Here is a 72,089-nt window from a genome sequence, read left to right on the forward strand (position 1 = left end):
AGTAGTCCTCTGATTTTGTAATCCTATTGATTGCACTTGGTCTGATATGTTTTTTTGAATTGCTGGACTATTTTGTGTTCTGTTTCCTGAGGTTTTTTCACTTATAATGCATCTTCCTAAGTTGGGTTAACCGAGTTTTAATCGATAGTGCATACTAAATTTGTCTTGGATATTATTATCAATAAATTTTTTCTTATAAAAAATTTTTAAAAAAAAAGTAGCTGGAAGAGTAGAGAAGAAGAAGATGACAGCGCAGCAGCATAGAAGCCGCTTATTGCTTATAGATAGTTCTCGTCCTTTGCGAGCAGAAAAGGGACAATGGCAGAAGGCTGTAAGAATAATTTCCTACCTAATTAATAACCAAAGATTTTTGTCTCTGAAATGTGTCTGAGAACTTGCATAATCTGTCGAGGGAAGATCTGGTTTGACAAGCGAGGTTAATGGAAACTGGTATTTAGAAAACTAGTTGGATGAAGTGTTATGCAAGTATCATGGAAATTTAAGGAGAAAGGAAAAGAATTTAACAAAAGCAGTTCTTGATGATAACTCAGACTTGATGAATATCATTAGGATGCGAGGAGGGATTGAGAAAAAATGACTTGTATTGTTCAGAGTCCATCGTATATACCTCATGCATAGTTGCATGCAACTGCTTGGCTGCACCGTGCAACTTAACACTGAGTTCAAGAGTTGGTAAAATGGTATAACTTATAGACTATATTGACGCGTTATTTACATTAATACTCATCGAACTTATCATTTAATTTCATTTTATTCATATTAACTTTAACATGTTAAAATTAGATCATCTAAATTTTTACATAACTCTAACTTCCACAGTAACAACTCTAACTTCCACAGTAACGTGTTGGCTCAACTAAACTTTGTAAACTTATCGCTGCCTATTTAAGGCTTTTCAATGAATATTTGATCTTTGAGAAAAAAACAAAATAATAAATGCTGCAGTCCCTTAATGTCCATTCATTCCATAGCTAGCTATTATTACACTCCACACAAACTTTTCCTTAGCGACAATGGGGATAACATTAAGAATCTGATAAGCAAACAAAGAATTTGTTTGGCATTGAAATTAGAGGATCAAAATTACTTTGTAAAAAAAAAAATTAAATATTATCAGAAAAATCAATTTAAAAAAAATGTTCTTATGACTAACATAGTATTAAATTACATTTAAAATTGTTTTTTTAATATTCTTTAACTAATACAATTAAAAAAAATATTTTTTTCAATAACGGTTTTAATAATAATACTAAACAGGTCCTAATTCACACTTCAAGTATGTATGTCAACTAGACTTGTAGCAACTTCAATTCCTGAAAAGGTGCTAAGTTGCTAGGACCTCATTATGTAAAAGTAAATATTCTTTGCTGGCTGCAAATCAGCAAGAATGGCTACACAGTAGATCAGTAGTAGACTCTTCAATGTTGCACCATCAGGTTCCACCCTTTCTTATAGCATTTGCTTGGTTGCTTCGATCGCAAGAACATTCTGAATGCACCCAAAGAGCTGTGATCTTTGATGAAGTTCTTGTAAAGACTCCAAAACTAAGGTCAACATGATTGCAATTCCCATAAATGTCAATCAATGAAGTCGCATCCTTTTATGCCCCGACAGAGTGTGAAGCCACTTCTCATATCACCATTCAAAAGGTACCTATTTATCATGAAAGTCCAACTAAGCATGCCCTTTCATCCTCCTGTCATATTCCATTGATCATAGTATTCCATGAGATCACAATCCTCTCACAGTTCATGAATGTTTCCAGCAAAGATTTATGCTCATAGGTGTGCGAACCAGCCATGGACACCACAGCCTGAGTCTGCCCATGAATTAAACACTCCAACAAATTCAAGCAACGATAACAATTTATGTATAGTTGTCCAGGAGGCAATATTGTGATTGAAGCATGTCAAGCATATTTAGTCAACTAGGATTGCAATCACAAATTCCAATTTCAATTCCATGATCCAACCAATAAACCTTTTTTTGTCCCTAGCTTCCTAATATATATCTAGGAACAAAGGTTAATTTGTGGGTGATCACTGGTCAGTTGGCATAAGTGCCTCAATAAGGACAGAGTCGGGGCTGCTCGGTGGGCATCTGGTGGCGGCAAAGCGGACAAAGGTGGCTGGACAAAAGCCACTTAACGATGCAATCTTCATGATAAAGGTGGGAGCATGGCAGCTCAATCAGGTCATCGTCCTCTTCAAGTTCTTCCAAGCAAACAACACAAGTGACTCCAGGGTCATGAGACCGCCGATGAAACCTTCGCCTTGTTAACCCATCAATGGATGCTTTGGAAGCAGGGATTGTTCCAACGTCTTCCATCAACGGATTGCTATCATAATCATCATCATCATCCCCATCATCATCATAAGCAACTAGTTGATGGATCTGTGCTATGTATATGTCGGCAAAAATCGATACGTCGGTGCCACTACAAGCTCTCCTAACCTCAGTGCCAACAAGATTGACAACGTTTGGTGGGATTCCCATGGCAGTCATGATCTCACATTCAGGTCCTTCCTCCGATTCTCCATAATCACAGGCGGGTACATGGACAAATCTTTGCTCTCTGGGAACAGGCAATTCGGGTAGAAGGACATTAAGCGACCGCTCGTACCGCTGATAGACATCGAACCTGCGGAAAATCAGCGTTATCATTGCCGATCTGGAAAATTGGTCATTGTCTTGATTTTCCTGCGGAGAACTAAGGGAGACACGGTATCTATAACGGGTTGGATGCGGAATTTCGAATAAAGAAGAAGAGAAAAAGGTTGACATTGTTTTTCTTGGGCAGTTGAAGAAATTTGCTGATCGTTTTTCAGTGGAGTGTATATATATATAGGAGAGTATTAGGCAGGAGGCGGTCCCTAGTTCAAAATTGATTGGGTTAAGGATTCTAAAATCCTAATACTATCAGGATAGTCGGATAAGACCAATTGATTCTGAAATCCTTATTTGAATTGAGGATTAAAGTCGGCATTTGCTTTTATTACAATTTTTTGAAGATCGGTCTAATATAATTAGGATTTGCATTAAATGATAGTTTTATAAGTATTAATTTAAGGATAATAATTTACTCTTATCATACAAGGTTGGCTTAAAATAGTAGATTCTACATTAATGTTACTATATTACTCATAAATATGTATTCTGTCAATTCACCAATAACTAATGAGCATCCATTAGAGCTAATCATGGGTACCTTTTTTGATCTTTCAATAAAGAGTAGTGAGATTCCAAGTTTGAGTCTCCAAATCTCTCCATCTATACATATTTTAAAATTATTCATCTTTATAACAAGGAAAAAAAATTTTTTTATTGTATAGCTCATCAATTATTACATAATTTATTCTGTCTCTATTGAACAAAAAAAAATTGACATCCATTACATTATTATTTTTTATTGTTTTGGCATCAAACAAAATATAATATTTAATTTGAAAAGTAAATTAATCTTGAAATAAAATGTTCTTGTCATCATATGCTAAAAACTAGTTAAAAATAGAGTTGCAAACAAATTGAACTATTTGTGAGCTGCTTGAGATTCAGCTCGATAAAAACTAAACCAAGTTGAACTCAAGCTTAATTTTTAGGCTTGTTTAGGTTTGCAATATTAGGCTTATTAAAACTCGTAAGCCCGCTCATTTACAAATTCGCGAGACAGCTCTTAAGCAAACTCGTGAACATATTCATTCGTAAAAATATTTATATTAGGTATTGTATTTTATTATACTAAAAATATTATTATTTTATTTGTAAATGTTATAAAAAATAATATATTATTTAAAAATATGATATAATTAAATATATAAAATATATTTTATTAAATATAATTATTTGTAATTTAAATTTAATTTTTATTAAAATTAAGTTATTCTTTTATATGAAAACTTATCAAAACCACGTAGTTTGAACCTTATAATTCTAAAATTAAAACTAACTCTGTGAATGAATTAAGCCACTCACAAGCCACTTGAGACTCAATTTGATAAAAACTCCACCTAGATCAATTATTTTAGAGTTCATTTTCTAAACGAAGCAAACTAGAGCTTATTGATATTCAGCTTGAGCTTGAAAATTTTTTGATAATTTAAGTTTGAACTATTCAAAATTCAGCTCAAGCTCAGTTCATTTACACCCTAGGATGAAATTGTAATTTCCAATCAACTGTCCTAATTTGTAATTACAAGTAAACATTGGAACTTTGATTTATATCACTTCTTCTCCTTCGTAAATACCACTTATCCACGAATACTTATACGAGAACTCTAAATATCTTATTTCGACGACCTTGCTCAACTGAAGCATGTCCCTTCCGCTGCAAAGTCTAGCATTTTCAAAAACTTGAGTAAAACATGCTGAGGGAGTTCAAGTTTTACATGTTTACATGGGAGAAATGCTTTTACACTTGCAGGAATGTTACAATGAAACAACCAAAACCGAAAACAACTTATTGGATAGTGCTCCCAAAGTTTTGGAAGTTGCCTCACATATCTTTAGGGTTGTGCACAGTTCTCAGGGGTCCTGAACTGAATCGAAGAACAACACCGAATCAAAGTAATTTTAATACTTTAGTTTGGCTCTGGTTCTTCACTAAGAACCAAACCAGATATTTTCTTAATAATTTTAAGTATAAATACATTAAATTATCTTATAATTCTTAATTGTAAATTTACTATTATATTATATACATATTAATTCATAATTATATTTGTATCTTATAGTTTAATATTATATAGCTAATAAATAGTTAAAATGTATATTTTTAATATGCTTATACTATTATATTATTTAGTATATTTAATTCTAAATTACATGTGCACCTTATAGTTAAATATTATACAATCTAAAAAAAGCTAAAAGATATATCATATAATATATTATGTATTAATAATCGAATCTAAAACTTAAATGCTAATTCAAATATGACTTTTTAAGGAAATAATTATATAAAATTATTTCAAGAATTGAACTGGAATCGTACCGAACTGAATAGAAACCGAAGAATTGAGAATTGTAGTGAATCAAAACTAAAATAATAAAGAATCGAATTGAAACGTTATTAAAATTCAGTTTGATTTCAGTTCCTAGGCAGACCTCGAACCGAACCAAAACCGCACACCCTTATGTACCTTAATGAAGATTTAAAGAGAAGTCAATCTGTAATTTTATTAGTAAGATTAAACCAACACTTATTTCTTTAATAGCAATGCACTGCATTGTGCCATTATCTTTGATGCCTTGGTAATGGAATCAGTCATGCAAAAATTCTCTATGGCAGCCTTAAATAGAGCAGAACTGATATTCTGAGTGCATTCTAGCTTCGATGAAGCCTCAAATGTAGTGGGCTCTCTCTTATCCATGCTCAAGAGGTTTGGTGCTGCATTTTTTATCCGGGATCGGATGCGCCCAATTGTATCATAAGGCAAGTGCACCCTTACAACTTTAGAAAGCCCGAATTATCTACCAAGCATCCCTAGCATCACTAACTATTGGAACTGCTGGCAAAGTCTATTGTGTGCATCATTTTGTATTTTTGCAAGTCCGCTTCTTTTCAGTGAATGCTGCTTCTGGCAAAATGACAATTGCATGATACACCCCATGATCGCCATGGTGCCCCTGATAAACCACAATGGCATCCTTCGATGGCTTGTCCAAGTTCACATCATCAGCACCGATCAAATACACAAACTTGGTAGACTCAATGCTTTTACTGGATTTTAGTACAAGTCCAAGGTCAAACGCAGCCGCTTGGGCAACATTGAGAAGCAAAACATTAAACCCATTCCAGTCAGGTCTCACAATGTTCCCCTTTTTCACAAAGGCCTCGACAGTAGTAAAAATTGCATCCTTGTCTGGCCTCTCCAAGATTCCAACACCAACAATGACTACTTGGTTTTTGGCATTCAAGATTGTCGAGAAAAAGGAATGATGGCCCACAACTATTTCAACTAGAGTTTGAGGGCCAATACCAAGATGCTCACAATCATAATTGAAATTAGGAATGGTAACGGGTCGTGTTTTTGTGGGTACTCGATCTGACTGAACTCTAATAGGACGGGTTTGGGTAGTATATAATCGGATTTGGAACAGGTTCAGGTTTGAAATCTAATACCCGTGACGAGTTCGGATTTTATATGTTAGGTATCCATTACCTGAAGCTGTTTATATAAATATTTAATTAAATATAAAATATATGTTTTTTTAATAATATTTATAAATATTTATATATTTTATTTTATATAAAATAAAATTGAAATATTTTATGAAATTATTAAATTTTTTAAATATAAATTATTAATAAAAATAATTTTTTTATATAGATTATTAATTAAATATATAAAATTAAACGGGTTCGGGTATTTTTCAGGTAATAACAATCGGATTTGGAACAGGTTTGGGTAGTTGGGAATAAATTTTAATTGGGTTTGGGATGGGTTCGGTTTTTGAGAATATTAATCGGGTTCAGGTTCATGTAGGGTGATTTTCATGGATACCCTATCCATTGCCATCCCTAATTGAAATCAGTGGGAGGGCCAATATAACCAACCTTAGCATTGGTTGCATGAATTGTCTTGCGAATTCTGGCATCTACCATTGCAGCTTCTACCCTTGGCTGGCAATTCATTAGAAATGATGAGATCATGTAACCCATACTCATCTTAAAAAGTATCCATATATTGTAAGAAAATTATGTACAATTCCACTATTGCACCTCAAATTCTCAAACAAAATATACTATAAAGCAAGCCTCATACAAACAACATATAGATTCCCAATTGAGAGCTAAAAACAAAGAGATAAAGAACCACAAATATAAAAAGAAGGCAACTAAAATCCAAGTGTTTGGTAAAGGATAAAACTGGATAGTACATTAGTGGAGTACCCATCAAAAGGAAAACAATTGCATTCTCAAGCCTACTAATGTTGGTATTCATTATATATCCGGATCGTAAATTAGCATTTAGGCTTGAGCCATTTCCTTCACCCCACCCCCTGCCCCCGCGCCGCCCCCCCACCCCAACCCACATTATTTGAACCCATTTTTTTAAGAAACTTTCAGCGCCATCATGAATTTAGCATCAAACAGCTTACCAGCTACTCTAACAATTTCCTATGGTTTCATTTGATGTATAACCTCTGGAACTACAGCTAAGGCATCACACCAGCTCACAGCCTTGAAAAGCCCATAAGCTCCATGAATCATAGGATCATTTGGCCTCTGCCTCTTCAAACCATCGTAAAAGAACCTAGTCTTATGTGATATCCATTCTTCATTTATGTCCAGAAGTAGGCCAATCCAACAGGAGGAACAAATGAACTTGTATTAGAGATGTTTAAACAAATAAAAAAGACATCTGAAATTATTTAAATATTTTTATCTTTCATCCTATTAATCCATTCCAATTCAGGATATATATATATATATATATATGCACCTAAAAAGCTTCACTGCCTCAAAAAACAAAACATTCAATAGCATATGTAACTGTAAATCATAAAAACGATAATTCCCACTGAATAGCACCTCTCTTACTCTTTGAATGGCAAAACAAATAACGGATTAATGGATACTGTTGTGTCATAATAATTTAACTGAGGATATCTTGACAACTCCAAAAGACAGATACATCCAAGTTAACTAAACCAGCCCATAATAGTTTAATTAATCAACACGACAAAGTTTTGTCAATAGCATAATGCTGCTCACGAGTGACATCACCGTACAAGAATTTGATAAGAGACTGAAATTTTATTTTTTATCCAAACATACGACAAACCAGTTTCTTCTCCTCCATAGAAGAGAAAACATTAGACAAAAAACTAAGTCCTCTCATTGCACGAGACAAATTACATTTAGAAGACAGTGATTGGATGCTTTGACTAAAACTATCTAAGAAATAACAAAAATAATGTGAAGTGCAAACTTACTCAAACACACCTCATTTAATCGCAGAAGGATGCGCATGACTAGGGGTGAGCATTCAATTCAAACCGAACCGAATCGAACCGAATTATATTACCAAAATCGAATTACTATATTTTAGGAACCGAACCAAACAGAAATAAATGAAAAATCGAATCGAACCGAACTGCTTTATTTCGGCTCGGTTCAAACTGATCGGTTCAGAATTTTGCTTATTTTTTAATTTAGACTTAATTTTCAAGTTATTTGGTTTGATTTTAACCTTAGTTTAGACCTAATAACCATTAATCAATAAAATTAAGCAATTTATATATATATATAATTCATAAATTCACCATAAAAATAAATTAAATCAAAAATAAAAAATACTATTCGGTTCGGTTCAGTTCAAACCATTTTTTTTCTCCAAAACCGAACCAAACCAAAATAACAGAAATTTTTAAAATATAAAACCGAATCAAACCGAATTATATAAAAAATCGAACCGAATTAAGGTGGTTCAATTTGGTTTTTTGGTTTAAACCGAATAGTGCTGTAACACCCCTATATTCGGTAGTGCATTCTACTGTTCCGGTGACCAGTGTCTGTCCGAACAGCTAGAATGTCTGGAACTACACTTAAATGTTAGTGAGGAGACATAAAATGATGAAATACATGGTAAGAAAAACAAAAAAAAAAAGAGCAATGAAATGCAATTAGGTTAAACGAGCCAGAAACCGTAGCAATGGGTGACCGCACCGGGAAATTGCAGCGATGATCGTTGACTAGCCCTGGACCGCGGAGAACCCTGAGAAATATTTTTGAGACTTAAATAAATATCTATTGAGATATAATTGACTTAGAAAATGTAAAAGAAAAATTTGTAAGTCAGTATAAATAAAAACGAAAATTTAAGAAATCGGCGGGTCAAGAATTTAATCGGTAGCACTGAAAAATTTGAAATGCAAACCGAAAAGGGGCATTTTGGTCATTTGACACCTAGAGTGAACTTTTGACCTAAATTTCCATTAAAAATAAGTAATATTAAATTTTAAAAATCACATGAAAAATGAAATTATGTATAAAAATATAATTAGGGAAAAATTAGAGGTGCTGAGTGGAAATATTAAAACTTGACTATTTAATTAATTAAACTAAGGATGAGTGGAGGTATAAAAGCACTAAGGGACATGTGTATGTCCACTAAGCACTTCATCTTCAACCTTCATCTTCTTCATGCTGAATTGAGTTCCCTTAAATCCTCCATGGCCGAAATTGCAAAAGCTTCCTAACCTCCACCATTTTCAACTCAAACCCCAAAGCTCACTTCACTAATTTTGATCCCCACATCACAAGGAAGAAATTGATGGTAATTTGAAGAGGAATAGGTGAAGATTTAACAAGCTCCAAAAAGAGGTAAGTGTCCATTTTCTCCCCTTTCTTAAGTAGAGTTTGTATTAGGGTGGAGATGAGTAATTTGGTAAAGAAATTTTGAGGATTTGATGAGTTATTGAACTATTCAATTTTGGGCAGCCATGGAAGTGGAAGTTATTGAGTTATTCTTATATAAATTTCATGGGAATTAAGAATGATTAAACTAATTTGAAGAGTTAGTGAATTAATATCATGTATATATGTGATTAAACGTGTGAATTGGGGATTTGCATAAAGTAGTGAAGGCCTTGGCAAATTGCAATTTTCGACAGCCTTAAATTCCATGGAAGAATGTTAATTTCAAGAATGTGAATATTAATTCAATGTGTTGATACATTAGTGGAAGTACATGGTGAAAATTGCTAGTTGAATTCTTATGTATTAGTTAGTTATTTCACATATATTAGGTTGGTTTTGACTTGTTCACTTGGGGTTGTAATATGTGTATTGAGCACTTGTATATTTTGCCCAAATTGACCATAATGTGATGTGATGAATGGTTATGGTTTGGTACAAATCCAGAATGAGGTAGAGGAAGTGAAATTATAACAAGTTGTATGTGCATTGGTTGGGGTATGAAAATTGTGTTTAGATGCAGTATACATTTTAAGCCCTAAGTGGAAAATGGTGACCTCAATTGGTATAAGGCCAATTAGAGGTATTTTGGGACATCCAAACTTTCATTTTTCAAGAAGAAACCCTACCCAAATTTTGTTCATAGGTTGGTCAAATTTTGGCTTGAATACAGGCAGCTTGCTGGATTAGGCTCAGAATTGACCATATGAACAGTATGTGTTCAAATGGCCATAACTTGCCCTAGGAAGGTCAGAATGACCTGAATTTGAACCATTGAAAAGCTTAGACATAGAGGAACACTTTTCATGAAGACCACTTGACCCAGTTTTGCCTTTTACCAAGTCAAACTGTTAGCACAAGTTGGGTCACCAAAACTGTCAATCCAGAAATTGACCAAAGCATTGTTCCATTGGTATGTTTGACCAGTTTTGGCAAAAATGCCATAACTTAGTCTCCAAAGCTGAAATTTGAGTAAAACTAGTGCCAAAGGTTTTATAAGATAAAGCATAACAATTTTTATGTTTTGACCAAGCTCCAGAACCCATTGCATCCTAGGGAAAATATTAGCCAAAATTAGGAATTGAAATCTGGAAAATGTTAAGTTGAACCCAGAATGCCATTGATACCCATGTGCTCATTTGGCCATAGCTCCCACTAGGAAATTCCATTTGAGATGTGCCAATATGATCTAGAAACATGATATTTAGGGCTACAACATTGATTCAGACACCTTTGCCAAATTCTAAGTGTAAAGACCCTAAAAAGAGGGTCAAACATACTGTCCTGAAGTTTAACTATTGCCTTTATAGGATTAAGAGTCAAGGTCAATACATTGACCATAACTCACTATACCAAGCTTGAAAAATTATGAAATTGTACCTAGGAGTCCCTAAGACATAAAGGAACATATCTTATGAAGGAACCTAAGTCTAAAAATGATCTTAAATGTGACCTAATCCAGAATTGCAACTTTGCAAACCTAGAATTTGACCATATGAACAGTAGCCATTCAACTCGCCATAACTCACTCAAAACAGGTCCAAATAACCTAAAATTTATACCGTTGAAAAGTTTAGACATAGAGCTACAACTCTTATGAAGACACTGAAGCCCAGAAATGACCAGAACTAAGTCGAAATGCTTGCCCAAGTTAGGGTACCAAATCTGCTAAAATTGAATTTGACCTAAATTTGACCTAACTTTACATTAAAAAATGCAATATGTCCAGCTTTAGTAAATTGACCATATCTTGGTCTATATAACTCAGAATGACTTGAAATCAGAGGTAAAAATTCAATAAGACATAAACCTACAAATTTGCTCTTTTGACTAGAACCTAAAAGCCAAGGAAAACAAGACAATTAGCTAGATCAATCTAGCATATAAAATTTGAAAATTTACCATTACTATACAATAAAGCCTTAGAAATAAAATTGGCAATAAATGCCAACTTGTGAGAATTTTAAAATGTACTATATTGGCAACATATTGGAATTATTATGAGATGTGATACTGAAACACTGAAAATTGTGTGTTTCTGTTAAAAAGGATATTGAGAAGCATAAGGAACATTGAGTCAAGGCCTAGAGGCTACTCAAATCAGGTCTGTGCACAATACTTTTTATATTCACTGCTTTTACTAGAAAATTTATTTGGAGAAATGAGTTGTGAATAACTTTTGATTGTTTTGGCTTTGGGAATTTTATTTGGAAATTATTGTGTTGCCTACTTTGTAAATGGAAATTTTGAGATAAAATGTAATTTGTGGTTTGTATGAAGTATTTAAATATTGTGATTTGAAATTATTTTTTATTCACACTTGGCATGGCAATATCACTATGTTCCTCCTCCATTTATGGGGTGAGTATGACTATATTCCTCCCTCTTTGACTTGCCAGTCTGAAGTGAGTATAGATGAGTGCTCATTATCTAGCTAGCCACCTCCCTCATTGATTTCGATTAGTGGGGTGAGTATGCCTTGTCGTGGTGTACAACACAGCATGTTTGGAAAATTTTGTGTCATGACCTAAGTTGTGTTATTGATTGGTAACACTGTGTTTATTAAATTGTTTGATCAAATTTGTGTTATATGAGCTTTGAAAATTGTGACATGAAATTTTGAATCATTTGAATTGTGAATTGTCAATAAATGTTTTATATACAGCATTTTAAATTTTTATTGTGCACCACTAAGTAAATTTCACTCAGCGATAGCTTTTTCATTGCTGTCACTGGTAGACAGATAGATAAAGCAGCAAAGTAGGCTGCTTGTGACTTCGCTTTGGGATTTTGCCGGGTATATTGAGTATACCACTTCCTTGTAAATATTATTGTAATGTATGTGAACTGTATGTATATATTGTACTTGGTCTTGAGCAGTTGTAAAATAAAGTTGTAAATTATTTTGGCCTGTCAAAATGTTGTATTACAATTCTCTTATTTCGGCTTTTGAAATACTCAGTTATTTTGCACTTTATTTTTGGAATTGTTGAATTTGAGTTTGACTTTTGTTGTGAAAATTGATTTGAGTTGAGCTATTATTGGAGTTGGGGATTGAAACAATTATATTGGAAGTGCTTTTTTATAGGTTTTTGAAGAACTGTTTTCATAAAATACAGACGGCACTCTGCCAAAATTTTTTTAAAATTTGTGACTATTTCAGACCTAATGTGTGATTTAACTTTGATTAAAAAGTTTTAACACCTGTCAAAAGTGCTCACCACTTTAAAAAGAAGTAAGAAATTATATAAGATCCCTTGTAGTGTATTTAATGGGTTATCAGTAGGCAAAGTTTGATAATTCATTATGTATACTATGGGATCATGTTATGCCTTATGGAAGGGTAAGGTGTGACATGTTTTAGTGGTATCAGAGCAAGTTTTTAAATTCTGTTTTGACCTATAATTTAAATATTTTTCCTTCATAGTACAACTGCTTAATGTCATGGTTTGATACATACAGTACATTACATTATAAATATGAGCTAACGGAGGGCAATCTCCTTGTGTTATTGGTTCAGGAGATACAGTACCCTCTAATTGACTATGGAAGAAGGGGATCGTTTAGTCAATCAATCAGTAGAGGCTGAGGTACAAGGGGAAGCCCCAGCCCTTTAAAATGTGAGTGGATCAGCTGTACCAAACCCCTCAATACCGCAGTTTCCTACTCAATTTGCTCAGCAGGTGGCTGCGATGTTCTAACAGATGGCTGGTGACATGCCCACTCAAGCCCCACTGCAGACACCAGTAGTACAATCACAGCCTTCAGCTAGACAGTATGACAAGCTGATTGAGTATCGGGCTACTGAGTTCAAAGGGACAGTGTATCCGCTAGAGGCAGAACAATGGTTAGAAAGGATGGAAAGAGTTTTTAGGAAACTGTACTGCACTGATGACCTGAAGTTTGAATACTCAGTCTCACTTCTATAGGGGGATGCATATGACTAGTGAAAAACCATTCCCCACAGTTTGGTGGAACCCCCAGTGCTGACATGGGATGACTTTCTCAGAGAGTTCAGATAAAAATATGTCCCAGATGCCTATGTGGACCAGAAACTATAGGAGTTCTTAAGCCTGAAGCTAGGGAACAGAACAGTGGCAGAATATGAGAGAAACTTCTCTCGATTAAGTCATTATGCAGGAAGCCTGCTTACCACTCCTAGAGACAGATGTAAACGTTTTGAGGCCGAGTTAAGGCCTAATCTGAGAATGCAAGTTGTGGGCTTCAGACACCAAAATTTCTCAGAGCTAATATCGCAAGCTCTGGAACTGGAAAGAATTGAGAATGAAGAAACAGTTAAAAAGGGTACAGAAGAAAAAGAGAAAATTGGAAAGACTACTGATCAAGTTCCTGATAGTGGGTTAGGAAAGAGAAAGCACTTTAGAGGATCTAGCTCACGCGAATCGGCAGAGATAGATCTTTTGGACAGAAACCACCTCGATCTAGTTAGCAAACTCAGCAAAGACCCAGAAATGCGCTGTCGGATCGACTTTGTGAAACTTGTGGTAAACCACATCGTGAGGTATGTTATAGAGCCATAGGAGCATGTTTTAATTGTGGAGGGACTGGTCATTTTGCTAAGGATTGTATAAATCCATGCCGTTCTGGATCATTTACTACACCAGAGGGATCAGTCCAAGTTTCTACCCCAAAGAGTTCACCATCAGTTAGTAGAGGCAGAGGTAGAGGTAGGGGTAGTACACCTGGAAGTCAGAGTACTGTGAATCAGCCAAAACAAGGTGATGCTTTAGCTAGAGTATATACTATACGGCTGAGGAAAGAGGCTGAGACTTCTGACATTATTGCTGGTACTTTCTCAATTTTTAACTAAGATATATATATGTATTGTTTGACCCAGGGTCTGCATACTTTTACGTTAGTGCCAACATTGTTTGCCTTCCTTCTGTCCCTCGTATAAAAATAAATTTTGATATGTTAGTGACTAGTCTTTTTGAAATTAGTTTTGGAAGAGTTTGCTAGCGAAAGACATTTTCTAGAATACGATAAATTATTGAAAATCGATAGATAAAAGAGTTACGGAAGTAAAAATTTGAATAGTTGGTTCAGATGTAACAAAGAAATGTCACGAAAATTAGCAAGATTATTGACTAGAATGGTCAAAGGACCCATGACTAGATAAATAATTCTAATATGACCACAATGGTCATTCAATAAAGAAACATGAATTGAAATATTAGACAGAACGATAGTAAGAGAAGATTAGTGTTATACGAACAAATTAAACGTTGTATTAGATTGTTAAAAGTCTTACACAAACTTAAAGGAAAGAAGATTATACGATTCTATAGAAAGGAGAAAAACTAAGTTCTCACTCCATAGGATCACAGAAGGTCCTAGAAAGAGTGGATTCATTAGCACACAAAATTGCTTACCTCTAAAAAGGTGAAATGAATTTAAATTCAATGTATGATGGGGAAACTCATAAAGATCTTAGTATATGAGGTGAAGCAGCTGAGAAATAAATGCATACATTTGGTTAAGGTGTTATGGACCATCATACAGGCCAGGAAGTTACTTAGGAACGAGAGGAGGATATGAGGAGGCAACACCCACAGTTGTTTAGAGACTAAAATCACATAAAATTTCGAGATGAAATTTATTTTAAGGGGGGGAGAATTGTAACACCCCTATATTCGGTAGTGTGTTCTACTGTTCCGGTGACTGGTGTCTGTCCGGACAGCTAGAATACCTGGAATTACACTTAAATGTTAGTGAGGAGACATAAAATGATGAAATGCGTGGTAAGAAAAACAAAGGAAAAATAAGAGCAATGAAATGTAATTAGGTTAAAAGAGCCAGAAACCGTAGTGATGGGTGACCGCACCAGGAAGTTACGGCGAGGACCGTTGACTAGCCTTGGGTCGCGAAGAACCCTGGGAAATATTTTTGAGACTTAAATAAACATCTATTGAGGTATAATTGACTTAGAAAATGTCAAAGAAAAATTAGTAAGTCATTATAAATAAAAATGAAAATTTAAGAAATCGTGGATCAAGGATTTAATCGGTACGACTAAAAAATTTGAAATGCAAACTGAAAAGGGGCATTTTGGTCATTTGACACCTAGAGTGGACTTTTGACCTAAATGTCCATTAAAAATAAGTAATATTAAAATTTAAAAATCACATGAAAAATGAAATTATGTATAAAAATGTAATTAGGGAAAAATTAGAGGTGCTAAGTAGAAATATTAAAACTTGACTATTTAATTAATTAAACTAAGGATAAGTGGAGGTATAAAAGCACTAAGGGACATGTGTATGTCCAGTAAGCACTTCATCTTCAGCCTTCATCTTCTCCATGCCGAATTGAGTTCCCTTAAATCCTCCATGCCCGAAATTGTAAAAGCTTCCTAACCTCCACCATTTTCAACTCAAACCCCAAAGCTCACTTCACTAATTTTGATCCCCACATCACAAGGAAGAAATTGATGGTAATTTGAAGAGGAATAGGTGAAGATTTAACAAGCTCCAAAAAGAGGTAAGTGTCCATTTTCTCCCCTTTCTTAAGTAGAGTTTGTATTAGGGTGGAGATGAGTAATTTGGTAAAGAAATTTTAAGGATTTGATGAGTTATTGAACTATTCAATTTTGGGCAGCCATGGAAGTGGAAGTTATTGAGTTATTCTTATATAAATTTCATGGGAATTAAGAATGATTAAACTAATTTGAAGAGTTAGTGAATTAATATCATGTATATATGTGATTAAACATGTGAATTGGGGATTTGCATGAAGTAGTGAAGGCCTAGGCAAATTGCAATTTTCGACAGCCTTAAATTCCATGGAAGAATGTTAATTTCAAGAATGTGAATATTAATTCAATGTGTTGATACATTAGTGGAAGTACATGGTGAAAATTGCTAGTTGAATTCTTATGTATTAGTTAGTTATTTCACATATATTAGGTTGGTTTTGACTTGTTCACTTTGGGTTGTAATATGTGTATTGAGCACTTGTATATTTTGCCCAAATTGACCATAATGTGATGTGATGAATGGTTATGGTTTGGTACAAATCCAGAATGAGGTAGAGGAAGTGAAATTATAACAAGTTGTATGTGCATTGGTTGGGGTATGAAAATTATGTTTAGATGCAGTATACATTTTAAGCCCTAAGTGGAAAATGGTGACCCCAATTGGTATAAGGCCAATTAGAGGTATTTTGGGACATCCAAACCTTCATTTTTCAAGGAGAAACCCTACCCAAATTTTGTTCATAGGTTGGTCAAATTTTGGCTTGAATACGGGTACCTTGCTGGATTAGGCTCAGAATTGACCATATGAACAGTATGTGTTCATATGGCCATAACTTGCCCTAGGAAGGTCAGAATGACCTGAATTTGAACCATTGAAAAGCTTAGACATAGAGGAACACTTTTCATGATGACCACTTGACCCAGTTTTGCCTTTAACCAAGTCAAACTGTTAGCACAAGTTGGGTCACCAAAACTGTCAATCCAGAAATTGACCAAAGCATTGTTCCATTGGTATGTTTGACCAGTTTTAGCAAAAATGCCATAACTTAGTCTCCAAAGCTGAAATTTGAGTAAAACTAGTGCCAAAAGTTTTATAAGATAAAGCATAACAATTTTTATGTTTTGACCAAGCTCCAGAACCCATTGTATCCTAGGAAAAATATTAGCCAAAATTAGGAATTGAAATCTGGAAAATGTTAAGTTGAACCCAGAATGCCATTGATACCCGTGTGCTCATATGGCCATAGCTCCCACTAGGAAATTCCATTTGAGATGTGCCAATATGATCTAGAAACATGATATTTAGGGCTACAAAATTGATTCAGACACCTTTGCCAAATTCTAAGTGTAAAGACCCTAGAAAGAGGATGAAACATACTGCCCTGAAGTTTGACTATTGCCTTTATAGGATTAAGAGTCTAGGTCAATTCATTGACCATAACTCACTAGACCAAGCTTGGAAAATTATGAAATTGTACCTGAGGGTCCCTAAGACATAGGGGAACATATCTTATGGAGGAACCTAAGTCTAAAAATGATCTTAAATGTGACCTAATCCAGAATTGCAACTTTGCAAACCCAGAATTTGACCATATGAACAGTAGCCATTCAACTGGCCATAACTCACTCAAAACGGGTCCAAATGACCTGAAATTTATACCGTTGGAAAGTTTAGACATAGAGCTACAACTCTTATGAAGACATTGAAGCCCAGAAATGACCAGAACTAAGTCGAAATGCTTGCTCAAGTTAGGGTTCCAAATCTGCCAGAATTGAATTTGACCTAAAATTGACCTAACTTTACATTAAAAAATGCAATATGTCCAGCTTTAGTAAATTGACCATATCTTGGTCTATACAACTCAGAATGACTTGAAATCAGTGGCAAAAATTCAATAAGACATAGACCTACAAATTTGCTCTTTTGACTAGAACCTGAAAACCAAGGAAAACAAGACAATTAGCTAGATCAATCTAGCATATAAAATTTGGAAATTTACCATTACTATACAATAAAGCCTTAGAAATAAAATTGGCAATAAATGCCAACTTGTGAGAATTGTAAAATGTACTATATTGGTAACATATTGGAATTATTATGAGATGTGATACTGAAACACTGTAAATTGTGTGTTTCTGTTAAAAAGGATATTGAGAAGCATAAGGAACATTGAGTCAAGGCCTAGAGGCGACTCAAATCAGGTCTGTGCACAATACTTTTTATATTCACTGCTTTTACTAGAAAATTTATTTAGAGAAATGAGTTATGAATAACTTTTGATTGTTTTGGCTTTGGAAATTTTATTTGGAAATTATTGTGTTGCCTACTTTGTAAATGGAAATTTTGAGATAAAATGTGATTTGTGGTTTGTAAGAAATATTTAAATATTGTGATTTGAAATTATTTTTGATTCACACTTGGCATGGCAATATCACTATATTCCTCCACCATTTATGAGGTGAGTATGACTATATTCCTCCCTCTCTGACTTGCCAGTTTGAGATGAGTTTAGATGAGTGCTCATTATCTAGCTAGTCACCTCCCTCATTGATTTTGATTAGTGGGGTGAGTATGCCTTGTCGTGGTGTACAACACGGTATGTTTGGAAAATTTTGTGTCATGACCTAAGTTGTGTTATTGATTGGTAACACTGTGTTTATTAAATTATTTGATCAAATTTGTGTTATATGAGCTTTGAAAATTGTGACATGAAATTTTGAATCATTTGAATTGTGAATTATCAATAAATGTTTTATATACTACATTTTAAATTTTTATTGTGCACCACTAAGTAAATTTTACTCAGCGATAGCTTTTTCATTGCTGTCGCTGGTAGACAGATGGATAAAGCAGCAGAGTAAGCTGCTTGTGACTTCGCTTTGGGATTTTGCCGGGTATATTGAGTATACCACTTCCTTGTAAATATTATTGTCATGTATGTGAACTGTATGTATATATTGTACTTGGTCTTGAGCAGTTGTAAAATAAAGTTGTAAATTATTTTGGCCTGTCAAAATGTTGTATTACAATTCTCTTATTTCGGCTTTTGAAATACTCAGTTATTTTGCACTTTATTTTTGGAATTGCTGAATTTGAGTTTGACTTGTGTTGTGAAAATTGATTTGAGTTGAGCTATTATTGGAGTTGGGGATTGGAACAAATATATAGGAAGTGCTTTTTTATAGGTTTTTGAAGAATTATTTTCACATAATACAGACGGCACTCTGCCGAAATTTTTTTAAAATTTGTGGCTATTTCAGATCTAATGTGTGATTTAACTTTGATTAAAAAGTTTTAAAACCCGCCAAAAGTGCTCACCACTTTAAAAAGAAGTAAGAAATTGTATAAAATCCCTTGTAGTGTATTTAATGGGTTATCAGTAGGTGACGTTTGGTAATTCATTATGTATACTATGTGATCATATTATGCCTTATGGAAGGGTAAGGTGTGACAAGTGCTCACCCCTACGCATGACCTCTGGACCTTTACTATCAATCCGAATATTGGATCCAACTGCATCAGTAACATCAATGCTCTTGTCCCTTTCAACTCCTAATTTCGAGCTTTAAATGCGAAAGGTTTTGAGATAAGGGCTCCAACAGGACATAAATCTATCACATTTCCAAAAAGTTCACTTGTCATGAGCTTTTCAACATAAGTCCCAATTTCCTATCCACTGCCACGACCTAACATGCCAAGGTCCTGAACCCTAGCAATTTCTATTGCAAACTTGATGCACCTGTTACACCAAAAAATAAAAACAAATGTGCTTAGTTAGAAGCTTCTTAAGTGTGTTACAAGACTAGAACTAAGTTGCACCAACATTATTCAAATCCAAAGTCACAAATATTTCCTATTACTCTGTACCAAAGAATATTACTAATATGTTTCTTTAGATATGTCAAATATTAAGTTTTCTCATAAAGAAAAACATAAAGTCGCCCTATACATTCCCTCAGGAAATGCAAAAACATTACATTTGAGCAAAAGAGATCAAAGACAATTTCAACATCTACCAAGATATAAATCAAGAGTAGGCCATAATTACATTATTCACAGTAAAAAATTGATTGATACATGATATAACATACCACATGACCCAAGCAATCAACATAATATCTAATGCCTAATTAATTAACAAATCTTGATCAAATGTTAAATTTAAACATAATAACAACAAAGCATGTTATCTAAAATACAAGTAAATTTGTTTGTTAGAAAATACAAGCCTGAAATAAATAAAACAAAACCATTCAAAGCATGGAATCCAGATAAATAAAGCCAATCAATGACAAACTAAGACTTGATGAGAAAAGTCGAGCCAAAGCACTCCAAGTAACACTCGGACTTTTGTCTTTTGAAAAATCATAAGTATTTATTTACTAGGATACTTAGATGTTGGTTCTTTGAGTTAAATCCCAAGTATTTTATTTGCTAGGTTACTCGGACTTAGGTCGTTAAGTTAAATCCTAAGTATTTTATTTATTAGATTACTCGGACGTTGCTCGTTAGAAAAATCCTAAGTATTTTATTCACTACGTTACTCGGATATTGCTCCTTAGAAAAACCCCAAGTATTTTATTCACTACGTTACTTGGATATTGCTCCTTAGAAAAACCCCAAGTATTTTATTTGTTGGATTACTTAAACTTTGGTCCTTAAGTTAAATACTAGGTCTTTTATTTAGTAAATTACTTAGAAGTTGCTCCTTAGAAAAACCCAGGTATTTTATTTTCTGGGTTACTCGAACTTTGGTCCTTAAGTTGAACCCTAAGTATTTTATTTACTGGGTTACTTGGACGTTACTTCTTAGGAAAAAATACCAAGCTTTTATTGGGTTACTTGGACGTTGATGCTTAAAAAAATTTCTAAGTATTTTATTTATTGGGTTACTTGGACGCTCAGATATTTATATTTTCAAAGTAGCACTGTTACTATCCAAACATGCTCATAAATCACAAAACATTATCAAAGAGACTTAGAGGCAAAAACTATTCATTTCATTCAAAATAAAAAAGGGATTACATAAATTCAACTTTCAGAGGAGCTCTTGTTTCCCCATTGGGAGGAGGGATATTACCACCATCTACGCCTACCCCCTACCCCCACCCCCCCTCCTTCACCCTCTCCTTCTTCCTCCTCTTCCCTCTCCTTAAAAAAATTAGCCTAACCAGGAACGATCTCCTTGATCCAGTCAAAATCAACACCCAGTTGAGTCTTTAAGAGCTTTGAAACAATGGTCATTTGTAAAGTAATGTACCAGTTGACCAACCTTTCATCTAAAAACTTAACTTTTGTTTCCAGCTACTATATTTGGGTGTTTGCTCATCCTAGCTTCACTTGATGGTTGTCATTTATGGTTTCTAGCTCATCAGTTAGCTCAGCCACCCTTCTATCATAACGTTCCAAGTTAGACTTTCATCTTTTAATTTGATCATCCCTCTCTTCCACAACAATCTCTAAAGTGCTACACTCAGTTTGCAACTCACCATACCCGTTACGGAGAGCTTGAAGGCATTCTTGAACAAGGTTATTAGTGGTAACAACCTCCAGACTTAGACTCATCACATGAAGGAGCTTACAGTCTCCCTCAGACAAGTGGTGCTCTCCCAAAATATCAGGTGGTGCTCTCCCAAAATGTCATGAATCTTATCTCTCATGAGTCAACTAGCCAACATACCAACTTTGGAAGCTCCTTGGACAACTTTTCTTCCTTGGCAGTTATAGCGAGGGGACACATGCCCAAATCTAGATGGTCCGTAGGATTGGTTATCATAGCTTGACCTCTATCATTTCCTACCTCAATAGCCACTGATAGAGTCGTTGGCCTTTCCATTATTGGCCGAGATGTTTCCTCTTTAGTCATTAGTCCTTCTCAGGGAGGAGTAATCAAGTCAAAAGAGTCTTCCATGGTGCCTTGAGATAACTCAGGAATGCCAATACTCATTAGAATATGGAAAAGAAAGGAAGAAAGGAGAAACAAAGAGGTTTACCATAATAATGACAATAAAAATAGGGGTCTCTAATGATAGCTAGCCAAAACTCCAACAAGCACAAGAAGGCAAAGCAGAGAAAAGGAATGTGGAAGAAAAATAAAAGATGCAAAAAAAGAAAAAGGCTTTGGACTCTCAATATATATAGCAGAGATAATAAATGACAATATCCTCGAAATGATAAAACGAGATGCTTGGAGTACCATGCTACAATAATTATTATGCGAATATCCAAATGGTAGATCATATCAAGTCTTTCCACCTTTCACTAGTCAATTGATGCCACCTAAGCAGATAGTACAGCAGACATTTCATCGTAAAAAGAAGAATTATTTTGGAAGGATACCGTGCCTAAAATACTTGGATATTCATGGAGAGAATAATGATGCTACAATTACCAAAATAGTAACGAATAACAAGTAACCATGGGATACTCGAACACCCAAACCAACTAACCATGGGATACTCATACTCGCCCAACTGTACGCATAATACTCGGATCACTTTACAAGATAAGGATCATAAGATATCCATCAAGACTCTCAAACAAGATGGACTCCTAGTCCCACTCAACTACTAACTCCTAATCTTAGCAGGTATCTACATTGAAGCCTATATAAGGGCTTTCAGGTATGTGTGCTAATTAATGAATCCTATCCTTTCATAGTCTAGTTCCCATTATAAACTTAGGCATCGGAACGGTGGTTAACTAACCCACCTAGTACTCTCTTTCTTATCTTGCAAATCCATTACCTAAATTTAACATCCATTACCCATAGAAGAGGAGAACAATATCAAATGAATAGTATTACACTCTCACTCTACTTGGGCATTTCACCTTCATCATCACCATAACCATAAAACTAGAGTACACCCAAAACACCATAAGCACGCAATACCTGCATCCCCCAACCTAAGATTATTCCTTCACCTCCATAGCATCTGAACCAAGCCTACATAGCATCCCTTGGCCCTTTGACACTCAAACCTCACTTGATCCACCTTTATCTGACTCATAGAACATCAAGAACATCTTTCTAACACCCTTTTCCCTCACACACCTGCATGTTTTCATTCTTATTTGCCTATCCAACCTAGCTTCCATAAACCCATTTCACCTTTCACATTCTTCCTCATTAGACCATTGAAGACTTACTTCCTCAATAGTAAAACTCATTTTAATTTTAGAAAACACCTTTGCAGGCTCCTCCTTTTTTATTCTAGACCTTCACATCTCTCTCCATCCACCCACATGACAACTAAATGTACACACCCATATATGTGTTCTCCGTTGCCAAAAAGCCCCCAATGCTCATTTTTTGTTCAAATTATTTTTTTGGTTAATATGAGAGACATGAAGTTTGTTTCTCTTAAATTTCTTTTTGAAAAGTCACTTTTAACCTCTATTCATTTGATGTGTTTCAAGATTGGTATTCTAGATGGTTTTGAGTACGTTCTTGATTGAATAGTAAAGCAATTAGACTTCTTTTGTGTATTAATTTTTCATAGCTGCTATTCGATGTGTGACATTGCATTCATCTCCCTTGTTTGAATTTATTCTATTATGATTTGAATATGAATGCAAGGAGAAATTAATCTCTTTGTTTCTGTAAAATATACTTATAGCACCATAGTTGTTTGTTGTTTTTATGGTTTACTAATGATTATTATCATATCTTGTTATAATATTGCAATAGAACCAGAAAACTGTGCTTTATTAATTTGTTAGAAGCTTATAAAGAATACCCTAAATACATTCTATGTTAAAAAATATGAACACATTGATAGAACTTAGCGAGGTAAAGTCATATGATTTCCCTTGAGAATAGTTCTTTATATTGCTTCTATGTGTTTGGCATGTTGCCTTGAGAATGGTCCTTTGGACTTTATGTATATAAGAGTACACAAATTACTTGGTATACACCTGCCTTTATGTGACTTTTTGCTTCAACTTTGAACTATATTTTTTTTTTCTAGCTGACTCTGCTCCTCTCTTTTAAACTTCATATCTTATTCTCTTATCATTTCTTTTAACTAGATGCATAGCTGAAATTGCATTTTTTTTTTCAATTGTATGTGTAGAGTATGTTCCCTTTTTAGGAACCAAAGTTGTTATAAATTTGATACAGCTTTTATTTATCAAGAATTTGAGACTTGAATTTTGATCTTGATAAAATACAAGTCATAGTTCATAGCTTTCCGTTTCTTTACTTTTTTATAATTTCATTTTATGCTATGAGTTTTTGAGAATAATTATCTTTTAGAGCCCTTAAAGCTAGATGTTTGGATGCCAAAGGGACATGAAAAGGGACTAGTCGATATTTGGCAGTTTCAAACATGAAATGATGACTAATAAGAAAGAAGGCAATAATTAATTTTCTCTTGATTATTATTATTTTTTTGTTGGCCTTTTCTACTCCTCTTTTACAAATGAGAAAAAAAAGGGCTATTTATAAAGTTTTAGAGCCTTAGTTTTAATAGTGGGGATTTAAAGTGTAAAAGTGAAGGGTAGGGATTAAATTAAGACAATTTTGTTTTTTTAATAACTTTCTAAAAGCCCCAAATCGAAGGCCAAGATTTATTCGTACAATTTTTTTTTCCTTCTCTTGAAAAGCCCTTAATCTAAAGTGAAACCCTATAAAATTAATGGCTATGATTAATTGGTACAAATTTTGTTTTTTTATTTTTTTAAAAAATTAAATCTAAAGGCTAAAAAATAAAGCCCAAAAAAATTAATGGCTAGGATTAATTAATATAATTTTTTTTTTCTAAAAAGCCCTAAATCTAAGGCTAAAAATGAAACCTAAAACAATTTATTAGCTAAGATTAATTGGTACAAAATTTACTTTTCTTCTTTTTGAATGCCCTAAATTTATGGGCTAAAAAGTAAAACTCTAAAAAATTAATGGCTAGGATTTATTAGTGCAATATATTTTTTTTTTCCTCTTAAAAAACTCTAAATCTAAAGGTTAAAAAAAAAAAAATCTCAAAACAATGGGTCAAGACTAAATTGAAACAATTCTGCTTTTTTTTTTTTCTTTTATTTTAAGAATACCCAAAATTATTGTTGTTGGCCGTTCAAAGAGAGTATACACCTTAAACCAATTTCTATCAAAATAGACATACCTATTAGATCCTAGTCAAACCACCACCATTCATAACCTAAATCTAATTAATTTATTTTCATATATATATATATATATATATATATATATATATATATATATATATATATATATTATAATTATGATTACCTAAAAATTGTTATTATAGTGCTAGCATTATATATTAATTAATTAAATTTTTGTTCACAGTAATTAATTAGATGGATATTTGCATTATTAAAATTTTTTTTTGAGAAAACAATTATTAATATTTTTTTCTTATCTTTATTTTATTTAGTATTGATGATAGGGTGTGCATAATTCATAAAAATTGATATTATAAAAACTAAAGAAGATTGGTCCCAACTTCTTTTACCATTTAAGACGATTTATTTTTTTTTTTTTATCAATAATTGAATTGAAAATTGTATTAAATTGTATCAAACAAAAGAATGAAGCAAAAATCAATTTTATAAGTATTGTTCATATTTTTTAGATATATTATATAATTTTAATACAATTATATGTTTATGTGTAATTAAATATGTAATAGTACATTTATAATAATAAACTATACACACCCTAATATCATATCTTGTTTCTTTAATTTACCCCATCACAGCTGCAGTGGCTTAGATCATGAGGAAATTGAGCAGAAGTATGAAGTTGTTTATCCTATTTTCTCACTTATATATATAAGAAGGATCAAGTTAAGATGAAGACTAAATCATCGCTGCAAAAGATTTCTTCCCTATAGTTCAAAACAGCCTGGAGAGGGAAGCATTTCCCTTGTCAGAGAGAAAACTTCTCCCCGTTGTTAACCAACGACAAAAAAGAACATCTAAGAAACCTTTCCATCAGTGAAACTTTTCCCTTGTCATTCAAACGAAAGGCTTTTTATGCTTCCAACCTCACGACTCGGACAATTTTCTCTCACCCACAATCTCTACGGTATACCACCTGGTCAACCCAGCTCCACCACCGCTTCACCTGTTTCTCTTTTCAGCAAGGGACCGTTTTCTTTTTGTTGTATTAGTGCTGTAGTTTCAAGCAGTCCTCTGATTTTGTAATCCTATTGGTTGCACTTGGTCTGACATGTTTTTTTGAATTGCTGGACTATTTTATATTCTATTTCTCCAGGTTTTTTCACTTATAATGCATTGTCCTAAGTTGGGTTAACCGAGTTTTAATCGATGGTGCATAATAAATTTGTCTTGGATATTATTATAAATAAATTTTTTCTTATAAAAAAAATTAAAAAAAAAAGTGGCTGGAAGACTAGAGAAGAAGAAAATGACAGCGCAGCAGCATAGAAGTCGCCTATTGCTTATAGTAATAGATAATTCTCATCCTTTGCGAACAAAAAAGGGACAATGGCAGAAGGCTGTAAGACTAATTTCCTACCTAATTAATAAGTAAAGATTTTAGTCTCTGAAATGTGTCTAAGAACTTGCATAATCTGTCAAGAGAAGATCTGGTTTGACAAGCGAGGTTAATGGAAACTGGTATCTAGAAAACTAGTTGAATAAAGTGTTATACTTGTATCAGGGAAATTTAAGGAGAAAGGAAAAGAATTTGACAAAAGCAACTCGATCTTGACGATAACTCAGACTTGACGAATATCATTAGGATGCGAGGAGGGATTGAGAAAAAATGACTTGTATTGTTCAGAGTCCATCGTATATACCTCATGCATAGTCGTATGTAATTGCTTGGCTACACCATACAGTTTAACATTGAGTTCATGAGTTGGCACAATGGTATAATTTATAGACTATATTGATGGGTTATTTACATTAATACTCATCGAACTTATCATTTAATTTATTTTATTCATATTAAATTTAACCAGTTAAAATTAGATCATCTAAATTTTTACATAACACTAACTTCCACTGTAATGTGTTGGCTCAACTATACTTTGTAAACTTATCTCTGCCTATTTAAGGCTTTTCAATGAATGCTTGATCTTTGAGAAAAAGAAATAATAAATGCTGCAGTCTCTCCATTCCATAACTAGCTATTATTACACTCTATACAAACTTTTCCTTAGCAGCAATGGGGGATAACATTAAGAATCTGGTGAACAGACAAAGGATTTGTTTGGCATTGAGATTAGAGGATCAAAATTACTTTCGAAAAAAAAAAATTTTTAAATGTTATCAGAAAAAATGGTTTGAAAAGAAAAAATGTTCTTATGACTAACACTTATTAAATTTAATTTTAAATTATTTTTTAATATTATTTAACTAATATACTTTAAAAAAATATTTTTCTCAATAACAATTTTAACAATAATGTCAAACAGGCTCTAATTCGCACTTCAAGTATATATATCAACTAGACTTGTAGCAACTTCAATTCCTGAAGGGTGCAAAGTTGCTAAGACCTCGTTATGTAACACTAAGGGAGTGTTTGGTTTACCTGTTGGATGATAGCTGATAGACACCCAAATAGGCAAATTATAGTATTTGGCAAACTTAAAAAAATAGAGCTGATAGCTGATGGGCAACTGATATGATACCCATAAGCTGCAATTTGTATCAGATCTATTTTTAGAGCTGTTTCTCATCGGCTGATAGCTGATTTAGTATTGTTTTTTATTTTGACCATATTATCCTTTTTTATTTAACTTGAAAATTAATATTATTAATATTTTTATTTTTTTATTTATAATTTTAACATTTTAATTAACGTATTTCAACTTTGTTAAAATATTTTTTATTAATAACATAAAATATAAAATATTTATTTATATCTAAAAACTTAAAATTAATTATAAAATTTTCTATTAACAATAATAATTATTTTATTATTTTATCTATATTTTTAAAATTATTTAATTATCTTAAAAAATAATTATTTTCTTATTTCAATAATAAAATAAATGATATAATATAAAAGATTAATAATTATATATTTATTTAAATAATATAATATATTAATTTAATAATTATATATTTAATTTAATAATAAAATAGATAATATAATGTAATAAATTTATAATTTTACATTTATTTAAATAATAAAATAAATTATATGATATATATTCTTATTAGTCATTTCACATATCAACAGCAACAACTAAACATAATTTTATCAAACACTTAACATAAAACAATTATCATCAGCTATCAGCTAACAGTACAGTTATTAGCTAACAGCTATCAGTTGTATTCAACAATTAAACCAAACAGGCCCTAAATATTATTTGCCGGCTGCAAATCAGCAAGAATGGCATATATAGTAGACCAGTAGTAGACTCTTCAATGTTGCACCATCAGGTTCCACCCTTTCTTATAGCATTTGCTTAGTTGCTTCAATCGCAACAAATATTTGCATACATATCAATCAATGAAGTCGTATCCTTTTATGCTCCAACAGAGTGTGAAGCCACTTCTCATATCACCATTCAAAAGGTACCTATTTATCATGGAAGTCCAACTAAGCACGCCCTTCCATCCTCCTGTCAAATTCCATTGATCATAGTATTCCAGGAAACCACAATCCTCTCACAATTCATCCAATGTTTCCAGCAAAGATTTATGCGCATAGGTGTGCGAACCAACCATGGACACCCCAGCCTGAGTCTGCCCATGAATTAAACACTCCAACAAATTGAAGCAACGGTAACAATTTATGTATAGTTGTCCAGGAGGCAATATCGTGATTAAAGCATGTCAACAAGCATATTTAGTCAACTAGGATTGCAATCACAAATTCCAATGTCAATTCCATGATCCAACCAACAAACCTTTTTTGTCCCTAGCTTCATTATATATATCTAGGAACAAAAGTTAATTTGTGGTTGATCACTGGTCAGTGGGCATAAGTGCCGCAATAAGGACAGAGTCGGGACTGCTCGGTGGGCATCTGGTAACGACAAAGCGGACAAAGGTGGCTAGACAACAGCCACTTAACAATGCAACCTTCATGATAAAGGTGGGAGCATGGCAGCTCAATCAGATCATCCTCCTCTTCAAGCTCTTCCAAGCAAACAACACAAGTGACTCCAGGCTCATCAGGCCCCTGATGAAACCTTAGTCTTGTTAACCCATCAATGGATGCTTTGGAAGCAGGGATTGTTCCAACGTCTTCCATCAACGGATCGCTAGCATCATCATCATCATCATCATCATAAGCAACTACTTGTTGATGGACCTGTGCTATGTATATGTCGGCGAAAATCGATGCGTCAGTGCCACTACAAGCTCTCCTAACCTCAGAGCCAACTTGATTGACAACGTTTGGTGGGATTTCCATGGCAGTCATGATCTCACATTCAGGTCCTTCTGCCGATTCTCCATAATCACAGGCGGGTACATAGGCAAATCTTTGCTCTCTGGGAACAGACAATTCGGGTAGAAGGACATCAAGCGACCGCTCGTACCGCTGATAGACATCGAACCTGTGGAAAATCAGCGTTATCATTGCCGGTCTGGAAAATCGGTCATTGTCTTGATTTTCCTGCTGAGAACTAAGGGAGACACGGTATCTATAATGGGTTGGATGCGGAATTTCGATTAAAGAAGAAGAGAATAAGGTTGACATTGTTTTTCTTCGGCAGTTGAAGAAATTTGCTGATCGTTTTTCAGTGGAGTGTATATATATAGGAGAGTATTAGGCAGGGGGCGGTCCCTAGTTCAAAATTGATTGGGTTAAGGATTCTAAAATCCTAATACTATCAGGATAGTCGGATAGGACCAATTGATTTTGAAATCCTTATTTGAATTGAGGATTAAAGTTGGCATTTGCTTTTATTACAATTTTTTGAAGATCGGTCTAATATAATTAGGATTTGCATTAAATGACAGTTTTATAATTATTAATTTAAGGTTAATAATTTACTATTATTATACATGGTTGGCTTAAAATAGTAGATTTTACATTAATGTTAGTATATTACTCATAAATATATATTCTTTCAATTCACCAATAACTAATGAGCATCCATTAGAGCTAATCATGGGTTCCTTTTTTGATCTTTCATTAAAGAGTTGTGAGATTTCAAGTTTGAGTCTTCAAATCTCTCCATCTATACATTATTAATTTAAGATTAATAATTTACTCTTATTTTACATGGGTGGCTTTAAATTGTAGATTTTACATTAATGTTGGTATATTACGCATAAATATGCATTCTTACAATTCATCAATAACCAATGAGCATTCATTAGAGCAAATCATGGGTAGCTTTTTTGGTCTTTTGTTAAAGAGTAGAAAGATTTTAAGTTCGAGTCTCCAAATCTCTCCATCTATACATATTTTAAGATTATAGAAAAGACCTTTGCTTGTATAGCCCATCAATTATTACTTAATTTATTGCGTCTCTATTGAATAAAAAAAAATTGATGTTCATTACATTATTTTTTTTTGACATCAAACAAAATATGATATTTAATTTGAAAAGTAAATAAAATGTTCTTGTCATCATATGCTAAAAACTAAGGCTTTTTTTCCAAAAGGGTGAGGTGTAGAAAAAAAAATTATCAAAATGGGGTAACTTTAGAAATATTTACTAAAAGGGGTGAACTGCACTGACATAGAGAAGAAAGAGAGCTGGTCGCTAGTTATACTAATATCCAGCAAATGAAAATTAAAAAAAAAAATTGCTAAAATGGATAAAACAAAGTAGTTGGACGCTACTCTAAAAAGACATCTAAGCTGTTGGATGCTACTTTAAGAAGCATTTAGCTACTTTTTAAAAAAAATAAAATTAATTAATTACTTTAAGGTTCTTAAATTTTTTTGTTAATTACAAAATCTTTCATATATTTTACAAAGCATCCTTAAATATTAGAACTATTGAACTATTTACTAATAAGCCTTTGTATTTTGTAATTAATAAACATATAAGAATTAATTTGTAAAATTAAAAAGTTAATATTTATTGTATACAAAAAATTTAAAAATTATACATAAAATTAATAATTACATAATATAAAAAAATTAAAATATAAATATTATTTATATGCAAAAGAGTATTAATATTTATGTAGCAAATTAATAAAATTAGTATAGTGAATCAATTATATTAAATATTTTATAAATATTTGAAAATTTGTATTATTTAGTATTTATTGGTTTAATAAAATATTAAATTATGATAACTATTATTAATATAAATAAATGAATAAATGAATAAATAATTGCTAAAAAAAATTAATAAAAAAAATAATGTGAAAAAAAAATCAAGTACCACAATTCGATTGCCTTCTTTATACTGTAGGATACAAAATACCGTCTAACTTGTTGTGTCAATCATGTTCTATATAATATTGTACGCACATTAAAATTATGTCTAATTTTTTTATTTTTTTATTCAAATTTTTTTATAATTGCTTTCTTATACTAACTGTTTCAATTTTGTCTATTTACTTAAAATAAAATTAAATCTTAATATATATCAATATAATTAACGTAATTATTTATTTTTTTATATTTTATTATCTAATTATCAACTTTTTCCCTCCCATATAATTAGTTGATTAATAATTGTTAAAGACTATCTATTATAAATTACTGAACAAAATTTTATGTTATTTAATATTAAAACTATATTTAAAATATTTATACATTACTTTTATTATTTTATTTATTTTAATTTTTAATGTCATATTTCATAAATATTAACTTAATATGTGTAAATCATTTCATTTATTTTTAATTAATTTATTTTAACAATTATTTATTCATATTTTTTTATTCATTTATGTTAATAATAATTATCATAATTTAATAATTTATTAAATTAATAAATACTTAATAATATCAATTTTCAAATATTTATAAAATATTTAATATAATTCATTCACTATACTTTACAATAAATATTAATCAACTTTTACATATAAATAATATTTTTATTTTAAATTTTTTATATTCTACAATTATTATTTTTATATCAAATAATTATTTGGCAAACAATTAGACGTTACTGAGGATAGCGTTCAACTGCCTGTTTTGTGCACTTTAGTGATTAATTTTTTTTTAATTTTTTTATTTGTTGGACGCTAATATTATTAGTGACCATCTCTCTCTCTTCTCCACGTTAGCGAAGTTCATCCCCTTTTGGTAGCTCTCTCTCTCTCTCTCTCTTCTTCATGTTAGTGAAGTTCATCCATTTTTGGTAAATATTTCTGAAGTCACCCCTTTTTAGTAATTTTTTTCTACACCATACCCTTTTGGAAAAAAGCCCTAAAAACTAGTTAAAAATAGTTGTAAACAAACCAAACTGTTTGTGGGCTGCTTAAGATTCGGCTTGATAAAAGCTAAACTGAGTTGAACTCAAGCTTGATTTTTAGGCTTATTTAGCTTTGCAATATTCGGCTCATTAAAACTTGTGATTTGGCTCATTTACAAATTCGCAAGCCAGCTCATGAGCAAACTTACGAACAAACTCCATTTGCAAAAATGTTTATATTAAGTATTGTATTTATGAATATTACTATTTTATTTGTAAATGTTCTAAAAATAATATATTATTTAAAAATATGATTAATTAAATATATCAAAATATATTTTGTTAAATATAATTATTTGTAATTTAAATTTAATTTTTATGAAAATTAAGTTATTTTTTATATGAAAGCTTATCAAATCCACGCAGCTTGAACTTTATAACTCTAAAATTAAAACTACTATCTAAATGAGTTAAACTACTCGCAAGCCGCTTGAAACTCAGTTCGATAAAAATTCCGCTTGGCTCAGCTCTTTGAGAGTTCATTTTCTAAACGAAGTAAACTTGAGCTTATTGATATTCAGTTTGAGCTTGAAAATTTTTTGACAAACTAAGTCTAAACCCTTCAAAATTCGGTTCAACTCAATTCATTTACACCCTATGAAGCATGTCCCTTCCGCTGCAAAGTCCAGCATTTTCAAACACATGAGTAAAAGATAATGAGGGAATCCAAGTTTTACACGTTTACATGAGAAAAATGCTTTTACATTTGTAGGAATGTTACAATGAAAAAACCAAAACCGAAAACAACTTATTGGATAGTACTCCCAAAGTTTCGAAAGTTGCTTCACATACCTTAATGAAGATTTAAAGAAAACTCAATCTGCAATTTTATTAGTAAGATCAAACCAGCACTATTTCTTTGATAGCCATGCACTGCATTGTGCCATTATCTTTGACGCCCTGGTAATGGAATCAGTTACGTAAAAATTCTCTATGGCAGCCTTAAATGGAGTAGAACTGATATTCCGAGTGCACTCTGGCTTCAATGAAGCCACAAATGTAGTGGGCTCTCTCACATCCATGCTTAAGAGGTTTGGTGCTACATTTCTGATCCAGGATTAGATGGCCTCAATTGTATCATAAGGCAAGCGCACCCTTGTAACTTCAAAGAGATCCCGAATTATCTTCTAGTCATCCCTGACATCACCAACTATTGGAACTTTTGGCAAAGTCTGTTGCGCACACCCTTCTGTATTTTCGTAGGTCCTCTCTTTTTTAATGAATGCTGTTGCTGGCAAAATGACATTGGCATGATATACCCCATGATCCCCATGGTGCCCTTGATAAACCACAAAGGCATCCTTCGGCAGCTTGTCCAAGTTCACATCATCAGCACCCATCAAATACACAAATTCGGAAGACTCAATGCTATTGCTAGATTCTGGTACAAGTCCAAGGTCAAGGGAAGCCGCTTAGGCAGCATTGAGAAGCAAAACATTGAACCTATTCCAATCTGGGCTCATGATGTTCCCCTTTTTTCATAATGGCCTCGACAGTAGTAAAAATTGCATCCTTGTCTGGCCTATCAATGATTCCAGCACCAATAATGACTGCTGGGTTTTTGGCATTCAAGATTGTCGAGAAAAAGGGATGACAACCCTCGGTAATTTTTGAGGGCCAGTCCCAAGATGCTCACAATCATAATTGAAATCAGTGGGAAGGCCAATATAACCAACCTTAGCATTCGTTGCACGAACTATCTTGTGAATTCTGGCATTTACCATTGCAACTTCTATCCTTGGCTGGAAAATCGTCAAAAATGATGAGATCATGTAAACCATACTCATCTTAAAAAGTATCCTCATATTGTAAGAAAATTATGTACAACTACCCAACCACCCTTCCACTATTGCACTTCAAATTCTCAAACAGAATATACTGCAAAACCAGCCTCATACAAATAGCATACAGATTCCCAATTGAGAGCTAAAAATGAAAAGATAAATAACTATAAATATTAAGAGAAGACAACTAAATTCAACATCTACATACCTAATAAACTCAGTCGCAGGGGAAGGCATTTTGGTTTCATTAGAGTCTCTTCTATACAAGCCCCGCATGAACTTTTAAAGACGTTAAACAGTATATGGATTGGTACCTACAAACTGAGAGCCTTTCAATCAAGATACTCTAGAAGTCAATAATCCTTCGGTATTACAGAGCCCATTAGTGTCTCACAGAGAAAACAGACACAAGAAGACAAGGAACCTGTAAGGTTTGATATATGCTCGGGAGAGCCGCGACAAGAGAACTACCTCCGGGTGGTAGCTATGACACTACAGAAGAAAACAGAGAGTAGTTGTCTTGCCCTGCAGTGGCCTCGCTTATCAACATTAATTCCCTATCCACAACTTTCTCACTTCTCCCAATACGCAAAGACACCTCTCGCCAACAATGCGGCTCCAAACTTTTTTTTATGCTTCTTTGTCTCATAATCGCGAAATCCAACCTGCACAAGATGCCTTGGCTAGCAATTATGGCAGTGGAATTCAAGAAATCTCTCCATCTTCTCCAAGTTTGACAACTCACAATGTTGGAAAGTCTAATTTTGAATTTGAAATGTTGAACAAGACACCTTTTTTTATCCATACTACAACGTCAAATTTGGAAGACTTTGAACAAAGGCAGAACTCTATCGTTTTCACACCTCCAAACATAGATAACCAAATTATCCCAGGTGAGATAACTGACAGGGAATGCATTCTAATTAAGCCTAGCCTACAGCCAATTTGTAGTAGGCCTATAGAAACCTCAAGTCTTGATATTAATGTCCCCTTTTCCCATTTCAAGGTGAATGATACATGCATTTTGCATAGTCATTTAGGTTAAATTTTATGGCCATTTCATTTATTTATTAGTGACTTTTAGCTAATTTTATTAGTTATTTAGATCGTTTTCCATAATTGTAAATTTTTGGGTTAATTTGTAATTTTACTTTATTTTGTAGGTAAAATGGTGTTTTTGAGAGACTAAAAAGAAATTATGCCTATAAGGAGTGATTCCTATAGCTAAAGATATCAAAAATAAAGATTGAAAGTTGAAGAATGCAAAATGGCCGAAATGTGCATAACCTGTTGCACAAGTTGTGCAGTTCTGTATAGGGAAAAGAAGCAAATTCTTAAACCTGCATGACTTATGCAAGTTCACGCCCTGCTTATGCAGCTTAGCGGAAAACTGCATAACTTATGCAGTCTTGCACTTTACTTATGCAACTTCACGGAGGAGACAATCACTTTAATCGAAACTTACATAACCTACTGCATAACTTATGCAGATCCATTCCTTGCCTATGTAGCTTCACGGAGTGGGCCTCTAAACCTGCCGAAATCTACATAAGAGCCTGCATAACTTATGCAGTCCACTTATGCAGTTTTATAGAGGACTCCAAAACTTGAAAAAACTGAGCTTATGCAACATCACGGGAAGCACCTGGAGCCACCAATTTTGTATGGAAACTGCATAAAAAACTTGCACAGCTTGTGCAACTCTTCATAATGAGCTGGCAGAAAGATTCTTTCATATGAACTTCACCTCAAACACACCATTTTAGGGATACTTATCAGAAGGCTATAAATATGTCCTTATCTCATTTCAGAAAAGAGGAGGAAGAGGTGAAGGAGCGGAAGCATGTAAATTGTTAGATTAGAGCATTGAATTTCAAAAATTTCTTCTAGGATTTCATGCATCATGCCACATCCATTATGTGCCTAATTAATTTCAATTCTCAATTGCATATTAAAACACTTCAATATGTATTAGGATCTATGTTTGCCATTTAAGATTTTTGAATTAACAAATTAATTCAATTGAACCCTAGTTTGAAAGAGGAAAATATGCATTAACCTTTTGATGCACTAGTGATGTAATTGCCACTTTTAGGAAGCACTTAGGAACCCTAAATGTTGTCTATCTAGCTTGTCTACACCAAGATCACCAATGGGTAGCCCCCAATCTTGCTTCCCAAGCCTTGCCAACCAATTATAAATTGGGTTTTTGCCTTTAGAGAGGTTGCAGATGTGTATGGGACACTAGAAACAATTTCTAGCAATTTTAATTCAAAGAAATTTGGGCAATTCTCTTTGAATTGATGAGAAAAGATGAAGAGAAGAGAGAGGGCTAAAGGTGGCGGCACCTATAGAAAAATAAGAGAGTGTATTTTATTTTTCTTTCTTTTCCCTTTTATAATTAGGTCATCACTTAAAACTCTTGCCACATGTCATCACTACATTGCATCTTAATTTTAATTGACTTAATCACATTAAGCCAAGTGTCAAAGCTAGACTTAATATTAACTTTGATCATCTAACATGTTTGGAAGACAAATGGCAAACTTATATGGTGCCATATGTCACCATCTCTTGGTGCCACATGTCACCCTGTGAAATGACCAAATTACCCTTATGTTTTAATTTTGAGTTCTCAACCCAAAATCATTATTTCTCTTCTTCTAATCAATTTATATCAAATATAAATAAATTAATTAATATCTATTATTTAATTTCTCATAATTAAATTCATATTTAAACACTTTAAATATAAATTTAACTTGTATTATACATCTAATAACCTAGATTTGGTTTTAAGCCATGCTAAGGATTTTGTAATCTTATTGCAAACCAAACCTATTTAATTAATCAATTAAACTCTTTAATTAATCAATTAAATCACATTTAACTTGGTGATTAACTTGTGTATGCGTGTGACTCACTAGGCTCATCACTAATTGGCAATGAGATATGATATCAACTCTTAATATCATTAGAACTCTTTCTTACCATAAATGATTTCTCTAAATCATTTTAGGCACCTCATAGACCATGGTTAACACCTAGCATAGAATGCCATGGCCACCCAATCAGTAATAAGGAATACCTTAAATGAACCTATAATCATATGTTACCATGTACTAGAATCTCTCTGTTACAAAAATCCCAATTCGAGCTGGAGTCATGGTTTATGTCAAACCCCATTTGCTATGAATATTATGTTCTCTTTTAATTCCAGTTCCTGATTAAATATATTTTCTTATCAGAAACTCTTTTCTGACTAAATCTGTCTGTCATGGCTAGAAACTTTAAACATCAAGAACAATTAAATGAACATAGGATTTTATCCCTATTTACTTAGGATAATAGATTCCATCTTGATCAACACCTACCTTCATATATAACTAGTAGGAGCCAACACATGCCCATATACCCATACACAGTACAAGTACGAAAGCAATATCAAACTCAAACCACCTATATACAAGATAACTGTGTTATCTTAGATCTAAAGATTATATGCACTGATATGATATATGACAATGCATTGATAAGAGTAAACTCCATGTGCTTGTCATATGCGTCACTGGTTCGGCCTACTTATCATGTATAAGTGCCTATTATGTTTGTTATATGTCATGAGACTCACCATTCCATCTTATTTATATCTCATATAAATGCCTTGGGAACAAACATGATTACAATATTTCTGGATAAGTCATGTCCTTATTGTGAAGTATCCTCGATTGTGAACTAATTTATGATACTTTGTGCTACAAATACTGTCATTTATATTCTTAACAACTTAAGAATAGAATTTCTAACAAAATATCAATGGACCTTTTCTATTATACATAAATACATTATGTAAATGGAAAAGTGAAATTGCCTTTATTAATAAAATACGTACAAGATACATACTAAATGATATGCTCTAGGGCATACTACTAACAATCTCCCACTAGCACTAGAGTCATTCATTATAATATCTTAGACCCATCTTCTCAAGATGTCGGTCTAACTGAGCTTGTGACATAGGCTTTGTGAATGAATCACCTGGATTTTCAGCTGATGCTATTTTCTGCATGACTACATCGCCTCGCCCAACTATTTCTTTGATAATGTGGTAGCGCCTTTCTATGTGTTTGGATTTCTGGTGAGACCGAGGTTCCTTAGCCTGTATGATTGCTCTATTATTGTCACAGTAGAGTGGAACTGCTGACTCAATAGAAGGAACTACTACAAGTTCTGTCACAAACTTCTTTATCCAAAAAGCTTCTTTTGCAGCATCTTATATAGTAATATACTCAACCTCTGTAGTGGAATCAGTAGTCGTACTCTGTTTGGAATTCTTCCAACTAACTGCACCTCCATTACAAATGAACACAAACCCAGAGGTAGACTTTCTATCATCAATATCTGATTGGAAATCAGAATCAGTATAACCATCCAATTGCAAGTCACCACCTCCATAAATCAAGAATAAATCCTTAGTTCTTCTTAAGTACTTAAGGATGTTCTTGATAGTTATCCAGTGTTCCAAACCTGGATTGGATTGAAACTTGCTAGTCAAACGAATAGCATGTGTGATATCCGGCCTAGTACACATCATTGCATACATCAAATTTTCAATAGCCGAAGGATATGAAATCCTGGCCATTTTATCTCTTTCTTCAAGTGTCTTTGGAGACATCTCTTTAGAAAGGTGGATACCATGTTTAACTGGTAATAATCTTCTCTTGGAATCAAGCATGTTAAACCTCTTTAACACCCTTTCCAAATATAGACTTTGGGATAAACTAATTATTCTTTTTGCTCTATCTCTATAGATGCGAATTCCAAGAATATAGGTTGCCTCTCCTAAGTCTTTCATGGGGAATGTATTTGACAACCATACCTTTATAGCTGTCAACATACCTATGTCATTACCTATCAACAGATTATCATCGATATATAAGACAAGGAAAGTGATAGCACTATCACTAACCTTCTTATATACACATGGTTCATCCACATTTTTGATAAAATCAAACGACTTAATGGCTTCATCAAAGCAGATGTTCCAACTCCTCAAAGCTTATTTCAACCCATAAATGGATCGCTTTAGCTTGCATATCTTAGAACCATCTTGGGATTCAAAACCCCTAAGTTGTTATATGAAAATGTTTTCTTCAATGTATCCATTGAGAAAAGCTGTTTTGACATCCATCTACCAAATCTCATAATCATAGTATGCAGCTATTGCTAATAGAATCCTAATTAATTTAAGCATGGCAACGGGCGAGAAAGTCTCCTCATAGTCGATTCCTTGCCTTTGGTGAAACCATTTCGCTACAAGCCTTGCTTTATATGTCTCTACCTTTCCATCAGAACCAATTTTCTTCTTAAAAACCCATTTATTCCCTATAGGTACAATACCTTCAGGTGGGTCAACAAGATCCCAAACTTGATTCTTATACATGGAATCAATTTCGGATTTTATAGCTTCAATCCATTTTGAAGAGTCTATATTTGATATAGCTTCTTCATAGGTAAGTGGATCATCTCTATGATCTACTTCTTCATGAGTAAACAACTCTTATTCATCTTCATGAAGAAAACCATATCTCACTGGTGGGTGAGATATCCTGGTTGATTTGCGAGGAATAACTATAGATGTTTCATCAATAGGTGTAGGTTGACTAGATGGATCTATATCCATCTGATTTGTTGGTTGGTCAGAATTCTCCAATTCTAACTCTATTTGTTTTCCTTTGCCTCCTTTTTGAATAAATTGTTGTTCAAGAAATGTGGCATCTCTACTTACCACAACCTTTTATGATGTAGGCAAAAAAAAAAAAATATTATCCAAAACTCTCTTTTGGATATCCAACAAATCGACCATTTTCTGATTTGGTTTCTAATTTATCAGTGTTTAGCTTTTTGATATAAACTGGACAACCCCAAATCTTAACATGCTTAAAACTTGGTTTTCTTCCATGCCATATCTCATAAGGTATGGAAGATACTGATTTTGATGGAATCCTATTTAGAATATACAAAGCTGATTCTAATGCAAATCTCCAAAAAGAGATTGGCATATCAGTATAGCTCATCATACTACGTACCATATCTAATAGGGTACGATTTCTCCTTTCAGCTACACCATTCAGCTGTGGCGTTCTTGGAGTGGTCAGTTAGGAAACAATGCCATGCTTTTTCAAGTATTCATCAAATTTAGTACTCAAGTATTCACCTCCACGGTTTGATCGAAGAGCTTTAGTACTTTTTCCTATTTGATTTTCTACTTCAGATTTAAATTCTTTGAACTTTTCAAAGGATTCATGTTTGTATTTCATCAAATACAAATACCCAAACCTTGATTTATCATAAGTAATGGTAATAAAGTAATGAAAATCGTCTCTAACCATTTCTTTAAATGGACCACATACATCACTATATATTAGCTCCAAAATATTTTCAGCTCTTAGTCCTTGTCCAACAAAGGATGATCTAGTCATTTTTCCCTGAAGGCAAGATTCACAAGTTGGAGTAGGTTCAAAACCCAATGAGGATAAAATCCCCATTTTCTCCAGTTTTGCAATCCTATCTTCTGCAACATGACCTAACCTTAAGTGTCAAATATATTTTGAACTTGAGTTGATTTTCATCATGGCATTGCATTCATTTAGATCGCTTGCATTCAATTTGTGTTTATCATTATTATCCAAATAATAAAGACCATCATGTATATAACCCGAGCCAACATATTTATTTCTAAAATAAATATTGCAAACATCATCTGTGAATTGAAATTCATAGCCATTTCTAGTCAAACTAGATATAGAAATGATGTTCTTAAAAGCATCAGGTACATATAAAATATTATTCAAACACAAAACATGTCCAGACATGTAAAAAGATTTAGATCCTATGGCTAAAGCTTCAACAGTTGAGCCATTGCCAATCCGGAGTCTAACATCTCGAGAACTCAAGCTGCTACTGCTTGCTAGTTCCTGCATATCATAAGAAATGTGAGAACTGGCGCCAGTATCTAAAACCCAAGCTGTAGATGAACTATGAGCATCATTAGCATCTAAATAACAAGATACAGACATACCTTCTGAAGGTGTATCCTTTTTGTCCTTTAAAAAAGTAAGATACTCTGGGCAGTTTCTTTTCCAATACCCATCCTTTTGGCAATGGAAACACTTTCCTTTGCCTCCATCAACTTTGGTCTTCCCTTTCTGTTTTGCTATCTTCTTGGTAGGTCCTGGAACTTGAGGTTTCTTTTTCTTATCGGCCTTCTTCTTATTGGACTTTCCAGCAGAGAAAGATGCAATCAAAGCTACCTCTTTTCTTTATTGCCTGGTATATTCTTTTGGGCAATAACAAGCATGTTAAGTAAACCAGCCAAGGTGTATTCCTACTTAGTAATATGGAAATTTGTCACAAAATTCCCAAATGATTCAGGTAGGGACTGAAGGATCAAATCTGTCTGCAATGGGAAATCCATGTGAAAGTCAAGATGTTCCAGCTGCTCAGTAAGTCGAATCATCTTGTGGACATGATCCCCAACATTCTGTCCCTCAAATATCCTCATGCGGAATAGCTTTCTAGATATCTCATACTTAGCATTCCTGCTGTGCTCACCATACAACTCTTGCAGGTGAAGGAGGATCTCACTTGCATATTGCATATTTTCATGTTACTTCTGTAACTCATTACTCATAGAAGCAAGCATGTAACACTTGGCTCTCATATCATGCTCCTTCCACTTATCCAAAGTATCATGTTCCTCTTGAGTGGCCTCTGGAGGTAAGGGACCAGGAACCTTTGAGTCTAGAATATATCAATACGTTTTAAGTTCAAGACAAGTTTTAAATTTCTTAGCCAATAAGAAAGATTAGGTCCTGTTAACCTATTGTGATCAAGTATGCTCACAAGGATATTGGATGGTGGTGGTTGTTGTGTGCTCATTATTATCAGAAGAATAACTGTAGAAAATAACTAGATTAATTAGAAAATGTATCATGTATTTAACCAAAATGATTATGGTATTTTAATCAAATTGGTCCTCCCACTAACTTAGCGAATCCTAAACTTCCAAAGTAGGAAACAGAAATCCTACTTGGATGGATTTCTAGTGGGTGATTGAATTCTTATAGTCTTATTGATCATCCTCAGGCACATCCATTATTGGAATTACAATAAACTGTAAGTGAGCAACTCCTTGACATCACATGCCATGTGAGGTTCAATCATTTACCTAGCCCCTAATGCTCAAAATCTCAGGCACATCCATTATTGACTTATCTTGCATTAGTTAAGTTGATCCCATTGAGCCAGTAAACATGTAAATAATTTTAATGTCCTCAGGCACATCCATTATTGGCCACCAAACCATTTACATATTTACAACATCTCATGCTTAATAATTATTCTTAAGAAAATCTCTTAAATTAATTGCATCATATGCAAGTATTTAAAATTTCTTAAAATAACTGCCTTAATGGAGGAGGGCCCATGATATAATTATCTTAATTATACCATTTCCAACTTAATCATTTGTTTGGAAGATTTAGTGTTCGGCTTAATTACTATTATGGTCTCACATTGCATATTATCCAATTAGCATGCATATATCATATACTTGCATACATTCTTATACATCTCATGCATACATGGATAAACATATAATATGGTATGATCATGGACTTTCTAAGCTACCAAGAATTGAATCAGGGCATTCCTAGGTGCATTTCATTCATTCATATTACAAGAGTTGTTGAAGGAGTACATAATCAATACTTGATCTTGAATTCCTCCCACTGGTCCCACCAATGCTCTTTACCTCCTTGATCTTCTTGCAATCCAATTACATTGTAATCCTTGTAATGCCAAGGCGAATTTATAAGAACATAGACTTTAAAGTCCTCAAATAAATGAAATTACAACCCAAAATTATTACAACACTTATAATACATGCCATCAAAATAAATTAATTAATTTACAACCAAAAGAAAAATAAAAGAAATAAATCTAATCACATTGGTCTTTTATTATCCATGATCATCCATCATGCATATTAAAATTTAACAACTAAATAAAATATACATCCTAAGAAATTAAATTAAATATCTCATATTCAACTAAAAAATTCAGATTTGAATCTCATTCAATCAAATTTAAAAATTTAGATTTGAATCTCATTCAAACAAATTTAAAAATTCAGATTTGAATCTCATTCAACCAAATTTAAAAATTCAGATTTGAATCTCATTTAAACAAATTAAATTTAAAAACTCTTTCCAAATTTAATACCTTGAAAATAATTTTCAAAATTTAATTATGTGATTATACCTCCTAATTAAACAATTTAATTAGGTATGGGCCTAATTATGGACCTTAAAACCAAGCCCATGCTTCTCATAAACCATGCGCACCATTTGGTGCATTAAAAACATGCCGCCACCTCTTGATGTCCAACCAGCAATGAATCAATCAACAATTGATTAAAACACACAATTAAATCTCATATTAAACAATCTAAATAACAAATATAGTGGCTCTGATACCAATTGAAGGAGCAGAAGCATGTAAATTATTGGATTAGAGCATTGAATTTCAAAAATTTCTTTTAGGGTTTCATGCATCATGCTACATCCATTATGTACCTAATTAATTTCAATACTCAATTGCATATTAAAACACTTTTAATATGTATTAGGATCTATGTTTGCCATTTAAGATTTTTGAATTAACAAATTAATTCAATTGAATCCTAGTTTGAAAGAAGAAAATGTGCACTAACCTTTTGATGCACTAGTGATGTAATTGCCACCTTTAGGAAGCACCTAGGACCCCAAATGTTATCCCTCTAGTTTTTTCACACCAAGATCACCAATGGGCAGCCCCCAATCTTGCTTTCCAAGCCTTGCCAACCAATTATAAATTGGGTTTTTGCCTTTAGAGAGGTTGTAGATGTGTATAGGACACTAGAAACAATTTCTAGCAATTTTAATTCAAAGAAATTTGGGCAATTCTCTTTGAATTGATGAGAAAAGATGAAGAGAAGAGAGAGAGCTAAAGGTGGAGGCACCTATAGAAAAATAAGAGAGTGTATTTTATTTTTCTTTCTTTTCTCTTTTATAATTAGGTCATCACTTAAAACCCTTGCCACATGTCATCACCACATTGCATCTTAATTTTAATTGACTTAATCACATTAAGCCAAGTGTCAAAGCTAGACTTAATCTTGACTTTGATCATCTTACATGATTGGAAGACAAATGGCAAGCTTATATGGTGCCACGTGTCACCATCTCATGGTGCCACGTGTCACCCTGTGAAATGAACAAAATACCCTTATGTTTTAATTTTGAGTTTTAACCCAAAATTATTATTTCTCCTCTTCTAATCAATTTATATCAAATATAAATTAATTAATTAATCTCTATTATTTAATTTCTCATAATTAAATTCATATTTAAATACTTTAAATATAAATTTAACTTTTACTATACATCCAATAATCTAGATTTGATTTCAAGCCATGCTAGGGACTTTGCAATCTTATTGCAAATCAAACCTATTTAATAATCAATTAAACTCTTTAATTAATCAATTAAATCACATTTAACTTGGTGATTAACTTTTGTATGTGTGCGACTCACTAGGCTCATCACTAATTGGCAATGAGATATGATATCAACTCTTAATATCATCAGAACTCTTTCTTACCATAAATGATTTCTCTAAATCATTTTAGGCACCTCATAGACTATGGTTAACACCTAGCATAGCATGCCATGGCCACCCAATCAGTAATAAGGAATACCTTAAATGAACCTATAATCATATGTTACTATGCACTAGAATCTCTCTGTTGCAAAAATCCTAATTCGAGCTGGAGTCATGGTTTATGTCAAACCCTATTTGCTATGAATATTATGTTCTCTTTTAATTCCAGTTCTTGATTAATTAGATTTTCTTGTCAGAAACTCTTTTCTGACTAAATCTGTCAGTCCTGGCCAGGAACTTGAAACATCAAGAATAATTAAATGAACTTAGGATTTTATCCCTATTTACTTAGTGTAACAGATTCCATCTTGATCAACACCTACCTCCATATATAACTAATAGGAGCCAACACATGCCCATATACCCATACACAGTACAAGTATGAAAGCAATATCAAACTCAAACCACCTATGTACAAGATAACTGTGTTATCTTAGGTCTAAAGATTATATGCACTGATATGATATATAACAATGCATTGACAAGAGTAAACTCCATGTGCCTGTCATATGCGTCACTGGTTCGGCCTACTTATCATGTATAAGTGCCTATCATGTTTGTTATATGGCATGGGACTCACCATTCCATCTTATTTATATCTCATATAAATACCTTGGGAACAAACATGATTACAATCTTTCTGGATAAGTCATGTCCTTATTGTGAAGTATCCTCGATTGTGAACCAATTTATGATACTTTGTGCTAGAAATACTATCACTCATATTCTTAATAACTTAAGAATAGAATTTCTAACAAAATATCAATGGACCTTTTCTATTACACATAAATACATTATATAAACGAAAAAGTGAAATTGCCTTTTATTAATAAAACATGTACAAGATACATACTAAATGATATGCTCTAGGGATACTACTAACAAGAGGGAACGAAAAAAGAGCAGCAGCAATGGAAACATCAGAAAACAGAGCAGAGGCATCAATTCTCCATTTCTAAACCAGATTTGGAGTTTTCTTCTTTTCTTCCCTATTTTCTACCTTTCTTGTATTGGATTTCTTAGTTCTTAGCATAGATTCAAGTTTTATTTCCATATTTACTCAGAACTTCTTGTAATTATTATGGATAGTGAGTAGTTTTCATAGATTCTGGAGTTGGGATGTAATATTTGAGATATGTTATGGATTTTGATCGGGTAATCTATATTTTTGGTTTTTATGAGGTTTTATCCATTTCTTGTGTGCTTAATCACATGCTTAGTGTAAGATCCCATTAAGTATTATTCTTAATCTATGGTTGAAGCATCGAAAGGAGAAAACCCTGTGATAGATAATCAAGAAATTGGACTTGATTAACTTAGATCTAGAAATAGACTAAGGATTAAGAGGATTTACAGATTAATTAAGGAACCTAATGGGTCTTGATTAATTTTAACTCCACTAAAGTAGGATTAAGTTAATTAAGGCACTATTTGTCTCACTTGAAAGGGTATTCAAAGGATTTAAGAATTGATCTCCTTGAACCCATAATTTCCATAAGATTGGATAACCAATTTAAAAATCCCAAAATAGCTTGAATATGAATTCCCAAACACCAGGAAGTTGCGGCGAGGACCGTTGACTAGCCCTGGACCGCAGGGAATCCTGAGAAATATTTTTGAGACTTAAATAAACATCTATTGAGGTATAATTGACTTAGAAAATGTCAAAAAAAAATTAGTAAGTCAGTATAAATAAAAACGAAAATTTAAGAAATCGGCAGGTCAAGGATTTAATCGGTACGACTAAAAAATTTGATATGCAAACTGAAAAGGGGCATTTTAGTCATTTGACACCTAGAGTGGACTTTTGACCTAAATGTCCATTAAAAATAAGTAATATTAAAATTTAAAAATCACATGAAAAATGAAATTATGTATATATAAAAATGTAATTAGGGAAAAATTAGAGGTTCTAAGTGGAAATATTAAAACTTGACTATTTAATTAATTAAACTAAGGATGAGTGGAGGTATAAAAGCACTAAGGGACATGTGTATGTCCACTAAGCACTTCATCTTCTCCATGCCGAATTGAGTTCCCTTAAATCCTCCATGGCCGAAATTGTAAAAACTTCCTAACCTCCACCATTTTCAACTCAAACCCCAAAGCTCACTTCACTAATTTTGATCCCCACATCACAAGGAAGAAATTGATGGTAATTTGAAGAGGAATAGGTGAAGATTTAATAATCTTCAAAAAAAGGTAAGTGTCCATTTTCTTCCCTTTCTTAAGTAGAGTTTGTATTAGGGTGGAGATGAGTAATTTGGTAAAGAAATTTTAAGGATTTGATGAGTTATTGAACTATTCAATTTTGGGCAGCCATGGAAGTGGAAGATATTGAGTTATTCTTATATAAATTTCATGGGAATTAAGATTGATTAAACTAATTTGAAGAGTTAGTGAATTAATATCATGTATATATGTGATTAAACATGTGAATTGGGGATTTGCATGAAGTAGTGAAAGCCTTGGCAAATTGCAATTTTCGACAACCTTGAATTCCATGGAAGAATGTTAATTTCAAGAATGTAAATATTAATTCAATGTGTTGATACATTAGTGGAAGTACATGGTGAAAATTGCTAGTTGAATTCTTAAGTATTAGTTAGTTATTTCACATATATTAGGTTGGTTTTGACTTGTTGACTTGGGGTTGTAATATGTGTATTGAGCACTTGTATATTTTGCCCAAATTGACCATAATGTGATGTGATGAATGGTTATGGTTTGGTACAAATCCAGAATGAGGTAGAGGAAGTGAAATTATAACAAGTTGTATGTGCATTGGTTGGGATATGAGAATTGTCTTTAAGGGAAGTATACATTTTAAGCCATAAGTGGAAAATGGTGACCCCAATTGGTATGAGGCCAATTGGAGGTGTTTTGGGACATCCAAACCTTCATTTTTCAAGAAGAAACCTTGCCCAAATTTTGTTCATAGGTTGGTCAAATTTTGGCTTGAATACGGGTAGCTTGCTGGATTAGGCTTAGAATTGACCATATGAACAGTATGTATTCATATGCCATAACTTGCCCTAGGAAGGTTAGAATGACCTGAATTTGGAAATATTGAAAAGCTTAGACATAGAGGAACACTTTTCATGGAGACCACTTGACCCAGTTTTACCTTTAACTAAGTCAAACTGTTAGCAAAAATTGGATCACAAAAACTATTAACCCAGAAATTGACCAAAACACTGTTCCATTGGTATGTTTGACCAGTTTTGGCAAAAATGCCATAACTTGGTCTCCAAAGCTGAAAATTGAGTAAAACTAGTGCCAAAAGTTTTATAAGACATAGCACAACAATTTTTATGTTTTGACCAAGCTTGAAAAATTATAAAATTATACCTGGGAGTCCCTAAGACATAGAGGAACATATCTTATGAAGGAACCTAAGTCTAAAAATGATCTTAAATGTGACCTAATTCGAAATTGCAACTCTGCAAACCCAGAATTTGACCATATGAACAGTAGCCATTCAATTGGCCATAACTCACTCAAAATAGGTCCAAATGACTTGTAATTTATACCGTTGGAAAGTTTATGTGACGCCCCTTACCCATCTATTGTATAGCCGAGCAAGAAGTGCCACATTCGGTGCTGGAGCACCCTATCTTATTTTATCATATCTATTGTAAACTTTTGATGTGATTTAGAACATGTATTCTATGTGTGGAATTTTTTTTTTTATTATCTTATTTCTGTGGAGACCCGGACAGAGCCTCCCCTGTTTTATTAGCATCTAGCGGGTTCCACTGATCACTTGTTAACAGGTCCATATTCATTTTACACATTTCCATATCATATTCTCCTGGATCATATCATTTACAATTATTTATGAGATCTAAAAATGAAGTATCATCTATTGCATTCAAATAGAAATTCATAGATAATAAATTACAAGTTTTCATTTCAAGTCCAAAATGAAATACATCATAAACTAGTAATTACATCATGACTAAACATAATGAACCAAAATACTAGTCTATACATAGCCGAAGGGTACCGTCCTCAAATCTTTTGCATTTATCAACCTCTGTCGGCATCAACTCCAATGCACATCCACTAAGTCTCATGAATTCCCGCTCATATTCGGAGACTGTTAGCTGCCTCTATCTCAGTGCCAGGAATTCTCTTCTTCTGGCCTCCAAGTACACATGACTGATATATTTCTTTTTGAATTCAGCCAGAAAGAAATCCCAGGTGATCTGTGCAGGCTGTACCACTCTAGATACTGTCACCCACCATCTATATGCATCCTCCTGTAGCAGTGACAGAGCACACTCCAACTGCTGCTCTGGGGTGCAGTGCAACTGCTGCAATACCCTCTCTGTCCTCTCCAGCCAATACTCTGCTGCGGCTGGATCATCATCCCTCTTACCTCCACTGCCACAGCCACCACCACCACCTGTACAGCCACCTCCACCCCCACAGCCGCATCCTAACACCCTAGGCAAATCCCACATCGGCAAAACACGGGAGAGATGCTGGATTTATAAGTTAGCGATATTTGGTTAATATGAGAGACATGAAGTTTGTTTCTCTTAAATTTCTTTTTGAAAAGTCACTTTTAACCTCTATTCATTTGATGTGTTTCAAGATTGATATTCTAGATGGTTTTGAGTACGTTCTTAATTGAATAGTTAAGCAATTAGACTCCTATTGTGTATTAATTTTTCATAGCTGCTATTCAATGTGTGACATTGCATTCATCTCCCTTGTTTGAATTTATTCTATTATGATTTGAATATGAATGCAAGGAGAAATTAATCTCTTTGTTTCTATAAAATATACTTATATCACCATAGTTGTTTGTTGTTTTTATGGTTTACTAATGATTATTATCATATCTTATTATAATATTACAATAGAACCAAAAAAACTATGCTTTATTAATTTGTTAGAAGCTTATAAAGAATACCTTAAATACATTCTATGTTAAAAAATATGAACACATTGATAGAACTTAGCGAGGTAAAGTCATATGATTTCCCTTGAGAACAGTTCTTTATATTGCTTCTATGTGTGTGGCATGTTGCCTTGAGAATGGTCATTTGGACTTTATGTATATAAGAGTACACAAATTACTTGGTATACACCTGCCTTTATGTGACTCTTTGCTTCGACTTTGAACTATGTTTTTTTTTTTTTCCTAGCTTACTCTGCTCCTCTCTTTTAAACTTCATATCTTATTCTCTTATCATTTCTTTTAACTAGATGTATAGCTGAAATTGCTTTTTTTTTTTTTTTAACTATATGTGTAGAGTATGTTCCCTTTTTAGGAACCAAAGTTGTTATAAATTTGATACAGCTTTTATTTATCAAGAATTTGAGACTTGAAGTTTTGATTTTAATAAAATACAAGTCATAGTTCATAGCTTTCCGTTTCTTTACTTTTTTATAATTTCATTTTATGCTATGAATTTTTGAGAATAATTATCTTTTAGAGCCCCTGAAACTAGATGTTTGGATGCCAAATGGACATGAAAAGGGACTAGTCGATATTTGGCAGTTTCAAACATGAAGTGATGACTAATAAGAAATAAGGCAATAATTAATTTTCTCTTAATTATTATTATTATTTTGTTGGCTTTTTCTACTCCTCTTTTACAAATGAGAAAAAAAAAGGTTGTTTATAAAGTTTTAGAGCCTCAGTTTTAATAGTGGGGATTTAAAGTGTAAAAGTGAAGGGTAGGCATTAAATTAAGACAATTTTGTTTTTTTAATAACTTTCTGAAAGCCCCAAATTGAAGGCCAATATTTATTCGTGCAATTTTTTTTTTCTTCTCTTGAAAGCCCTTAATCTAAAGGTTAAAAGTGAATCCCTATAAAATTAATGGCTGTTGTCCCAAAATAGTCCAAGAGGGGGGTGAATTGGACTTTAACAATTTTTCGGCCCTTGCTTGTAGCCTAATGAAAAATTGTGACTTTGTTCAACTAGGTGCTTCTTAATATATGATGACAGTGATATGTATTTCAATAAAATGTCCCTAAGTTGCAAGTCAAGCTTTAATCAATATTTATAGCTATCAAAACATGCATCTCAAGACTTTCAACTAATTTCTCATCATACTCATAAATCCTCAAATATACCAACTCAATATATTCAATCAATATTCAAGGTCATGTGTAAAAATTAAATTGCACAAAAGTAAAGAGGTTAAGGTTAGAGAGATCAAACACAATGATTTTTATAGTGGTTCGGCTTAACTAGCCTACATCCACTCTCTCAAAGAATCCTCTTTGAGTCTTCTCTCCACTAGTTGCTCTTTTAAAGGCAAGAGACCACAAGCCCTTTACAACTTTTCAACAATAAGCTTTTACCAAGGTAGCTTGAACCCTTGACAAGTGCTATCTCAAGCACTCACACTCTCAAGCTTCAATAGGTGCTTGTACAACCTCTCTTAAATGCAACTTAATGTTTTAACACTCACTCTTACTCAATACAAATCAAACTATAAAGAAGAGATGAGTTGATTTGCCAATGGTAGCTCAAAGACTTTAAAGCTCTTGAATGAAAGCAATAAATGAAAAATCAATGTTGGAGTTCAAATGTAAGCTTTCATTAAATCTAAAATGAAGGAAAGAATGTGTATTTATAGTCCCAAATCATTTTAGACCGTTTGAAACTTTTTTGGAACGTTATACACACTGCTCAAGACAAAATGGCCGTTATTTTGTCCTTTTGTGCAAAGTTGAGCAGCTCTGATCATTTAGCAAACTAGTGAAATTTTGGCAACAGTAGTAAACTAGTTAGTAAACTAATGTTTTAGCAAACACATTAGCAGACTAATATTTTAGCAAACCAGTTAGCAAACTAAGTCAACAGCTGCATATCTCAACTTATAAAAAAAATTTAGACCTTAAGAAAAATAAGTTCCAATAGCAGTATCCAAGGTCATGATGAGAAAAAGTAATTAGAAAATAAAGTTTTATTTTTGAGCTCCATTCGACTAAATTCTCATCTATTCTTTTCACATAAGACCTAAGACTCAATCTCTAATTCTATGACTTTCATACCTTTACTTTGAGTCTTGGCTTTCATAATCTTGTTCTTTTCTCACTTTGGATTTGTCTTGGGATGCCTTTGAGTATTCTTCCTCCTTAAATGCAAATTCAAAAATTCTTTATGAATAAGAGAAGAAATCTACACATCACTTTAAAGTTGGGTTAGATAGATTCTGTTTGAGTTTTGTTATCATCAAAATCAATGCTCATTTTGAGCTACACGGGGTCAACAATCTCCCCCTTTTTGATGATGACAAAATTCAATTGAATCATCAATCAAGAAACAATAAAAATGAGTGTAAGTTATGTATATCCAAGCAAGTTAATAAGCAGGAAAAAAAAGCTCCCCCTAAATATATGCACATAACTTCCAAGACATTTATCAGCTAGACAAAAAACTCCCCCTGAGTTTATGCTATAAGGCATGTTCACAAGATATTCACAATATTCTCAAAAAAATATGCACATAAACATGCTTCCATTTGTCAAAGTATAAACACATATCCATCCTATCAAAGTATAAACACATATCCATCCTATTCTCCCCCTTTTTGTCATCATCCAAAAAGGAACAGGAGAAAATAATCCAAAAAGAATCAAGTTAGCCCAAACTTAAACACAGTAAGGTAAATAGTAGCAAACTAAAAACAGTCAACAATATTAGCAAATAGACTAGTAAACTAAAAATGCAGATAGGAAACTAAAAATCCAGATTAGATGCTAATCATTTAAGTATTTTGCTCTTGCGAGTGGCTTTGGAAGGCACCATCTTCTTTCTGATGGGTTTAGCAGCAGGTTGCTAAGAACCTTGATCAGCCAATTGGTCATGCTTCTGTGCCTCATCTTCATCAGATGGTGGTTGAAGAGCAGCAGCTAGTGACTGGTATGGATTTGACACGGTCGATTTAGTTCTTTTTCTACCTTTCTTGGCTGCAGGGGCAGCAGCTGTAAATAGTTGAGTTGGAGCACTCTCTTGGTGATCCTTTAGAGAGGCTTCCTTCTGCTGTGTAGGGGCAGCTGCAGGTTCAACAGGTGGTGCACTTGGAGGTTCAACTGGTGGCTCATTTTCGGGTTCTACAATCTTTTCACTACCATGCTCAATAGGAGCATCAGTTGCAGGACCAACTTTAGGTTCAATGACCTGCTCACTAACATGCTCAACAGGGGGTTCAGCTGCAGGTTCAAGTTCAGATTCAATCACTTGTTCACTTTCATGTGCCACAGCAGCTGGAAACTCACCAACCTTATTACTTTCACCCCTATCAAGACTATGAGCAGAGACTTAAGTAGCAGCCTCAACTTTAGTTGGGAAACCAGTTTCCTTGGCCTGCTGAAGATCCACAATTACCTTCTTTAATTCCTCATTTTGAGTAAGCAAGTGACTCACTTTGTAGTCAACCACATCCACAAATTTTCTCAAAAGTTCAATGGACTGATGGGTTGAACTAAATTGATCATTAATAGCAGCTTTTAGCCCTTGAAGCTCACTCATAAACTCATTTGTAGAATCTGTACCAACCTTAGCTGAGGAAGAACCACCTTTTTCAAACCTTTTCTTTCTTCCATCAGTGTCAGAGTGAATTTCTCGAAGCACAATCAAATCATTCCTAGAACTTTCCTTAGAGACATTTATATTCAGCTCTTTAAACACAGCAGTCAAGAGATGTGCATAAGGCAATTTTCCAATCCCATAAGCTTTGCACATGTTCTTGAAAATCAAATAAGCCAAATTCATCCTTACTTTGTTAACAATGTGCCACATGATACACATGTCCAGGTGACTCAAATAACCATAGCTGCCAGACTTAGGGCAGAAAATGAAGTTCACCATACTGTGAATGATTTTAATATGTTGAAAAGCTTTTGTGCTAGTAGACTTTTCATTTGTGGCAGTGTTGGCAGGGAAGACTTCATTTTCAAACTCAGCCAAATTAAAGCCTGGCACCCTAGCAACATCTCTATGTGTGGAGATTTTATTTCCATCATTAGGCAAGTTCAAAGCCGTAGCAATCATCTCAACAGAAACAACATACACACTACCATTCAAAACAACTTCAAATTTATCCTCATCATCAACTGTTCTTAAAGTTCTATAAAAATCTTGAACAAGCCTAGGGTAATACACACTTGTACACTCACAAACAGCCATCCATTCTTGAAATTCAAAAAGTTCTTTGAACTGAAAATTTACCTGATCAAAGTACTCCCATTTGATAAATTTGCAATCAAGCAGCGCCTTATCCACTAAACCCGAAGAATGGGCAGTGCCCTTTTTGCACTGGGTGTCAATCCCTCTCATTTTTCTCTGCTTTTTCTTTTCTGGTGCCGATACAGTGGGTTCGACAACCTTAGATGAGTCAGAAGATGCACTAGTTGATTTCGATTCATGTGAGCTCTTCTTTCCCTTCATTTTCTTTCGTAATGTGGCGACAGGGATATCATCAGACGCTGATGAGGATGACGAAGAAGCAGCAGCAGCAGGGGATTTGCGTTTAGTACGAGCCATCGACAAAAATGGTGAAACTTAATAATGGCTTTTCGGTAAGTGAAGAGTGAAGAAGAAAAGAGAGACGAGAGGTCTGATGAGTTTGGGTTTGATTTGCTGGAAGGAAAATTTTTGGAGGTGTAATGTCGTGAACCAATGCAGAGGAGAGAGAGGGTGACGATTTCGTGTGGCAGTGGATTTAAGTTCTCTTGAGTCCCGCGCTTTTCTATTCCAGTGTACTTTATCTGAACCTTTTTTTTTTTAATTTCAAATATGTTTATCTATCTTTATATGCACATATATATATTTCTACATGTCTGACATAGCACTGAGAATGTGATACCAAATGTGAATAGGTAAATGCATTGCTGGACACGCAGAGAATTTCAAGCACAATCAATTTTTGGTTTGAAATTTGAACAGTACACGATATAGCAAACTAATTTTAGTCACGCAACATTAGCATACAACTTAGTAAACTAATTTCTCGAGTACACAAACAAGTTAGCTAATGTTCTTTAGAGATTTCCCAGCAAACTTATATCACTGCAAAACACTTACACATTGGATAATATGCAGATATATTACTATGATTTAAATTTCAAGCAAGTGGTTCACACATACCAATTTCCCTTCTAATTTTACAAAAGGTTTCCTCATTAAGTGGTTTTGTAAAGATATCAGCAAGTTGATTTTCAGAGGCAACAAATTCTATTTTGATATTTCCATTTTGAACATGATCTCTAATAAAATGATGTCTAATCTCAATATGTTTTGTTCTTGAATGTTAGACTGGATTTTTGATCAAGTTTATGGCACTTGTGTTGTCACATCTAATTGGAACAAGATTATATTTTAAACCAAAATCTTCCAATTGTTGTTTCATCCATAAAATTTGAGCAACACAACTACTAGCAGCTATATATTCTGCCTCAACTGTAGATAAAGCTACTGAAGTTTGTTTCTTACTGTGCCAAGAAACTAGTGCAAGACCAAGAAATTGACAAGTCCCCGAAGTACTTTTTCTATCCAGTCTACTTCCAGCAAAATCGGAATCACTATAACCAACAAGATTAAATGATTCACATTTTGGATACCATAAACCAATTGAATATGTACCAATGAGATATCTAAAGATCCTTTTAACTGCACTTAGATGGGATTCTTTTGGACACGATTGAAATCTTGCACACAAGCAAACACTAAAGTGTATGTCTGGTCTAGATGCAGTAAGGTACAAAAGAGAGCCAATCATACCTCTATAAAGCTTAGTGTCCACTTCTTTACCTTTTTCATCATTGTCCATTTTAATTGTTGAACTCATAGGTGTGCCCATGCTCTTCAAATCTTCCATTTTAAATTTCTTTAGCATATCCTTGATGTACTTTGATTGATTTATGAAGATGCCATCTTTCATTTGCTTAATTTGAAGTCCAAGGAAGAATGTGAGCTTACCCATCATGCTCATTTCAAATTCATTCTGCATAATCTTAGAAAATTTCTTGCAAAGAGATTCATTAGTAGCACCAAAAATTATATCATCAACATAAATTTGCACAATGAGCATATCATTATGATGCTTCTTAACAAAAAGTGTTGTGTCCACTTTGCCTCTTTGGAAATCATTCTGTAGAAGAAATTTACTAAGCCTTTCATACCATGCTCTAGGAGCTTGTTTTAAATCATATAAAGCTTTAGTAAGTTTACAAACATGATTTGGATGCTCATGATTTTCAAAGCCTGGAGGTTGTACAACATACACTTCCTCATCAATATAACCATTTAAAAATGCACTCTTGACATCCATTTGATAAAGCATAAAATCCTTGTAACATGAAAAGGCACACAATATTCTAATAGCTTCAATTCTAGCAACTGGAGCAAAGGTTTCATCAAAATCAATCCCTTCCTCTTGGTTGTAGTCTTGAGCCACTAGTCTAGCTTTGTTTCTAACAACATTGCTTTTTTCATCCATTTTGTTTCTAAAAACCCATTTAGTACCAATAATTGAATGATCTTTTGGTTTAGGCACTAAATTCCAAACTTTATTTCTCTCAAATTGATTTAGTTCTTCTTGCATGGCAAGAATTCAATTTTCATCATTTTGAGCATCTTCAAAACATTTAGGTTCAATTTGTGAAACAAAAGCAACATTACCAAAATATCTTCTTAATTGTGCTCTAGTCATCATCCTTTGAGATGGATCATCAATAATGTCTTCTTGGGGATGATTTCTATGAAATCTCCATTCTTTAGGTAAATCTTCAAGTTGGGGCTCATTTACTTGTAATTCTTTCAGATTTGGCATTTCTTCATTGATTTGATCTTCATTGGCATTATGGACATCTATTGTGGTTTCTTCTTGAGTTTCTTCATCTTTGTCATCAATTTGTTCCGTTTCTTGACTTGATATTATATTTTCTTTTCCAAAAACCTGCTCATTATTATCATCACAAACATTTTTCCTTCTGATAGAAGGGTTAGTCTCATCAAACAAAATATGAATAGTTTCCTCAATAACTAAAGTTCTTCTATTGAACACTCTATAGGCTTTACTCTTTGTTGAATACCCAAGAAAGATTCCTTCATTGGATTTAGCATCAAATTTCTTTAAGTTATCCTTCTTATTATTTAAAATATAGCACTTACAACCAAATGCTTTGAAATATGAGATATTTGGTTTTCTTCCTTTCCAAAGCTCATAGGGAGTCTTTTTCAAAATTGGTCTAATCAAAACTCTATTCAACACATAGCAAGATGTATTAATAGCTTCAGCCCAAAAGTACTTTGGCAAATTATTTTCACTCAACATAGTTTTAGTCATTTCTTGCAAAGTCCTATTTTTCCTTTCTACTACCCCATTTTGTTGTGGTGTTCTAGGAGCTGAAAAATTATGGTTGATTCCATATTTATCACAATATTTATCAAATAAATGATTTTCAAATTCATTTCCATGGTCACTTCTTATAGATGTGATGCAAAATCCTTTTTCATTTTGAACCATTTTACTAAAAGAGGTGAATTTTTCAAAAGTCTCATCCTTGTGAGCAAGAAAGAATGTCCATGTATATCTTGAATAGTCATCAACAATAACTAAAGCATATGACTTCCCACCAAGACTAGTAGGAGTTACGGGTCCAAATAAATCAAGATGAAGCAATTCTAATGGCCTAGTGGTAGACACAATATTTTTAGATTTAAAAGATGCTCTAGTATGTTTTCCTAGTGCACATGCTCTACATTGAAATTCATTTTCATAATTAATCTTAGGAAGGCCATTAACAAGTTCTTTCTTAGACAATTTTGAGAGTGTATGCATGCTTGCATGACCCAGTCTTCTATGCCACAAATAACTAGAGTTATCAAAGGATACTAGATATGTACCATGATTAGTAATTTGTGCAGTAATTTGTACTGGTAAAACTGGTACAGTCGGGCCTTCGACACTTTGTAGAGCTGGAGCCTCAACTTGTACTTCTGCCATCACAGACTGTTCTATTATCTCATTCTTCTCTTCCATATCTTTTCACAAGATTTTCTATTCCTGTACAACCAACATAAGGAGATTCCTCTCCATTAGTTCATATTTATGATGTAAATGTACTATATGTATCAAACATTTGAGCAGTTGTAGTTACCGACAAAAAGATTTCAAATTCACAATTCAAAATTTACTTTAAAACCATTGCTTTGATACCACAAAACATGTCACACCCTACTCCCCTGTAAGATGTAACATGATCCCGTAGTATACCTAATGAATTACCGTACTTCTCCTACTGATAATCCATTAAATATACTACAAGGGATTTTAAAACAATTTTCATGAAATTTAAATCATCGATTAAAATCTGGTGTTATAAATTTTTTTTTTTTTTTTAATTTCGGCAAAGTGCGGGTTGTATTTTGAGAAAACAGTTCTTCAAAACCTGCAAAGAACACACTCCCAATATGTTTTCTCAAATACAACTTCAATAACTTCATTCACACTCATAATTCAAATCTCAATAATCAAATCAATCTCCTCATAAAAGAAACATTTCATTGATTACAAGACTCAAAACTAATATTACAAAACTATTCAGATAAATGAAATCCCAAACTTACCTTTACAATAATTTACATTTAATTAAATACCAAAATATTTTACAAGAGTTTTTATACAACTGCTCAAATAATTTACATACATATTATTACATGCATACATCAAAACCTATGTACATAGGTATACCTATGATATACCCGGAGCTGATCTGAATGTGTCTTCAAAGAAACTTACTCACTGCTCTATGCTCTTCTTACCTGCGACAGCATACAAAGCTATCGCTGAGTGGTGAACTCAGTGGTGCACAAATATAATTTAAAACATAGTACAATATACATTGACAAAATTTACAGCAAATAATTTGAAAATCTGAATACTCATCAAATTCCAAAACTCAAAATATTCATTGCCAATAATGTAAATCATTTGTATAAAATGACTTTGATCACGAAATTCAATTTATCAAATCATAACTAACCATTTAGGTAATTCCAACAAAATCAATTATACATAAATCATAATTGAAATCACAATTCTTTACCATTCAAAAGCCATTCTGTATCTCAAAAACCATTATGTATCTCAAAAATCATTATGTATCTAAAAAATTATTATGTATCTCAAAAATCATTCTTTATCTCACTAACTATGCAAGACTAATCCGAAAGGGCCATGTTCGAAGTGATTCTAACTCCCTATGGTCGGGGAGGTCGAATCAGATTCTAACTCCCTATGGTCGGGGAGGTCGAATCATCGTGCACAGTACACGCCACAATAATGAATCTTCCGCAAGGGCCATAACAAATAAGAACTTAGATCTAACCTCTAATAAGAGGAGAATCTAAGCCTGTGCACATACTATGATAATCAAAACACAACTAACTCCATTATCTTCTCAACAAATGAGAGAGACGGGTAATAATCTAGTTAAGCATCTATAGTGAGATATAAAACAATATCATAATCCTTTTAGTGAGCATAAATCATAATATAATTCGATTCAAATTCAATTCCAATATCCAATAGTTTTTATGCTCATCACAATTCAAATCATAAATTTTCATTTTTCCATGAAAATTACCATCACAATTCAAAACATGTTCTATCACAATTTTCCAAAACATAATTTATTTAATCCATAACAATGCTTAATACTTGTGGAAATACCATTTCACAAAGCTAAATTCATACATACTATAACAATTTCAATAATCATTGAATTAAATCCAATGCTTGTTAAACATAATACATAAGAAAAATATGTCACTTAATCATATGAAATATTCAAAACAAAATCAGTTAAGAACTAGTTGTGCACAAACCTCTGATAACTGTCTCTTGACTCTGACTCAGTGTTTCCTTCCCCTTCTCTGAGTCTTTGCTAACTGAGAAACACAATTTTGAAGTGTTTCAGTACTCATTTAAACTGTCTCTAAGAATAAGGTTCAATAATTAATTTATCGAATTCTATTATTTCTTTAGTCAACCTAAGATGTCAACCCTCGATGCAGTCTAGGTGAATTAGGTTTTAATGTTACCAATATGTCATATTCAATAGTCTTTTAGGGTTGGTACATGTTACCAAATTCATTTCCATGTATATTGCGTTTTACTGCAACTTGCTGGATTCTGGGATACTAGTTTGACCTAGCCGGATGACTTAGTTCCCTCGGTTTTCGGATTTCGGTCAAAACTACAAACTTGTAGATCTATGTCTTATTGCATGTGGGGCAAAATTTCAGGTCATTCTGAGTTATGTAGACCAAGTTATGGTCATTTTACTATTGCTGGTCAAAATGCATCAAAATTGGTCTCTTTAGGTCATTTTAGGTCAATTTTGGTTCGGCCAGTTTTTGGATCCGAACTTGTGCAAGCTGTTTGACTTGCTTATGGTCATTTCTGGGCTTTGATGTCTTCATAAGACTTGTAGATATAGGTCTTAACTATTCATGGGCAAAATTTCAGGTCAATTGGACCTGTTTTGAGTGAGTTATGGCCAAAACACTAACTGCTGCCCAAATGGTTAATTTTTAGGCCTTAATTACACTAATTCGGATTTGGTCACTTTTCAAGTTACCTTACAAGCAGAATTTTGGTAAGCTTCCTTCATGAAAGTTGGCACATTTTGTGCCTAGTTTCACCTCTAATTGGTCTCATACCAATTGGAGCTACACACTTAAGGTTCTAAGCCCAAAATGCACACTGCCCTATTGCATTTCCTTCATTTCTCATCAAAGGTCACTTTTAGCATTTACCAAACTCTACATTCATGCCAATTTTGGTTTGTACCATAACCTAAACATATTTTACAACATATTGTTGATTATTTTGGTAGCCTATAATCACACTCAACATACACCATATAGTGCAGAATTTGTCAAACTCAATTACAATAATTTAATCACCTAATCACAACATATAACTTCTCCACTATCCTAACATACAACTTCACCACTATCTTACGTCCACATTTGGCAAACTTTAGGATCACAATTCATCAAACAATTCCATGAATTCCAGCATCCTTCAAGGAGTTAACAAGCTGCCAAATTTGTAAACCTCCCATAATTGCTTTCAAGCTCAATTCTCCACTTGGTCCAACATCACATATACATGAAGTTAACTTACCAAAATTTTAAATCACATTAGTCAACATTAATTCTCCACAATATATGTAAAAATAGTTTATTTAGTATATAATTTCATGGCTGTCCATTTAGTCATTCACGCATAGAATTTCAAACTTAACATAATTTCCAACTTAAGTGCACAACTTTAACATACACCAACAATTAACCTACTAAAACTTTTATTCACTTTAATAAACATCAATACCCATCAATTTCATGTGAAAATAATCCAAACTCTTTAATTACCATGGCTGCCTAAACTAACACATAATCATAACTCACCAAAAACTCAAAATTTCTTCATCAACTTATTCATCTCAAGCTTCCCATAAACTTTACTTAAGAAAGAAAACAATTTAGACACTTACCTATTGATGAGGCTTGTTAAATCTTCACCACAATCCCTTAAATTTAGTATCTATTTCTTCCTTGTAATGTGGGGATAAAAATTTGTGAAGTGACTTTGGTGTTTAAGATGGAAATGGTGGAGCTTTAGGAAGCTTGAATCAATTCGGCCATGGAGGATTTGGAGGGCTTCATTTCGACATGGAAGGGAGGAAGGTTGAAGATGAAGTGTGGGTGGATTTACACTTGCCCACTTAAGGATTACTTTAACCCCATAGTGCTCCACTCACCATAAGATAATGATATTATATGTTTAAAGTGTTAATTACTCAATTTATACCCCATTTTTGGTATTTACATTAGATACCACTAATTTAATTTTTCATTATATTTTCCAAGTGTAATATCATGTGTTTTTAATGGACATTTAGGTCAAAAGACAACTCGAGGTGTCAAATGACCATAATGCCCCTGTTCGGGTTGCATTCCTGATTTTTCGGTAACACCAGGTTTTGTCCGTTTTTCAATTTCTCACTTTTCCTTGTACTAATTACTTAATTTTTCTTTGATATTTCTAATGATATTTATACTTAAATTGATGTCTCTTTAAGTCTTAAAAATATTTTCTAGGGTTCGCCGCGGTCCAGGGCTAGTCAACGGTCCACGCCGTGACTTCCCGGTGCGATCACCCATCGCTAGGGTTCTCGGCTCACTTAACTTGGTTACATTTCTTTGCTATTATTTTTCCTTTATTTTTCTTGTATTTTCTTTTCTTGTATTTCATTATTTTATGTCTCCTCACTCATATCGAAGTGTAGTTCTAGGCATCCTAGCTGTCCGAACAACACTGGTCACCGAAACAGTAGAACGCACTACCGAACATAGGGGTGTTACAGTTACGGGTCCAAATAAATCAAGATGAAGCAATTCTAATGGCCTAGTGGTAGACACAATATTTTTAGATTTAAAAGATGCTCTAGTATGCTTTCCTAGTGCACATGCTCTACATTGAAATTCATTTTCATAATTAATCTTAGGAAGGCCATTAACAAGTTCTTTCTTAGACAATTTTGAGAGTATATGCATGCTTGCATGACCCAGTCTTCTATGCCACAAATAACTAGAGTTATCAAAGGATACTAGACATGTACCATGATTAGTTTCAAAATTATTCATGTCAAGCAAGTAAACATTATTGGATCTATTGGCAATGAACAATGTGTTATTATCTAAGTTATTAATTGTACATAGAGAAGAAGTGAACTTTACCTCAAAACCTTTATCACAAAGTTGGCTTACACTTAGCAAATTATATTTCAATCCTTCCACAAGCGACACATCTTCAATACAAGGTTTGGTTCCAATTGTGCCATTTCCAATTATTTTTCCTTTCCCTTTATCTCTAAATTTTACATGTCCTCCATCTTTCATTGTGATTTTTGAAAACTTGTCCTTTTCACCGGTCATGTGCTTTGAACAACCACTATCTATATACCATTTTTCACTTTCCTTCATCCCTTTGAAACAAACCTGAAATTTAATCACTGAGCTTTAGGTACCCAAGCAACTTTGGGTCCTTGGGGGTTAGTGACCTTAGGTAAGGTTCCCTTTGGCACCCATACCTTCTTTACCTTAAGAAGATCCTTCCTAAGTGCACAAGAACTAATCATATGACCTCTTTTATTGCAATAATAACATGTAGCATTAGGCAAGGAGGATGTAGATGCTTTAATGAAATGATTCTTATATTTATCATAGTTCATGAAACCATCAAAACCAATTCCATACTTTTCATTTGAAATTCTTTGGTTTCCAAGAAATACATTTAGAGTTTCTTTTCCTTTTGTAAATTTTGCCAAGTCATTTGTCAAAGACTCTACTTTAGCTTCAAGAACTTTATTTCTCTCAATGAGCATTTCACAAGTTTCTTTTGAGGTTTTCAACTCTAAGTTTAGTTCTTTAAACAAAGCAATTTGTCCTTTATAAAATTCATTTTCTTTATGCACATTGGACATGGCAATATTTTGTGATATCAATGATTCAATTTCTAAATTCATTTTAGTACACTTTCTCTTGTAATTTCTATACTCATCATATACTTTAGCAAATGCAAGTTCAAGTTCTTCTACATTAGGAGATTCATAAGAGTTTACCTCATTGTCACTTTCTTCTTCCTTTTGTGAGCTCTCAACTTTCTCTTCAAGTGCCATCATATAAAGAAGAGTAGTCTCCTTGTCACTTGATTCATCATTTGAAGATTCTTCATTGTTACTCCAAACTACTTTCATAGATTTCTTGCTTCTATCTTCTTTTCCTTTCTTCTTTTTGAGTAATGGACATTTGGGCTTGATATGTCCAGGTTTGTGACACTCATAACATACAATTTCTTCTTTTGATTCCCTGAAATGTTTATCCTTGGGAGTATACTTTTTCAAGAATTTCTTGTATTTGCTTCCTCCCTTTTTGAAAGCTCTTTTGAATTTTCTTACAAGCATAGCCATTTCATCATCATCATCACTTGAAGCACTTGAGTTGTCACTTGAGTCAGCTTTGAATGCAACTCCTTTCTTCTTATCTTTATCATTGTTTGACTTAAGAGCAATGCTTTTCTTCTTTTTCTGCTCATTTTCAACTTCATCTTTCTTATATACCATTTCATGTGCAATGAGAGATCCAATGAGTTCATCATAAGTGAATGTTTTAAAATCCTTGGTATCTTGGATAACTGTAGTCTTTGCTTCCCAAGATTTTGGAAGTGATCTAAGAATTTTCTTCACAAGTTCAGCTTCCTCAAATCTTTTACCAAGTGCTTTGAGAAGATTTACAAGATCGGTAAACCTTGTACTCATATCCGCAATTGATTCTCCTGGCTTCATTTCAAATAGCTCATAATCTCGAATAAGAAGGTTTGCTTTGGACTCTTTGACGACATTAGTTCCTTCATAAGTAACTTCAAGCTTATCCCAAATTTCCTTAGCAGATTGACATCCTGAAACACGATTGTATTCATTAAGGTCAAGTGGGCAATGCAAAATATTAATGGCTTTAGCATTTATAGAAATTTTCTTCCAATCATTGTCATCATATTCATCTTCATGTTTTGGAACTTTTGTAGTTCCTGGACCATTCTTTTAAGGAACATGTGGACCATTTTTAATAATTCTCCATGCATCAATATCTACAGATTGTATGAAATTTCTCATTCTTACTTTCCAAAATGAATAATTAATGCCATTGAAGAGTGGTGGTCTAGTGATTGAGTAGCCTTCAGCTAATGGTGCGGGTATACTTGCTAGATGAACCAGCCATTATGGATCACTCTAAGGTTGTAACACCCTAAGCAAGAGAGACAGGCTCTAAAACCAATTTGTTGTCCCAAAATAGTCCAAGAGGGGGGTGAATTGGACTTTAACAAATTTTCGGCCCTTGCTTGTAGGCAAATGAAAAATTGTGGCTTTGTTCAACTAGGTGCTTCTTAATATATGATGACAGTGATATGTATTTCAATAAAATGTCCCTAGGTTGCAAGTCAAGCTTTAATCAATATTTATAGCTATCAAAACATGCATCTCAAGACTTTCAACTAATTTCTCATCATACTCATAAATCCTCAAATATACCAACTCAATATATTCAATCAATATTCAAGGTCATGTATAAAAATTAAATTGCACAAAAGTAAAGAGGTTAAGGCTAGAGAGATCAAACACAATGATTTTTATAGTGGTTCAGCTTAACTAGCTTACATCCACTCTCTCAAAGAACCCTCTTTGAGTCTTCTCTCCACTATTTGCTCTTTTAAAGGCAAGAGACCACAAGCCCTTTACAACTTTTCAACACCAAGCTTTTACCAAGGTAGCTTGAACCCTTGACAAGTGCTATCTCAAGCACTCACACTCTCAAGCTTCAATAGGTGCTTGTACAACCTCTCTTAAATGCAACTTAATGTTTTAACACTCACTCTTACTCAATACAAATCAAACTATAAAGAAGAGATGAGTTGATTTGCCAATGGTAGCTCAAAGACTTTAAAGCTCTTGAATGAAAGCAATAAATGAAAAATCAATGTTGGAGTTCAAATGTAAGCTTTCATTAAATTTAAAATGGAGTAAAGAAGGTGTATTTATAGTCCCAAATCATTTTAGACCGTTTGAAACCTTTTTGGAACGTTATACACACTGCTCAAGACAAAATGGCCGTTATTTTGTCCTTTTGTGCGAAGTTGAGCAGCTCTGATCATTTAGCAAACTAGTGAAATTTTGGCAACAGTAGTAAACTGGTTAGTAAACTAATGTTTTAGCAAACACATTAGCAGACTAATATTTTAGCAAACCAGTTAGCAAACTAAGTCAACAGCTGCATGTCTCAACTTATAAAAAAAATTTAGACCTTAAGAAAAATAAGTTCCAATAGCAGTATCCAAGGTCATGATGAGAAAAAGTAATCAGAAAATAAAGTTTCATTTTTAAGCTCCATTCGACTAAATTCTCATCTATTCTTTTCACATAAGACCTAAGACTCAATCTCTAACTCTATGACTTTCATACCTTTACTTTGAGTCTTGGCTTTCATAATCTTATTCTTTTCTCACTTTGGATTTGTCTTGGGATGTCTTTGAGTATTCTTCCTTCTTAAATGCAACTTCAAAAATTTTTTATGAATAAGAGAAGAAATCTACACATCACTTTAAAGTTGGGTTAGATAGATTCTGTTTGAGTTTTGTTATCATCAAAATCAATGTTCATTTTGAGCTACACGGGGTCAACAATGGCTATGATTAATTGGTACAAATTTTGTTTTTTTTTTATTTTTTTAAAAAATTAAATCTAAAGGCTAAAAAATAAAGCCCAAAAAAATTAATGGTTAGGATTAATTAATATAATTTTTTTTCTAAAAAGCCCTAAATCTAAAGGCTAAAAATGAAACCTAAAACAATTTATCAGCTAAGATTAATTGGTACAAAATTTACTTTTCTTCTTTTTGAATGCCCTAAATTTATGGGCTAAAAAGTACAACTCTAAAAAATTAATGGCTAGGATTTATTAGTGCAATATATATATATATATATATATATTTTCCTCTTAAAAAACTCTAAATCTAAAGGTTAAAAAAAAATCTCAAAACAATGGGTCAAGACTAAATTGAAACAATTCTGCTTTTTTTTTTTTTCTTTTTATTTTAAGAATCACCCAAAATTATTGTTGTTGGCCGTTCAAAGAGAGTATACACCTTAAACCAATTTCTATCAAAATAGACATACCTATTAGAACCTAGTCAAACCACCACCATTCATAACCTAAATCTAATTAATTTATTCTCATATATATATATATATATATATATATATATATATATATATATATATATATATATATATATAACTATGATTACCTAAAAATTGTTATTATAGTGCTAGCATTATATATTAATTAATTAAATTTTTGTTCACAGTAATTAATTAGACGGATATTTGTATTATTAAAAATTTTTTTTGAGAAAACAATTATTAATATTTTTTTCTTATCTTTATTTTATTTAATATTGATGATATGGTATGCATAATTCATAAAAATTGATATTATAAAAACTAAAGAACATTGGTCCCAACTTCTTTTACCATTTAAGACGATTTATATTTTTTTTTATCAATAATTGAATTGAAAATTGTATTAAATTGTATCAAACAAAAGAATGAAGCAAAAATCAAATTTATAAGTATTGTTCATATTTTTTTAGATATATTATATAATTTCAATACAATTATATGTTTATATGTAATTAAATATGTAATAGTATATTTATAATAATAAACTATACACACGCTAATATCATATCTTGTTTCTTTAATTTACCCCATCACAGCTGCAGTGGCTTAGATCATAAGGAAATTGAGCAGAAGTATGAAGTTGTTTATCCTATTTTCTCACTTACATGTATAAGAAGGATCAAGTTAAGATGAAGACTAAATCATCGCTGCAAAAGATTTCTTCCCTATAGTTCAAAACAGCCTGGAGAGGGAAGCATTTCCCTTGTGAGAGAGAAAACTTCTCCCCGTTGTTAACCAACGACAAAAAAGAACATCTAAGAAACCTTTCCAATCAGTGAAACTTTTCCCTTGTCATTCAAACGAAAGGCTTTTTATGCATCCAACCTCTCGACTCGGATAATTTTCTCTCACCCACAATCTCTACGTTATACCACCGGGTCAACCCAGCTCCACCACCGCTTCACCTGTTTCTCTTTTCAGCAAGGGACCGTTTTCTTTTTGTTGTATTAGTGCTGTAGTTTCAAGTAGTCCTCTGATTTTGTAATCCTATTGGTTGCACTTGGTCTGACATGTTTTTTTGAATTGCTGGACTATTTTATATTCTATTTCTCCAGGTTTTTTCACTTATAATGCATTGTCCTAAGTTGGGTTAACCGAGTTTTAATCGATGGTACATAATAAATTTGTCTTGGATATTATTATCAATAAATTTTTTCTTATAAAAAAAATTAAAAAAAAAAGTGGCTGGAAGACTAGAGAAGAAGAAAATGACAGCGCAGCAGCATAGAAGTCGCCTATTGCTTATAGTAATAGATAATTCTCATCCTTTGCGAACAAAAAAGGGACAATGGCAGAAGTCTGTAAGACTAATTTCCTACCTAATTAATAAGTAAAGATTTTTGTCTCTGAAATGTGTCTAAGAACTTGCATAATCTGTCAAGAGAAGATCTGGTTTGACAAGCGAGGTTAATGGAAACTGGTATCTAGAAAACTAGTTGAATAAAGTGTTATACTTGTATCAGGGAAATTTAAGGAGAAAGGAAAAGAATTTGACAAAAGCAACTCGATCTTGACGATAGCTTAGACTTGATGAATATCATTAGGATGCGAGGAGGGATTGAGAAAAAATGACTTGTATTGTTCAGAGTCCATCGTATATACCTCATGCATAGTCGTATGTAATTGCTTGGCTACACCATACAGTTTAACACTGAGTTCATGAGTTGGCACAATGGTATAATTTATAGACTATATTGACGGGTTATTTACATTAATACTCATCGAACTTATCATTTAATTTCATTTTATTCATATTAAATTTAACCAGTTAAAATTAGATCATCTAAATTTTTACATAACTCTAACTTTCACTGTAATGTGTTGGCTCAACAGTACTTTGTAAACTTATCTCTGCCTATTTAAGGCTTTTCAATGAATACTTGATCTTTGAGAAAAAGAAATAATAAATGCTGCAGTCTATCCATGTCCATTCATTCCATAACTAGCTATTATTAATTACACTCTGTACAAACTTTTCCTTAGCAGCAATGGGGATAACATTAAGAATCTAGTGAACAGACAAAGTATTTGTTTGGCATTGAGATTAGAGGATCAAAATTACTTTAAAAAAAATAATAATTTTAAATGTTACCAGAAAAAATGGTTTGAAAAAAAAATTGTTCTTATGAGTAACACTTATTAAATTTAATATTATTTAACTAATATACTTTAAAAAAATATTTTTCTCAATAACAATTCTAATAATAATGCCAAACAGGCCCTAATTCACACTTCAAGCATATATATCAACTAGACTAGTAGCAACTTCAATTCCTGAAAGGTGCTAAGTTGCTAAGACCTCATTATGTAACACTAAATATTCTTTGCTGGCTGCAAATCAGCAAGAATGGCATATATAATAGACCAGTAGTAGACTCTTCAATGTTGCACCATCAGGTTCCACCCTTTCTTATAGCATTTGCTTGGTTGCTTCAATCGCAAGAACAATTTGCATACATGTCAATCAATGAATTCGTATCCTTTTATGCTCCAACAGAGTGTGAAGCCACTTCTCATATCACCATTCAAAAGGTACCTATTTATCATGGAAGTCCAACTAAGCACGCCCTTCCATCCTCCTGTCAAATTCCATTGATCATGGTATTCCAGGAGACCACAGTCCTCTCACAATTCATCAATGTTTCCAGCAAAGATTTATGCGCATAGGAGTGCGAACCAACCATGGACACCCCAGCCTGAGTCTGCCCATGAATTAAACACTCCAACAAATTCAAGCAACGATAACAATTTATGTACAGTTGTCCAGGAGGCAATATCCTGATTGAAGCATGTCAACAAGCATATTTAGTCAACTAGGATTGTAATCACAAATTCCAATGTCAATTCCATGATCCAACCAACAAACCTTTTTTGTCCCTAGCTTCATTATATATATCTAGGAACAAAAGTTAATTTGTGGGTGATCACTAGTCAGTGGGCATAAGTGCCGCAATAAGGACAGAGTCGGGACTGCTCGGTGGGCATCTGGTAACGACAAAGCGGACAAAGGTGGCTGGACAACAGCCACTTAACAATGCAACCTTCATGATAAAGGTGGGAGCATGGCAGCTCAATCAGATCATCCTCCTCTTCAAGCTCTTCCAAGCAAACAACACAAGTGACTCCAGGGTCATGAGGCCCCCGATGAAACCTTAGTCTTGTTAACCCATCAATGGATGCTTTGGAAGCAGGGACTGTTCCAACATCTTCCATCAACGGATCGCTAACATCATCATCATCATCATCATCATCATCCTCATCATCATCATCATAAACAACTACTTGTTGATGGACCTGTGCTATGTATATGTCGGCGAAAATCGATACGTCGGTGCCACTACAAGCTCTCCTAACCTCAGAGCCAACTTGATTGACAACGTTTGGTGGGATTCCCATGGCAGTCATGATCTCACATTCAGGTCCTTCTGCCGATTCTCCATAATCACAGGTGGGTACATGGACAAATCTTTGCTCTCTGCGAACAGGCAATTCGGGTAGAAGGACATCAAGCGACCGCTCGTACCGCTGATAGACATCGAACCTGTGGAAAATCAGCGTTATCATTGCCGGTCTGGAAAATCGGTCATTGTCTTGATTTTCCTGGGGAGAACTAAGGGAGACACGGTATCTATAGTGGGTTGGATGCGGAATTTCGATTAAAGAAGAAGAGAATAAGGTTGACATTGTTTTTCTTGGGCAGTTGAAGAAATTTGCTGATCGTTTTTCAGTGGAGTGTATATATATAGGAGAGTATTAGGCAGGAGGCGGTCCCTAGTTCAAAATTGATTGGGTTAAGGATTCTAAAATCCTAATACTATCAGGACAGTCGGATAAGACCAATTGATTCTTAAATCCTTATTTGAATTGAGGATTAAAGTTGGCATTTGCTTTTATTACAATTTTTTGAAGATCGGTCTAATATAATTAGGATTTGCATTAAATGACAGTTTTATAAGCATTAATTTAAGGTTAATAATTTACTCTTATTATACATGGTTGGCTTAAAATAGTAGATTTTACATTAATGTTAGTATATTACTCATAAATATGTATTCTTTCAATTCATCAATAACTAATGAGCATCCATTCGAGCTAATCATGGGTTCTTTTTTTATCTTTCATTAAAGAGTAGTGAGATTCCAAGTTTAAGTCTCCAAATCTCTCCATCTATATAAATTTTAAAATTATTCACCTTTGTTATAGAGAAAAAAAAAAGTTTTCGTTGTATAGCTCATCAATTGTTACATAATTTATTCTGTCTTTATTCAACAAAAAATTGACATCCATTACATTATTAATTTTTTTTATTGTTTTGGCATCAAACAAAATATGATATTTAATTTGAAAAGTAAATTAATCTTGAAATAAAATGTTCTTGTCATCATATGCGAAAAACTAGTTAAAAATGGAGTTGCAAACAAATTGAACTATTTTGTGAGCTGCTTGAGACTCAGCTCGATAAAATCTAAACCAAGTTGAACTCAAGCTTAATTTTTTAGGCTTATTTAGGTTTGCAATATTGGGCTTATTAAAACTCGTAAGCCGGCTCATTTACAAATTCGCGAGCCAGCTCATAAGAAAATTTGTGAACAGATTCATTTGTAAAAATGTTTATATTATGTATTGTATTTTATTATACTCTAAATATTATTATTTTGTTGGTAAATGTTATAAAAAAATAATATATTATTTAAAAATATGATATAATTAAATATATAAAATATATTTTATTAAATATAATTATTTGTAATTTAAATTTAATTTTTATGAAAATTAAGTTATTTTTTATATGAAAACTTATCAAAACCACATAGTTTGAACCTTATAATTCTAAAATTAAAACTAACTCTGTAAATGAATTAAGCTATTCACAAGCCACTTGAGACTCAATTCGATAAAAACTCCACTTGGCTCAGCTAGTTTAGAGTTCATTTTCTAAACGAAGCAAACTAGAGCTTACTGATATTCAGCTTGAGCTTGAAAATTTTTGACAAATTAAGTCTAAACTCTTCAAAATTCAGCTCAAGCTTAGTTCATTTACACCCTAGGATGAGATTGTAATTTCGAATCAACTGTCTTAATTTGTAATTACAAGTAAACATTGGAACTTTGATTTATATCACTTCTTCCCCTTCGTAAATACCACTTATCCACAAATACTTATACGAGAACTTTAAGCATTTTATTTCGACAACCTTGCTTAACTGAAGCATGTCCCTTCCGCTATAAAGTCTAGCATTTTCAAAAACTTGAGTAAAACATACTGAGGCAGTCCAAGTTTTACATGTTTACATGGGAGAAATGCTTTTACATTTGTAGGAATGTTACAATGAAACAACCAAAACCTAAAACAACTTATTGGATAGTGCTCCTAAGGTTTCGAAAGTTGCCTCACATATCTTTAGGGTTGTGTACAGTTC

General features: G+C 33.2%; 2 protein-coding genes and 1 pseudogene across 2 annotated transcripts; all 3 read right to left on the reverse strand.

Annotated features, from left to right (window-relative positions):
- Positions 1–2,085: 2,085 nt before the first annotated feature.
- LOC110659326 (uncharacterized) lies at positions 2,086–2,805 on the reverse strand. The gene has a single exon (XM_058139019.1). It carries the CDS (start codon positions 2,803–2,805, stop codon positions 2,086–2,088), a length of 720 nt encoding a protein of 239 aa, XP_057995002.1.
- A 2,414-nt stretch (positions 2,806–5,219) lies between these two features.
- On the reverse strand, positions 5,220–21,805 carry LOC110659327 (NADH dehydrogenase [ubiquinone] iron-sulfur protein 1, mitochondrial-like; annotated as a pseudogene).
- Positions 21,806–28,855: 7,050 nt separating this feature from the next.
- On the reverse strand, positions 28,856–29,587 carry LOC110659328 (uncharacterized RING finger protein P32A8.03c-like). The gene has a single exon (XM_021817205.2). The coding sequence runs from the start codon at positions 29,585–29,587 to the stop codon at positions 28,856–28,858; it is 732 nt and encodes a 243-aa protein (XP_021672897.2).
- Positions 29,588–72,089: the final 42,502 nt, after the last annotated feature.

Source organism: Hevea brasiliensis, chromosome 17 (assembly GCF_030052815.1).
Source record: "Hevea brasiliensis isolate MT/VB/25A 57/8 chromosome 17, ASM3005281v1, whole genome shotgun sequence".
NCBI classification, from domain to species: Eukaryota; Viridiplantae; Streptophyta; class Magnoliopsida; order Malpighiales; family Euphorbiaceae; genus Hevea; species Hevea brasiliensis.

Excerpts from the sequence above, each read along its gene's own strand:
- LOC110659328 (XM_021817205.2), bottom strand. The coding sequence starts at position 29,587 with ATGTCAACCTTATTCTCTTCTTCTTTAATCGAAATTCCGCATCCAACC.
- LOC110659326 (XM_058139019.1), bottom strand. The coding sequence starts at position 2,805 with ATGTCAACCTTTTTCTCTTCTTCTTTATTCGAAATTCCGCATCCAACC.